The sequence below is a fragment of the Stenella coeruleoalba genome (assembly GCF_951394435.1).
Source record: "Stenella coeruleoalba genome assembly, chromosome: 11".
Taxonomy (NCBI): domain Eukaryota; kingdom Metazoa; phylum Chordata; class Mammalia; order Artiodactyla; family Delphinidae; genus Stenella; species Stenella coeruleoalba.
Genome location: NC_137157.1, coordinates 51,534,127 through 51,597,968, shown reverse-complemented (window position 1 = coordinate 51,597,968; position 63,842 = coordinate 51,534,127). Strand labels below are relative to the sequence as shown.

General features: G+C 41.8%; 1 long non-coding RNA gene across 1 annotated transcript; it reads left to right on the top strand.

Moving 5' to 3' along the window:
* The first annotated feature begins 14,184 nt into the window (after positions 1 to 14,184).
* Positions 14,185 to 25,904, top strand: LOC307194621. The gene is made up of 3 exons (XR_013830590.1): positions 14,185 to 14,703; positions 25,186 to 25,391; positions 25,812 to 25,904. It is a non-coding gene; the product is annotated as an uncharacterized lncRNA (long non-coding RNA).
* Positions 25,905 to 63,842: the final 37,938 nt, after the last annotated feature.

Genomic DNA, 63,842 nt, shown 5'->3' with positions numbered 1-63,842 from the left:
AGTGTTTTCAGCTGATCTATGAATACCTTACTGGAGTGCCTGAATGGTTGCTGATTTTCTTAAAGGTCTTGGAGCTGACCACCGTATTCGTAGAAAGGTGAGTTCAGGAGAATCTGTTCCATGAACCCTCACTGATAGAGAAAAAGTATTTAATTTGAGGATCTTCTCAGTCTTTAAATTCACCTTTTCCTTCTACTGTCTACTTTTTTTTTTGTTTTACTTGGTTTTGGTTTACTAGGATTTTTTTTTTTATATCTTTATTGGAGTATAATTACTTTGCAATGGTGTGTTAGTTTCTGCTTCATAACAAAGTGAATCAGTTATACATATACATATGTTCCCATATCTCTTCCCTCTTGCGTCTCCCTCCCTCCCACCCTCCCTGTCCCACCCCTCCAGGCGGTCACAAAGCACCAAGCTGATCTCCCTGTGCTATGCGGCTGCTTCCCACTAGCTATCTACCTTTCGTTTGGTAGTGTATATATGTCCATGCCTCTCTCTCGCTTTGTCACAGCTTACCCTTCCCGCTCCCCATATGCTCAAGTCCATTCTCTAGTAGGTCTGTGTCTTTATTCCTGTCTTACCCCTAGGTTCTTCATGACATTGTTTTTTTCTTATACTCCATATATATGTGTTAGCATACGGTATTTGTCTTTCTCTTTCTGACTTACTTCACTCTGTATGACAGACTCTAGGTCTATCCACCGCATTACAAATAGCTCAATTTCGTTTCTTTTTATGGCTGAGTAATATTCCATTGTATATATGTGCCACATCTTCTTTATCCATTCATCTGATGATGGACACTTAGGTTGTTTCCATTTCTGGGCTATTGTAAATAGAGCTGCAATGAGCATTTTGGTACATGACTCTTTTTGAATTATGTTTTTCTCAGGGTATATGCCCAGTAGTGGGATTGCTGGGTCATATGGTAGTTCTATTTGTAGTTTTTTAAGGAATCTCCATACTGTTCTCCATAGTGGCTGTACCAGTTCACATTCCCACCAGCAGTGCAAGAGGGTTCCCTTTTCTCCACACCCTCTCCAGCATTTACTGTTTCTACATTTTTTGATGATGGCCATTCTGACTGGTGTGAGGTGATATCTCATTGTAGTTTTGATTTGCATTTCTCTAATGATTAGTGATGTTGAGCATTCTTTCATGTGTTTGTTGGCAATCTGTATATCTTCTTTGGAGAAATGTCTATTTAGGTCTTCTGCCCATTTTTGGATTGGGTTGTTTGTTTTTTTGTTATTGAGCTGCATGAGCTGCTTGTAAATTTTGGAGATTAATCCTTTGTCAGTTGCTTCATTTGCGAATATTTTCTCCCATTCTGAGGGTTGTCTTTTGGTCTTGTTTATGGTTTTGTTTGCTGCGCAAAAGCTTTGAAGTTTCATTAGGTCCCATTTGTTTATTTTTGTTTTTATTTCCATTTCTCTAGGAGGTGGGTCAGAAAGGATCTTGCTGTGATTTATGTCATAGTGTGTTCTGCCTATGTTTTCCTCTAAGAGTTTGATAGTGTCTGGCCTTACATTTAGGTCTTTAATCCATTTTGAGCTTATTTTTGTGTATGGTGTTAGGGAGTGATCTAATCTCATACTTTTACATGTACCTGTCCAGTTTTCCCAGCACCACTTATTGAAGAGGCTGTCCTTTCTCCACTGTACATTCCTGCCTCCTTTATCAAAGATAAGGTGACCATATGTACATAGAGAATCCTAATGATGCCACCAGAAAACTACTAGAGCTAATCAATGAATTTGGTAAAGTAGCAGGATACTAAATTAATGCACAGAAATCTCTTGCATTCCTATACACTAATGATGAAAAATCTGAAAGTGAAATCAAGAAATAACTCCCATTTACCATTGCAACAAAAAGAATAAAATATCTAGGAATAAACCTACCTAAGGAGACAAAAGACCTGTATGCAGAAAATTATAAGACACTGATGAAAGAAATTAAAGATGAAACAAATAGATGGAGAGATATACCGTGTTCTTGGATTGGAAGAATCAACATTGTGAAAATGACTCTACTACCCAAAGCAATCTACAGATTCAATGCAATCCCTATCAAACTACCACTGGCATTTTTCACAGAACTAGATCAAAAAATTTCACAATTTGTATGGAAACACAAAAGACCCCGAATAGCCAAAGCAATCTTGAGAACAAAAAACGGAGCTGGAGGAATCAGGCTCCCTGACTTCAGACTATACTACAGAGCTAAAGTAATCAAGACAGTATGGTACTGACACAAAAACATAAAGATAGATCAATGGAACAGGATAGAAAGCCCAGAGATAAACCCACACACATATGGTCACCTTATCTTTGATAAAGGAGGCAGGAATATACAGTGGAGAAAGAACAGCCTTTTCAATAAGTGGTGCTGGGAAAACTGGACAGGTACTGTCTACTTTTGGGCTTACTCTGCACTGGTATTTCCATGATTCAGTGGAAATAAAAAGAAGTGAACACCCTACGTATAGCAGTGAGGAAAATCTCTGCTGCCTCTAGCTAAATCAGAATTACAGTACATGAGTTTGCTAGAATTTAAACCCACTTGGGTATGTTCAGAGAAGAAACTACAGTGACCTGGAGAAGCAATAGGAAGATAGAGAACACAGGACTAAAGAATTCCTCTTTACAGAGCTGCCAAGGGCCTTGGGGTGTTCTCATGTGCTTTGAGATAAATGAAAACACTTTTGAGTCCACCATCCCTGCAGACCTCTAGGTGCTGCTGGGACTACTGCAGGAGGGCCAACTCTGAGGGCCAGTCCTCCCCTTCTCTTCTTCCATCACACTAAGTCAACTCAGGATGGGGGAGAAGTAGTTTACGATGAAATCCACAGCCCTGCGATGGCTGTTGAGGTGTGCTTCTGTAGTAATGCCACCTTAGGTCCACGAAGCATGAATTGACATTTATTTGGATGCAACTGGCTCTAAAGTCTGAGGCAGAAAAGCAAGAGCTAGATTTTCTGTAACCCGAGTTCTTTCAACATTTAAGTGTTTTTTTGTGCAGTTGGAGGAATGGAAAAAGCACGGGGTTAATGCACTTAGTGGCCTCTCTAGTTCTCTATGGAAGCAGGCAGGCACATTTCCAGGAGTGACCAAGGATAGAGAGAGAGGGAGAAAAGCGAGTATGTGGGAACTCTGTTATTTTCTGAGCAATTTTTTTGTAACCTTAAAACTGCTCTAAAAAAATCTGTTAAAGAAAAGGAAAAAAACACAGTCAGTGTTGAGTAGTTCACTTTGAAAATTACCAATCATTTATCTGTATTTGCCCCCCTTTTCATTGTTACTGAGCTAAAAATCATTTCATAATAATGATGAAAAATATAATATGTTTTTAAAAAAGCTTAGAGGGATGGGTCATTGCTGGCCTGGGTTCTGGTGGGGTCCCCAAGAGGAGAGGTGAGCCTGGAACATGACACATAATAGATACTCAGTAAGTATAAAATGAATGAATAGATAAGTGAAATAAATGAGGTGGCCTGTCTGTGTTGGGACACAGGGATCTTTCTAATGTTATGCCCTGGGTTACCACTCAGGTGCAGGCTGCCTCTGGGGACCAGCCTTGTCCCCTGCCCCAGGCAGGGAAGCTGCCATCACCCACTCTATTCCTGGACTCCTCGAAACACAAAACCATAAGCTTGCCTCTTCCTCATCAACCCTGAAGGCAAATGATTGGGCTTTTTTTTTTTGACTGAAGGGTTTTGCTGTCAATTGTAGGGGAATAGAAGCAAATCAGAATTTCGTTCTCTAAGTTGCTAGAATATTGCAAAATTCTTATAGTGTCCTAGGCCCTGGCATAAAGTTCTTGCCATGCACCTACAGTGGCGACTGGATGAGCCTTTGATCTTCAGTGATTGGTTTTTATTTCCTGTCACATCACCCCACTTACTGTCTCTAATATTATTGGTTTTCTTGGTGATTATATGCCTCATTTTCTCTGGATGTAAATTCCTTGAGAAAAGGTTGCTGCCTGTCTCATTCCCACTATCTCTAAAGCTTAGAAGGGGCCTCTGCTATAGTGGGTGTTCTGGTTGGAGAATGAGTGAATGGAAACCCAAGAGTCCAAGGCAGTTTAGAGAGGAAATTTGAACCTGAGTTGAAGATGTTAGTGGCACTCACACACGTTTGGCAGGCATTTGGAGATATGGACATCTGACTTATTCATTCATTCAAAAACTGTTACCTGAGCACCTACTATGTGCCGACTACGATGTGGGCACTTGAAATACAGATGTGGCTTTCAGCCACAGATTCCAGACCCAGGAATAGAATCTCTAGACCAAGTTCTCAAACTTACTTCTTCTGCCAATTTGCTATGTGGGTTGGACCAAATCTCTCAACCTTTCTCTGTACCGAGTAGGTTAGCTGACATTCCATTGCCTCACAGACCAGTTGTAAGGATTAATTGGCATTTATAGAGTGCTTTGGGATCCAGAGATGAAAGGTCTATTTCATCTGCCAAATCGCATGATTACGGTAGCATGGTGAGGATGAATGATTTAGAAGGATTTTGAAGATGAAAAGACACTAAGTCTTATTATGATTTCTTTTAGCTTCTGGGCAATACCGGCCTGGAGGTTTATGTGCCCCCAAGCCTTTCTGGCACCACTGGGATTCTGTCTTTTTTTCTTGTTCTTCCCAAGAAGTTACATTGGCCCTCAAAAATTTTAATTTGCAGTTTCCAAAAGAAAAATCAAAGGCAGCATCCTGAATTATAGAAACACAACCTCAATGAGCCTAGAGCTAAGGGAAGAGGAGGAGGATGCAGAATAAAAGTTTCTCTAACATTTTCATCCCTGGGCTTATATCCAGTTGCTCACTGATTATTGGCACCAGTGAATTCTACTGAGAGTGACTCCCTGGACAAAAATAAGTCTAAGTAGTAATCAACCTAAAGGATGGCTTGAGGCATCAATTTGTTTAATGTTAGATTTAGAAATATGTTCAGAGATAAAGTCTCTGAGGACACATTAAAACTGCTTCCCGTGAAAGACAAAACACTTACCTATATCCTGTGCATTTCTGGAGTGTCCCTCCCTCTTGAGGACCCACAAGACCCATTCCTGGAGGTGGAGAGATTCCCCCTGGTACGGCAGGGTCTCCCACAACTTCCTTCCGGGTTCCCAGGACTCCAGAGGAAGCTGCCACTGGAATGTAGACTAAAGCAGGGTCATACCTTGGAGGAAGGTTCTGGGCTTGGAGTAACAAAACCTGCGTGGAGTTCACCCTGAAGAATCTCACCCGAAAGGAGTCCACTCCGTCACCATTTTTCAAAGCCCTCTTGGGACCAAAAATTTGCAAAGGATGTTAGTGATATTCAGAAGAGAGGATATGGTGCAGTGCCGTAAAGCTTCCTGCCCACCCACCCCTTAAATGCGGGGTCCAGAGTTGCTGCCCAACCTGTCCCACCCAAGGGATAGGTGTACACAAGAGGATGTAGGATTCAGGTGGTGGATGCCTTCTGATTTCCATCTGCCTGGGAGGTTGTGCTGAAGACATTTATATGGTGTTCCTGATACAGAAGAACTTGATCCTGGAGGCAGTAGCCCCAGATGGGACCTGGATCATGGTTAAATTCCTAACTCTGTTCAAAAGAAACCTACAAGACCAGAAGGAGTTTTCAGTTTCTTAATTCCAGAAGGGAGGTAAAACTTACCTTTATCAGCTCCTTTCAAAACCCGACTGGGGCCAGAGACAGTTGTCTTGATCCTTCGGTGCATTCTCACGTCTCCTACCACTTAATTTCCTCAAGCCTGAGGGTCTCTTTTTTCTGTGCTCTTTTAGAGTGTGTACTGGTTAATATCAGCCAGGAGGTGGAGCGTGATTTCACTGATACGTCACCTCACTTTCTAGCATATTTACAGGCGAATGAGAGTTTGGCTTTTGAAAAACACAAAGAGTGTGCAATTTAACTCAACACCACCAAAAACACGAAGTCTCCCCCGAGACCCACTTCTGGAAATTCTTATCACCATATAAAAATCACTATTGTGCTAAGCTTAAAGTAAACGCTGTAATCCTGTGCCTTGCCAGAAAATACATTTGCACAGGCATTTCTAGACAGAACAGTTTGCATCGGAAGGACGTGTACCTGAGTGCAAAGTACAGAGAGCACCTTATCCGAGTGAGAGGGGATCTGAGAAGAAAGTTTTCATGAATTCTTTCAAAGCCTTTTAGTAATTCACGAACAGGCAGACCATTCAGTGGCACACCTGAGTTTTTCATTTCTAAATAGTGATATAATAACATAGTAGTTTGATCCAAAATTCTGTCCCTGAATGTCCCACTTCTTGGTGGCGATTTTCAGTGCTACAAGTGAACTTTATTGGCTTTGGGGAGTATTTCCCATTCTCTCTCTGCAGTGCTTTCTGAAGCTGTGCGATTGCTCGATGACAGGTGCTTTGTGAAAACACTGCCTTGTTTTAAGAAAACATTATTCAACTTTTATGCCATATCTCTTCCCAGTATTTGCGTTAACAGATTGCCCTAGGTATAGGTACAGTTGCACAGTTTCTATATACATTTATTATTACATTATGTTTTATCTTCTCTGAAGATTGTCCCCAGTAGTCTTCTATATGTCTTGTTTTTGTTATGTCTGATTCTAAATTTATCCAGAGATGGCTGTGGTTTGATGAGTTTAAATCATAGGAAGGACATGTGCTGAATTAAAGGCCTGTTGGTAATTTTTTTTTTTTTTTGGATGCTGGGCGTTTTTAACCCTCCCCTCTTGCAGAGGAAAAATAGGTTTTTATAAGAATGTGTATTTAAAAACATTTTTTGACACATGACTTCTGAAGCCTGAGAATTCTGTGATACGGGAAAAGGCCGGGGGATCATTTGCAAGAGAAACATAAAAATGAAATATTAATATGATCAGGCACTAGCTTCAAGGCATTTGTTCTCTAGAAAATCAGTGCTGCCACATTTCATTTCTTTAAGCCCTCTGTCTAACATAGCTCATATCTCTGTCCTCATTATTTAATTATAGGCCTAAGGACTCAATGGAGAGGGAGGGCATCTGGTCTCACGATTGATTTTATTTATTGGTTGTGGTCAGGTTGCAGACCTCTGGGAAGTAGGCAGTTTCCAAGAATAGCAGATTTTAGTTGTTCCTTAGTCATCTATTCAAAGAACTGGTTATTTAGCCAGAGTTCAGTAGCTGCCTGACTGTGCACAGTCCTTCTCATTTTCCTGTGTCTGGGACCCCACCCCAGTTCTGAATCCATCCTGCATAGCAGGACGTGTCTGAGCTGTCCTGCCTTTCTTCTTCTCACCTCCAACCAGTGGGCATTTGTAGTCACCGGTGTAGAAGGACTTGGACTGTTGTGTTCCATGTGGTAGCCAAGACCATCTTGAAGGCACAGTGACTTAGGAAATGGGGAAACCTGGTTGTGAGTGCTAGGCTGCCCCAGGGCATTATAGTACATTGGAGCGTCTGAGTGGCCAGATTTAACTGTATGGGACCTATAACATAAGCTGTAAACCTAATACTTGTACTGGTGTAGTTAACTGTAGCCACCTCTCATTTGTTGGTTCACTTCAGCAGCTGCTTTGTTGCTTGTCACCTTCTGGGTGTTGGTGTTGTCGGTGCTTAAGTCAGCAGTTTATTCACTGCTCTGATTTTCAGATGAGACCGTTAGAGGAAGCTGATGAATCCCTGTATTTGGCTCTTTTGTCCTAATGGGCTACCTCTATCTCACTTCACATCTACTCCAGTGTGAAACTTGGCCTAGACTTTAAATCTATAAACTGTAAAAACTTGCATTAAGAATTCATGACTTTAGTGTTTTTAAAAATAATTTCCGAGTGTCAATAGGAGTTACCACGTTGCATAGTATGTAGACTTCCATCATCTCACTTGTTTCTCTCTTATCTCCTCCTCACTCCTTCCTCCTGGATTGCCTGTGAAACTTCAAAAATGCATTCCTCTTTGAATACACAATAATCCAATTCTCATTAACTTTGGTTCTGGCCAACATATAGGACCTAACCAGGTGTATCAATCCGTTCGGGCTGCTATAACAAAGGGCCATAGATTGGATGGCTTATAAAAAGCAGACATTTATTTCTCAAAGTTTTGGAAGCTGGCAAGTCCAAGATTAAGTTGTCGGCAGATTCAGTGTCTGGTGAGAACTGCTTCCTGGTTCATAAAGAGCCATCTTTTTGCTCTAACCTCCCATGGTAGAAGGGGTGAGGGATCTCTCTGGGGTCTCTATTATAAGGGTACTACTCCCATTCATAAGGGCACCACCCTCATGACCTAGTCATCTCCCACAGGCACCACCTCCAAAAACCATTGTGTTGAGGGAATAGGTTTCAACGTATGAACTTGGTGGGGGACATAAACATTCAGTCCATTGCACCAGGGGAGAGGGGTAAAATGGGGAGAGAAGAGAGGGTCTCACTGTGCACTCCAGTCTGTGGTAAAATTATTTTTCAGACCAAACTATTTCCCTTTCCAAGATTCTCATACCAGCTGTGCAAACGATAACATATTTTCTCTGTTCTGTACATTTGGATGCTTTATTCCATCCACCTGTGTGTAAGAAGCACACATTTATTGTTTATTTGTGCATTCCTTCCGCACCTGTTTCTTAAGTGTTCACTCTGTGCTGGGGAATGGGCTAAGCACTGGTCTCCACAGGCCTTACCTCAAGGAACCACTGCTTCGGTGACAGGCAGAAAAGCAGACAGACAGGTCAACCTTGTGTGTTTTGAGTGCAGTGTCACTGGATGTTACGGATGCACAAAAGAGGACTATGTAATCCATCCTTCAGAGGTCAGAGAGGCCCAGGTACCCTGAATGATGGTGCAGTCTTGAAAGATGAGCAGGAGTGAGCCAGGTGAAGGAGGAGGGGAAGGGAGTTCCGAGAAGATTGAGGAGCACTTGCAAATGGATAGGTGAGACCTGTAGCACACGTCAAAGAACATCAGTCCTAGTCATGCTCGAGTGGCCTGCTTGGGATCACGGCAAAGCCTCTTCCCATGAAGGCTGAGTGCCCCCAACTGTACTTTTGTTCTACAAGTAAAGGCCCATGTAGTTTGCTTATGGTATTTGTTCAGCAAAGCCTTTACCCTTGGTATCAAGAGCTTGATTTTTCTCATTTCCCCGTTGAATTGCCATTCTTCCCCTTCCTGCTGTCTTGGCAGCACTTAAGGAAATGAAGATGTTTGGGGAAGCTCTTCTGAAATCTCATCTCTAAAGTAGTAACAACCAGGGTTTTGCACTGTGGGTTTGCTCAGGGTAGAGCACCTTGGAGTTGAGTAGATGTAGGTTCGTAGCCCAGTTCTACCATTTCTAGCTGCCTACCCTTGGGCAAGTTATTTGAGGCTCAGTTTCCTTATCTGTAAAATGGGAATAGAATAATACCTATGTTACAGAGTTATGGTGAGGTGAGGCAATGCCCCATGTAGCAAAAGCATTCATCAAATGGTAGCTTTTGTCTTAATCCGCATTAAGAATGTAAAATCCCACTCACTGAATAGGGAGATGGTGGCTGTAGAACTTTATGCCTATGTGGCAAAAAATGGTTGAGAACTGAGTGCATGTGAGAAGGGAGGAAGGAGATCCCCTGGTCTCATTTCCTCTATTTGTCACCAAAATAAGAAAATAAAGAAGCTGTTGCAAGGAATTTGCCAGGCCTCAGTGTCCCCTTCTCCAAAATAAGGGTTGGTTTAGATGATGTTTTAAGTCCCTTTCAGACCGTAACACTTCATCCATTTCCGTCTCCTGAATAATTGCTAATGGAGGAAATCAATTATCAAGGTACAGGTCTTCTAAATTATGGTTACATATTACCTAAGAAATTTTAAAAAATCCTGATGTCCAGTTCCCACCCAGACATGTTAAATCAGAATCGCTAGTGGGGTGGTGATTTTATGGGGCAGCCAGGGTTGAGGGTTACACTAGTGGCTAAAGTAAGAGTCTTGTCTTTGATTTCCAGCTTACGGCATCCGTTATAGCAAATCACCTAAGTCGGAGAATTAGATGTCAAAAGTGAATATCGCCAATTGCTTTTGCTGTTGTTTGTTGAAAAATTTCTGTGTTACTCCTTAAAGTGAATAATTAGCCTTCTGAGAGATGGGTGTAACTGCTAGTCTTTGAACCTCCTTTACCAAAATATTCCTAGCATAAAGACGTATGTGACCAATTATGTTTTTAATTAGAATGGAAATGTGTGTAAAGCTCTTTCATAGAAATGTGTACTAAATCTGTTTTAGAGAAAATTACTTGTCAGTCTTTTTTTTTTTTCTTTTTTACTCAATTCCAATTCAGGCTTTGGCCTCCAATCAAGAGAAGCCACTACAATGAAATATTTTCTGACACTATGTGGAAATAGCTGTCCTTGATGTGTGTGTCTTTATTTATGTCAGGGCTCCTAACAATTCCCACAAATAAAACCTGTTTTTTCAATGAAAAACATTTCAAAGTGGAAGAAGAATGTATGTCATGTTGACCAAAATAGCATGAGGATAATGAGGCCAACATTGAAGAGGCTTTAAGGGCCCAAATCTTCATGGGAAATATTTGTTGATTTTACCTCACTGTAATTGGAAGAGAAAGCATAATGGTATTTTTGCTTGACAATTGCTTGATTTGTATTTATTGAACTTCAGTATGTGTGGTCTGTTAAAAAGAATTTCATAGACATTTCATAAATCATATATATACATAATTTTACAGAGATAATAACTATATACATTGTTTTGTAACTTGCTTTTTTTTTTAACTTACCATAAGTAGATGTTCTTCCTTGTCAAAACCTTTGATCTCCATCATCATTTTAATGCCTATATAATATTCTTAATTTTCAATACACAAGAATTTGTTTAACCAATCTCATTACTTGGCATTTAGATTATTTCCAACTTTTCCTATGCCCCAGTGAACATCCTTGTTAATATATCTTCTTGCCTTTGTACAATTATCTCTTTAGGATGAATTAATAAAAGTGGGATTACTGGGTCAAATAGTGTTCATAATTTTAAGAATTTTGATACACATTGCCAAATTATATTGAAGGCTGTACCAATTTATACTCCTACCTGCGCAATTGTTTCTTGTTCAGCAAATTCTTTTCAGCAGTAGAGTGTTGTCGTCTGCATAGTAATTTGAAATCCAGAGTTAAACGCTCCCCTTGTACTAACTCGGCAAATACCTTCCTCACAACCCAACCTCATTCTGCAACGTAAAATGCTAGCGACAGCTAAACACGTATTGAAGCAACAGGGGTGGAGGCCAGGAGAATGAAGAGGAGAAAGAGGTTGTCAACAATGGGCTTAGAAGAAATTCATCTTTTTTTCTCTTGCCAGTGTCTGACCCAACCTCTTAGACAATGAGCTTCCTTCTAAAGAAAAGCTGAGGTTGGCGAGAAGGGAAAACTAGAAATTCCACTTAAACTTCCTCCGGGTCTCGTATTTGAGATTGGCAGCCCTGAGGCTTTCCAGATGACTTTTATTCGTTTGAACCTGTCTTTTGATCTTTTTAAAATTTCCTCCTCATTTCACCTGTTCTGGGTTTATTGCCTGGAAAACAAGCAGATGAACATATTAGCTCCTCCTTAAGGTGCCTCTAGACTACAGGAACTTTACGTTCAGGTCAGGAATCGTATAACATGACTACATGCTCCAAGTTTATGGGCAAGTTAAGCAACAGGGAATTTTATGCTGGGGTTTAGGACACAAACTTGTAGTAGACACATTGTGAGGTGGGAGGGAAATTTAAATAAGCAAAAACTCTGCCATTAATACTGATTCAAGTTCTCCAGTTGATGGAAAAAACACGTGAGAATTTTATTCTTGAAATTGCCTGTGAGTTAGACAAGGGTCAGGAAAACAAAAATATTATAAACACATCTCCCTTCCTTCCCCCATATATTGATTCTCCTCTTTCAGATGAAGTCAGTTTTCTAGTCAGTCTGTGTACAGGCCAGAATGATCTAAAATGTTTTAATTAGATGCTTTAGCAATCTCGATCCCCATTAATTCCAGGGGTGGGGGGGGGAGAAAAGAGAAGCATGTGTCGAGTTGAGAGGGCAAGACTTCTGCATTCTCTAAAAAACTGACCTACACCTTATGTATCTGTCCTTACAGCCTGTAAAAGCCAGCACAAAGGAGAGTACCAGCTGGAATCATTCAGGGAAGGCAATGGCTTTCAAAGCCCTGGCTAGCAGCAGGTGGAATATGCATTAGGGGTTCTTTTATTGTTCAAGTAGTACTCATTTTCAGTGGGAAGCAATATGGTTCTTATGCAGTCAATAAAGAGCAAATTCAGGGTGTTTGCCTTTTAGCCAGAGCGGCTCATGATTTGTGATGACTCTGGCATCCATCACCCATAGAGCTCAAAAAACATTGGACTGAAATACTGATGGACGTGGGTCCTGGCTTGGCAGACTTGATTCTTCAGACTCATGCTGAGGTCCATAGGTACACAGCCTAATGGCCAGTGTGATTCCAAAGTCTTGGGCTCCTGGTCAGTGGGTGCTTGGGACTGTTTTTCCAAATGTGACTGGCCTCTCTCTGACCCTTGCTCATTTGGCCAGCTACACTACTTTGCGTGGATATGCTGTGTATGGTCCAGGGGCGATTTGAGTAAATTGCTTTGTTTCTCCTGATAACATCTCTGCTTAGGAGTCATAGGTATTCCCATTCTAAATGTAGGTGGCTGCTGGTGGTGGGCGGACGGAAGAGGAGGGGATTCCTCACTTGTCCCCCTACCTTGGGAGTTCAGGGATTCTAGGAGAGGTCAATGGTGTCCAGTGCTGGGAGAAATCAGATCATATGCTCCTTGAGGGGATGATTTGCTGGTTTTATTCCCCACTGTTCTCTCAGTGTCTGGCACACAGTAGGAGCTTCTTGGATACATCACGTTGCCCGAGACCAAGTAGCATGGTAGAGGGTGACACTAACCGGTTGTGACAAGAGCAAGCAGGAAAGCTTTACTGTTTTCTAAGGAGAGATGCTCAAGGGACTTAAGAATATGAAAAGTAGTTCCCATCATTAATTTCCACTTTTCTTCCCTACGTGCACCTTGGGCAGAAGTGGGGCAAGAGGTAGCGTTTTTAGGATACCTTGACTCATCATTGCTAAGAATTCAGTGTAAACTCACATTCGGAGCCCAAGGGCTTTCTTCCATGCTTTTTGTTAAATACAGGGTAAGGAGTCGGATCCTAATTGAAGAGGGAACCCATGGCATAGAGCAGTGGTTCTGGAACTTGCGCGTGCATCAGAATCACCTGGAGGGCTTGTTGAAACACAGATGCCTCGGTCCCACTTCTGGAGTTGACGGAGGGGCTGAGAATGTGCATGTCTAATAAGTTCCCAAGTGCTGCCGATACTGCTTGTCTGAGACCGAACTTTGAGAGCCAGTTGGCTTCGAGGAAAAAGCACTCACATTGGAGTCAGATAAAGCTGGACTCCTGTCTTGCTGTGTGACCTTGGTCAAGTCCACTTTGAGTAGCTTCAGTTTCCTCACTTGCAAAATGGTGACAATTTCCACCTCACTCACAGGACTGTTGTGAGGGTGAAATGGAATGAAGTGACCAAGATGGCTGGTCCATGGTACTCACTCGCTCCAATGATGTGAGACCTTTCTCCCTAACTCCTTTTGTGGGCTCCTCAGACAATACAGGGCCTGTTTGAGGGCTTATGCCTTGTGAACTGAGCGTCTCCTGTATTAACTTCACATTACCACTTGTTTACATATCCTGAGGGTTGCACTGTTACTGAACATTTGCTATGTGAATGGCACAGTGTGAGATAATTTTTACAGTATGTATAACATTGGATATTATTCTTCTTTAACAGATGAGGTTAAATAACTTGCACACAAACCCGCAGCTAGTAAGTGGCAGAGCTGAGCATTCAAACCAAGGTCTCCTCCCCACGAGGCTCTTGGCTTCTTTGTTAGAGTGGTTCCCATGAGTCCCTGTGGGCAGAAGATGCCAAGATTATTAGGTCCTTTCCTCTAGTTACTCACTCACAGGGCATATCTATCTATATAGGTAACACATCTGAGAAAAGTAAGCAGTTCTTCTGAGGATGTGAGTGAAAGGGGTAGGATTTTTTATGTATCTTTAAGCCCAGCACTCTGTCTTATTCATCGCACATGCTGCCTTGTGCACAGAGGACTCAGCAAATGCTTGGGGAATTAACAAAGGCAGTGAAGGTTCAGGTCAAGTGACACCCTCATCTGCCTTAAAATTACTGGGTCCCCTTCTTAAATGACTAGTAAGACTGGCCTCATTATCATTTGTACACACCAGTTGGCACTCGTTCCCAAACAACTGATGAAGAGTCTCTTAAGTATTGATTTAGAACCTTTGCTGAAAATGAGCAGCAGTTGTTAGTAACTTCCCTTGCCTGGATGATTTGCACTCTTTTTTTTTTTTTTTTTTGTGGTACGCGGGCCTCTTACTGCTGTGGCCTCTCCCGTTGCAGAGCACAGGCTCCAGATGCGCAGACTCAGCGGCCATGGCTCACGGGCCCAGCCGCTCCGCGGCATGTGGGATCTTCTCGGACTGGGGCACGAACCCGTGTTCCCCTGCATCGGCAGGCGGACTCTCAACCACTGCGCCACCAGGGAAGCCCGATTTGCACTCTTGATGTGATTTACCGGAATAATTTGGAAAAGCAAACCAGGGCCCCCTGTCAGGACAGGATCACTTTTGAATACTTGCAGGTAAAAGCACAGCTCGACTTTGCCTAAGGTAACCTTGAATCTGTCCGTCCTGAATCCTGTGCCCCTGGAGAGGTAGTTCTCAAACTTAAAAAAAAAATATCAGTCACTTACTCCGCGATCCCTTGCTTCTTCCATAAAAACCTCCAACAGATCAGAAGAGAAAACTGCTCTGCACGAGTAAGGCCACAGGGTTGGCCTGTCTGGGTGGGAAAGCTGCAAGGCTTCGGGCAGGGCTGTGGATTGGCGATCATCCAAAGATGCATGGCAAACTGCCCACTCCTGCTACTTGGCATTCCTGAGGGCAGTGGTGGCTTTGGCGACATCTGCAAATAGCAGGCAGGGATGTAGTAGGGGCAAGTGGGTTACATACTCTGAAAAGGGTGGTGGCCCTTATGCTATTTTTGTCACATGCACTGTAGGTCACTGCTTCCTACGTTGGAGCCGATGCAGTCCTGCTGTTTTGTCAACACAAGTATCCAAGGACAAATTTTAATTGTGCCATAAGTATCGGGGAAGATAATGAAAAAATTTCTCCAAAAAAATAACAATTTCCAATAAGCAACATTCAGTCAGCCTAGGCCAGTTAATTACTGTAGGTATCTGTTCTGAACGGTCAGTACCTATAACTTATGCGTTGTTAAATATTTCGAATATCACTCCCATGGTTTCTGTAATAGAAACCGCTAGAGCAATTTTGTATGTACGCTTTGCAAGATCAGTGGGCGGATGACAAGGTGTGACTTCCTAAAATTGTCAACACTATTTCTTGTTTGCTGTTGGGTTAAGAATGGGTTAGTTGGTGATTGTACTTGAGCTACTGGACACAGAAGAATGTCTAATGGTGTGACACAGGCCATGAGATGTGCAAAAGGAAAACTGTTTTAGCTCAGACTCCAATCAGAAAACAATTCTTCTGCAGGCACTCTTCTCTGATTCTTCTTTCCCACGTCCAGGTCACAGCAGCAGAGAAGGCAGACCCAGAATACTCAGATTAGAGACAAAATCCATTCCTTGGCTAACACGTAAGGCAGGCAGCCAGCATTTTATGGAGGATTTTAGAGAAAAATCATTTTCTATAGAAATCAGTTGGCAAAGATTATTCTTAAATTGAACTTTGATCAGTTGCGTTGCATATGAAGAGACTAAGAATATTTGAAAATAATTGAAAGAGCCTGAACTCAAGGTCACATTCATCTTAGCCCTGACTGGCATAGATGAGCACATTGTGTGGCAGAGTGTCAGGTGAGCAGAAGCTGGGAGAAGAGGAATGCAGTCCAGGCCCACCATGCAGTAGGTGCTCATCTCCATAAGCTGCCTTCCTTGACCACAGCAACAGAGTTAGTTCATGCTCCGTGCCCTCTGCCAGCCTGGCAGCAATTATAGCAGAGACAATTTATCGGACAAGGGATTTACACCAGCTGGAGCAAGCAGAATAAGATATCTTTTCTCTTTTTAATAGAACTGAGTGAAAAGTGGAAAGCAGAACTACTGACATGTGTATAAAAGTAAATACATTCATTTCTCAAAAGTATAGCATATTTCCTTAAGAATATAAGAGAAGAAAATCGCGTTTCCAAATGTATACTTTCATACCTAAGTTTTGGACTCACATATAGAAGGCAATTAATCACTCACTTATTTACTTGAAGATTCTGTCAAATTGCAACATGGCTTCAATTCTTAAGAGATATGTGGAAGCAAACACAATTTTTTTTTATTAAGAAAAGTGAACAGATTTAAAGTTCTCTTTGTCACTTGTTTGATATCTTACACAGATGGAATTTTTTTCAATTTAATTCAACATGCATTCATTGGACTGTTGCTATATATTTGGAATCATGTTAGTGGCTGGGGTATAGAGATAACTGCTAAAACCACATATCGGAACTCTTTCATTACCAAGGTATCTTATTAAAGTGTGTGTGTGTGTGTGTGTGTGTGTGTGTGTGTGTGTGTGTGTGTGTGTGTGTTTACACCGTAATTCTTACTTTAGGTTTGTGTATGTGGATGGGAACGGGTGGAGAAAACTTTTTTGTTTTAAAGAAAGTATCATTGAAGTTCTCTGATTTCAAAAAGGTTAAGAAAAATCTTTCTGAGTGACACTAGTGGAGTTTTCTTAAAGGATAAGTGGACATCACAAAGGACTTCCTAACCCAATCCCACTCCTGTGTTGTCCCTTCCCATGTACCCCAGCACACAGCAGTCTCCTTGGGAGAACGTGCCTCCCTCTGGCCTAACAGAGGTGCTTTTGAACTTGGAGTTAACTCAGAACCTACACGCCAGTCGGCCAGGCCCAGGGATCCACTCAGCCTCAGTGACACTGGGTTGAATGTTGTCAGAGAGTCAGTGTGCTCTCTCTCTCTTCCTTCCTTTCACACACCAACCAAAATGAACCCCAAAGCAATTTTAAAGGGGAAGAGAATGAAATTTATCAAGTTCTAGAAAAGAAAGGATTTTAAAAAGGCAAGAAAAGAAGTAAACATTGGACACCATACCTATCTGACAAGTCCAAGCTAAATAGTAAATAGATGGGAAAAATGGAGATTCCTCTGATTTGGTAAGGAATAGCTGTGACTGCCAAGATGAGACCATCAGCTTACAGTGGGTACAGTTGTTTTCTCAGTGTCAATTCAGCACTGTGGTTATTAAAAACAACCCACCTGAGTAATTTGGGGGTGAACTGAATCAGTAGAAGACATCCTTTCAGTCTGACAGTTGCTTTACATCCAAGTCCCTGTTGGCCACCTGGGGGCAGCATGAGAATCCCAGGCCTTACAATTCAAGTATCACCTGGTTTCCTTGTCTCCATAAGGTTTGAGAGACCAACTAGTCTTGTGAGAATGTGTGTGTGTAAATGAAAAACCTATCTTTTCTGTCACCACGACTGAATACAAATTCTACAAGACGACTCTGTGAGCATTTGGGTGTTAATCTCATGCATATTTCCCAATAGCCCTGGTCTCATCACTTCTGGGTGGATATGTAGCAACATGACACAATCTCATTTACAACCTTTCATGGTCAGATTATAAAATCATAACTCCTCAAAGAAGATCTTTGAGGGCAGAGTACAGAGACCACTGAGAATTACTAAGAACAATTAGGAGCTCTGAGTTCTCTCTCTAATTTTTCCAAAGCCCCACCCTATGACTAGAGCAAGAGATTTCAGTGTTTGTTCCCGGGGGAAAAATTTGTTGGCTTGGAGACTTAAAAGTTCCTATGGAGTGAAAAGGAGTGGGTACACACACATACCACCCCACTCCCATCCCCACCAAGGAATCCCAAGGGCATGAGCCCTAAAGCAACCTCATCCTGATTCTAACCCCATCAGAGGACATCTGGGTAGCCAGGTATCCTGATGGTTCTCATTTATTCAACATGAAAAATGCCTACTGGGGCTTCCCTGGTGACGCAGTGGTTGAGAGTCCGCCTGCCGATGCAGGGGACACGGGTTCGTGCCCCGGTCCGGGAGGATCCCATGTGCCGTGGAGCGCCTGGGCCCGTGAGCCATGGCCGCTGAGCCTGCGCATCCGGAGCCTGTGCTCTGCAACGGGAGAGGCCACAACAGTGAGAGGCCCACGTAGCGCAAAAAAAAAAAAAAAAAAAAAAAATGCCTACTGAATGCTAGTCCCTGTGTGACTCCTGCAGTGGGTGGGGGTAGGCATTAAAAATAAAAATGTCACACCATTATAAAGCAATTATACCCCAATAAAGATGTTAAAAAAAAAAATGTGCCCTCCTATAGGAAGGAACAGCATAAATCTTGAAAGGCTTTACATCTACAGATATTCTCAGCACAGAGCAGGGCTTGGTCGGCAGTAGCTGATGAATGAATGTGAAATTGAATGAGGATCTGACTCAGAGTACACCTCGGTTTGACAACTTTCTTTAAAAATCACCAATTCTCTCTAGTGTATATAGGTTTTTTTTGCTTTTGTTTTTATTTATTTATTTGTTTATTTTTTCGGCTGTGTTGGGTGTTTGTTTCTGCGCTCAGGCTTTCCCTAGCTGCTGCAAGCGGAGGCTACTCTTCGTTGCGGTGCGCGGGCTCCTCATTGTGGTGGCTTTTCTTGTTGCGGAGCACGGGCTCTAGGCACGCGGGCTTCAGTAGTTGTGGCACGCGGGCTCAGTAGTTGTGGCTCACAGGCTTAGCTGCTCCGTGGCATGTGGGATCTTCCCCGACCAGGGCTCAAGCCCGTGTCCCACGCATTGGCAGGCGGATTCTTAACCACAGCGCCACCAGGAAAGTCCCTGTTTTTAATTGTGGAGTTCTGGAGAACAAAGAAAAGATTGTCAGGATGGGGAGATTTTTCTTTACGGCTCTCTGTGGACAGTTTACAAAGTGGATGGCTCTGTGGTTGACTAAACCACAGATAAGTTCCTGAGGGACCTATATGGAATGCATCTCTAAGGCTTGCTGGTGATTAGGCCTGTCCCAGTATAATGCATAGTGTTAAGAGCTGTGCCAAAAACACGGTATTCCAGAAGTCTATCTTGGAGCTTAGAGTTTCTCTGGGGAAAAAAGCCTCTTTTCATGTGATGGACGACTCTAAATTGCTTTGCTGTAGAGAAGCAAACATTCTTAATAAAGGACATGTGAGTAAGGGATGTCCTTGGAACAATCTCAGAGAGGTCTGGTCCACCCCGCAAGTTGCTAGGTGCCTTGTTGCATCCTCTTAAAGTTCATGCACAGGCCTGGAGTGTACATAGCATTCATACATGTGATTGTTTGGTTAGGGTCTACTGTCTTCCTCTAAGCTCCATCAGTGCAGGAATTGGGTGTGATTTTAGTGACTACTGAGTTCCCAGGACTTGGTGTAGTGTATGGCACAGAGTTAACACTAAATAAACCAGGACTTTTGTGAATGAACTCACACTCTGTTTAAGAGCCATAGTATCACTGTCATAATGCACCTGCTGCTATCAGCTCTGTCACCTTGCAATTCTGCTCACTCCCTGACACTATTAAACATATGTATTTGTGGGATATATAACACATATATACACATACGTATATATATTGTATACACGTGTATATATACACGTGTGTGTATATATGTGTGTGTGCGCATGTTATATCTACATATACACCTCTGTGTGTGTATGTGTGTGTGTATCTGGCAAAATCATAAAGACAGACAGCAAACTGATACGAGTATATGCAGTAAATATGACAATGTGTTAATATTCTTATTGTGTAGTGGGGAACATCAGTTAAATGAAAGAGAAAGAGAGAGCTTGGCTATTTCCAGTAGCCAGGAGCCTCTTATGTACAATACAGCTGCACACTGGGATCATTTGGGAGCTTTAACAAACCCTCATGCCTGGGTCTCATCCCCAGTTGGGTGTGGGTGTGGCCTGGGCAACAAGAGGTTCTAAGAACCACTCAGGTGATGCCAATGTGGAGCTAAGGTAGTGAGGCACTGGTTGAGGACCAGACGGTACGTTGTTTTGGAGCAGATTTTGTTACCTTTGTGAGGAGTCACTCTACATCTAAGGCGGATTGTTACCTCTTCCTCCAGAGGAAGAGCTTCAGGGATGGGGACCTTTCCTTGTGGTTTGACAGAGGACAAGCGTGGAGAGGAACCCAGGAACTTTTCAGGAGAGATGCGACCAAGATTTTGACCCCTACTTTTTTGAGATTCAAACTTCCAGTGGATTGAGATGGTTCCAGTGAAGGTCCATCACCAGGAAAAGATCCCAAAGGGTCCCAAGAAGAGTCTTTCATGAGAGAAGGGGGAGTCTGATAACATGGGCCCAATGTGAGGCCACATTTATAGCACTAATGATGAAAACAGTGACAGATTGCTCTGAGACTTTTACCCTAAGTGATTCTGTTGACCTGGTTCTGTGTGTTTGCCCTGCAAGTAGGTGGCATACAGTGATTAAGAGTCCCATCAGGGTGACCTGGCTGGGAGAGCATCAGTTCTCTAATGGAAAGATGGATAGTCGGCTGGTGAAAACCCAGCAGATGTGCATCCTCCTTCCAGCTAGTTGGTGAACTCATTGCCTTGAGGGCAGTGACTCTGTCTGGCTCTCCAGCTTCAACCTTCTTTGAAGATACTAAGAATGTGGTTAATTATCAGCTTGCTCCACCTTTTTTTCAGCTGAGGCTTCACCTTAGATTTCTGCTCAGTTTCCTTGCTGCTAAATTACTTTCCTGGACTTGTGAGGGATACCTCATTGGAACAAGGAAAGGTATTTACACAGAAGTACCTGTTCTGTGCTGAATGGGAAAGATAAGAGGCACCTCAACCGTGGTGTTCGGCCTCCAGGACCCTTTGAGCAATGGGGGCAGAGGCTGCTGGCACCCCCACTGGAAGACAGAATTCAATTTAAGTCTCAACAATCCTTGAAGTCCTTTGCATGCTCTTAGAGAGGCTGAATGAGTGTCACTTCAGATGTGGTAAAGCTGAAATGGAAACTATTATATCAAAACATTTCATTTGGTGGGGGGACTGTTTGGAAAAAATCTTAATTTTTTTTTTTTAGGAACAAAGAGGAGTTGATGAAAGGATTTGAGGTTATAATGACCAAAGTCTCTCCTGCCTCTCTTTTCTCCCCACCCTTCTTCCAAAATGGAGAAAAGAAATGAAGCCAGAGAAATGTCTTAAATGTTGTCAGTCTGGCAGGCCAAGTTTTTAGCTAGGATAGCGTGTAGTAGTAATACCTTTTAATTACAGTTGTACAATTATAAATAGGAAAGAAATGAAAAGATGAAGATGCGGTTTGTAATGAAATTACCATAAATACCATGGCAAGCTTTAAAGTCGTCACGAAAATCTGTAATACCAAAACATGAATATGGAGGTTAACTTCTACCAAGGGTAGAAATTAAAATTTTGTGGATTTGTGGTCTTCCTTGTTAGTTTGGTATTTCCTCCTAAGTACACATAAGTACCGTTATTTTACAGACACAGACAGACCTTTAAAAAGTCAGAGTCCTGGTTAGCAACTCTTATGTTCTCCAAGCCACTTGGGCAAGCTGACATAGAAGTGACTTGAGTTACGAAGGCAAGTGGTGGGAACATCAAAAGAAATCTAGTCCAACTGCCTGGAGGGTTTTGATTATTTCTCCTTTTGGAAGCAGGCATGTATTTTGTTTGTGATGCACAAGTTTATCTTCAGTCTTTATTTAAAGACCCATTTTACTTCCCACTGAATGGACACAGTTTTATGGCTGAGGATAGGGGATCATAACTGTGAACTGCTGCATTGGTCCTGAGGTGAATAAGCTAAGCTATTCGATCGGAGCCCTTAGATGGGTTACATCATCTTTTGTTGCCTTTGCTTTTCTCACAAGTTAGCACCTGTTTGTTAAAATATTGCTAATGAGATCAATATCATGAGGTCAATTTCCATAAGTCTGTTCCCTAGCTGCACACTGCTAAGAGATCTTGAAAACATGGAACTTTGATTAGAAGAGAGATTAAATAAATGAGTTTGGCTCACTTTATTGCAAACCTTTCTCCAACAGTGTGAAAATCCTTAACATGTCCTGGTGATGGTAGATTGTGTCCTCTCTTTGCCCATGACAAGAAACTTTTTTCTTTTTCTAAACCAAGAACAATGATTTTGCTACTTCTTACTGCCATTAGCATATGGGCTAGCACAATCAATTAAGAGGTGTATTCTTCTGCCTCTGCTAGGAATAAGAAATTGTGCTGTGATGGTTATCTAGGATTAAAGATGGGACAGCGAAGTAAATCTGAGGATGCCAGATTGAGGAAAGTATTGAGAAAAAAGGGCAGATTAGAGAAGGCTTTTTATGTGGACTTAAAAGAAAATCCAGTGGATAATGGAGAGTCATTGAAGGTATTTGAGCATGGAAACGACATCATGAAAGTGGTATTTTGGGATAAATCGAAAGGTAAATAAATTGGAATCTGGTCATTGCCTGCCCTGGAGACACTGTGGGGGCAGAAACAAAGTGACAGTCACTTTTCCTTAGCTTGAGGCTGTGGGAAACCTAAAGCCCAGCTACTAATACCAATGGTGGGTGGGAAGTCTGGCTCCTGAGAATTCCCTCTTCCGTTGTCCCACTGCCCCTACCAGTTGGGCTGGGTGGTTTCAAGTGAGGGGTGCAGCTCTCCAAGTACTGCAGTACCCCAGGTGGAAGGAGAGGGAGGTTCTTGGAGGGCAGGACCTCCTGCCTGAGGATGCATGTAGTTGTGTGTGGTAGTGGTGGTGGAGTTTGAAATAGCCAAGAAGAAGTGGTCTCACTCCTCTCTGCCCCTTTCTAAACTCTCAGGAAAGAATCAATATAAGACCTGGATGACCCCTCCGTCTGGTGCCACATTGCTATCAAAGAGAGCTGATATGCTGAATTCATTGGGGGAAAATACGGAGAAATTGGAGGAGCTTGGCTGCTGTAAAAGAAAGATAACAAGTTGAACAACTTACAACAAAGGGAGTTAGAATTAATGGATCAGAGCACAAGAATATAAAATACACATAATATCCTCAAAGGAAAAAATATCAGAAATGGAAAAAAGAAATGAGCAGTCCTAAAGAAGATCCTACCAGAGATACTGGGTAAGATGAAGACAATAGATGAAGAACTCAGAGGGATTGAATAGTAGAATGAAAACCTTGGATGAACTAATCAATGAGCTGGAAGACCAAGCCCTTAGGCATCAGAAACAGACAATAAGGAGAAAGATTGGATAAAAGAAAAGTTAAGAGAAAGAGAGAAGTGCCAATATGATAGGGATCCTAGAATGGGAAAGAAAGAGAAAGTAGTGAAGAAATATTTCAAGAGTTAATAACTATCTATATAGAAATATGGATAAAAGACTTTAGATTGAAAGGGTTTTAAGTAGAGATAAGGAAAAATCATACAATAGAGATAAGGGAAAATCAACACAAGCCACATTATAAAGACATTTAAGAACTTAGAAGACAAAGAAGAAATTCTAGAAGATTCTTGAGAGAAGGAGCAGATGACCTCGAAAGGACCAAGAATAAACTGCCATCACACTTCTCAACAGCAACACTCGATGCAAGGAGACAGTGGAGTAATAGTCTCAAAGCACTAGTACATTGTTCCTGAGGTTTTATACCCAGCTAAATTATCATTGAAATGCAAGGGGTGACATGAAGATATTCTTAGTTATACAGAGTCTAAGAATTTTTACCTCATAAAGACAAGCTTCGAAACGCTACTGGAAGATGAAAAACCATTCCAGCAGGATGCTAAGAGTATGGGAAGTGTATCGGTCAGTCAGGGAACAAATCATTTTAGATGTTTCAAGCTGAGGGGGATTTAATGCGGGGAGTTGATTACAAAGATGTTGAAAGACTCGGGGGAGCAAAAGGGGAAGGGTGGTCTACTCAGAGCTCAAGGAGTTGCTATTGCACCTGGGCTGGAGCCTCTGAGCCCACACTCGCTCTGGGTGCTCCTGGAGCTGCACTGCCAGTGCTGCTGGAAGCATGGGGCTGACGCTGGGCAGGAGCCACCACTGTTGCAGCTGAGGTGCTATCAGAAACAGAATGGCTCTGATCATCTTCCTCCCTGCTGATCAGGCGCAGGGGCCTCCCATTGGCAGAACCTAACTAGGATTTGGCCAGCAAGGAAGTCTGGGAAATGTAGAGCCTTTTGCTTGCCCTTCTTCCAGAAAAGAATATAGAAGAGTAAGTGTGAGACTAGGAGCTGAAGACAAATATCTGGCCTGGGAGCTAAGGGCATGTAAATAAACTAGAAAGGGTAATTCCTGTCTAAATAAGGGGAACAAAGAGAGAAGGCAACAAGGTCACGTCCATTATAATCTAGAACAAAAATGAACAATACCATTTCATTGGCAGGGAGGCGAGAGTGTGCTAAAGCGTCTGTTTGGTAAAGATATAGATACTGAAAAACGTAAGAGACTGATCGTGTTCTGTCTCACTAGTCATTGTACAAAACATAACTAAAGCAATAGTGAGATAGCACTTTACAGACTCCAGAGTGGCAAATATTATAAAATTGAATGACTTCAAATATAGGCAAGAATTTGATAAAAAGGAACCCTCGTGCATGTGAGAGTAACTGGTACAGCCACTGTCTGGCAATACTTACAGACACTGAGGATCTAGCCAAACCACTCCTGGGATTATAGGCCAGAGAAACAGTTGCATCATAAGGGGACATGAACAGTGATGTCCACTGCTGCATGTGTGTGGTAGCAGACAGGTGGAGGCTAAGAACTTAGATACCTATCACTAGGAGACTGAATAAGTAAAACGTGGGGAAGCTTACTATGGAATATAAACTAGGTACCTAAGGGCATTATGAAAACACAAAAACATAGTGTTAAGTGAAAATAGTAAGATATAGAATAAGATGTATAGGAAAATATTACTTATGAAAAATAACATACATACCCAAAACCTCCACATAGCATTTAAGGATACCATAGTGGGTTGAATGGTAGCCCCCGCAAAAGGTATGGTCACGTCCTGGAATTTGTGAATGTGATTTTTGTTTGTTTGTTTTGGAATAAGGGTCTTTGCAAAAGTAATTAAGTGAAGATCCCAAGATGAGATCATCCTGGATTATCTGGATGGGCCCTAAAGCCAATGACAAATGTTCTTAAAAGAGACACACAGAGTGGAAACAGAGAAGAGAAGGCAGCCAGGTGAAGACAAGCAGAGACTGGAGTGATGCGGTCCCAGCCAAGGACACCTGGAGCCTCCAGAAGCTGAAGGAGGTAAGGAATGGAATCTCCCCTGGGGCATCCAGAGGGAGTGTGAGCCTGCTGATACCTTGACCTTGGACTTCTGCACCTCCAGGGCTGTGAGAGGATAAATTTATGTTGTTTTAACCTACCATGTTGGAGATAATATGTTACAGTAGTCACAGGACACTAATGCAGATGCCTTTTAAATCTTTATTTGATAGATTTCTAAAGCTGTACATGAGGTGCAGTCAGTCCACCAGGGGTCCACAGGGACTGGATGGCAGTGTCAGGAGGCTGCCTTGGTGACCTGTGCACTGTGTTCCTCTTCCACACCCTCTCCCCTTTCCCCTTAGAATCTGTCTTTACCCTGTGTATTGGTTATCCACTGCTGGGTAACAAATTACCCCCATATTCAGCAGTTTAAAACAACAAGCATTTATTATCTTACAGCTCCTGTGGATTGGGAATCTGCGTGCTGTGACTTAGCTGGGTGCCTCTGACCTACCATCTCTTATAAGGCTACAATCAAGGTACCAGCCAGGGCTGGAGTCATCTCAAGGTAGGATTTATTTTCAAGCTCACTCACGTGGCTGTTGGCAGGCCTCAGGTTTTCACTGGCCAGAGACATCAGTTGCATAACCTATGGGCTCCACAGAGCTGTTCACAACGTGGTAGTCTGTTTCCCCCAGAGTGAGGGATGAAAAAGAGAGAGAGAGAGAGAGAGAGAGAGAGACCGAGACCACAGCAGAAGCTGTGATCTTTTATAACCTAATCTTGGAAGTGACATCCTGTCACTTCTCTCTGTTCTGTTCGTTAGGAGTAAATCACCACATCTAGCCCATACTCAAGGGGGTGGGGAGGTTACACAAGAGGTCGGTACCAGGCGGCAGGGATCACTGGAGGCTGTCTGAGAGGCTGCCTAAAATACTCCAAGAGGAAGTTCGAGAAATAGAGTACTCTCTCTCAATAGGGAGTAGGATGTACCCGAGTTGAGAGGGGCCGTAGGAATTCTTAGGAGAAAATGTGTCATAAGCAGAGTTAAACATTTACTCATACCTCTGCCATTTCTCTTTGTCCTCTTATCTGGGTTCTATATGATTAACCAAACCAACTGAACAAAAACTAAGAAACCGACTTCCATGCCGATCACTTCTCCAAATTTCAAATTCCATCTCCCTCCACAAACTGTGTGCTGTTGTTTGCTTTCCAAAATCCTCAGGAGTTATTTTTTATGTTTTGTTCAGCGTTTATAGTAGTTAGCGGGAAGGTTGTTCTGTAAGCAACTTACACCGCTGCAGTAAACATGCAACTCTATTTAAAATGCATTTGATCAATGTCTGAAAATATGTTACCCTGGTTACAGTGGGAGGGAAAAGGATGAAAAAGCCTAGGAATCGCTGGGTCAAAACAACTTGTTTGGGCTTCTGTAAAAGACTCTAAGTATTCTAAAATTCATGTTTTTTTCCTGGAGTAGAAACAACATGAACTAGAGAGCTTGATGGCTCTGGTTTAAATTCCAATTCTACCATTACTAGCAGAGTGACCTCATGCAAGTGACTTCATCTGTGCTTTAATTTCCTCATCTGTAAAACTCAGGTAGAGATATATAGCTCTTTGGAATGTACAGGGTCAACCAAAGCAATGTATGTGAAATGCATGCAGTGCACTGCATGGAACGCAGGCGGCCTTCTTCAGAGCTCTGTACACTTTCCTTCCCTCCCTTCATTATCCAGTTATCCGGTAAGTGCCTAGAGCCAACATAGTTTGGCGTTTGCTAGACCATCATCCAGAGCATCCCAGTGTGCACGGAAAGAAAACAGCTCATTGAAAATAGCTGTCTTTGTAGGGAGAGTGTGGTGTGTGCGTAGGGCTGGCTCCCCGCCTGGGATGCAGGGGTCAGTGGGGCTGCCGCCAGCCGTCTGCTGCGTTGGCCAGGGAAATAAACTCACAGCCCTCCTGGCACCTACTGCTGGCCTTGGGTAAACATAATTAGAGTCTTTAAAAAGAGAAGAGGGAACACAACCAAGATCCCCACTCACCATGTAAACAGGATGTCCACTGAATGGCAGCCGCGGAGATGTTTATGTTCTGTTCAGGGGACAATTGACAAAAGGCCTCTGGGAACCTTTCTTGCTGCCTGGAGCAATGGTCTGCCGACAATGGTGGTGGCTGGGTTCTTCCCCGGTTTGTACTGTGGCTGGTGAGCTTCCGCTGAGAGCTCTGGGGCTGTGCTGTCTGGAACCAGATGTAGTCCTTTCGCATGCTGGGTCTGGTTATCAGCTCGAGGCCCTTTATGCACAGATGAGGGCATTCTGGCCTCTGGTGCTCAGTTTCCAGCGTGCCTCCTATGACCTAGAGGCTGGACGGTTGAGGCCTTTATGGAATAATAATCACGGATCGCTACCATTTACTCAGAGCTAGGCAGTGGGCCAAATACTTCCCATGGATGATCTCATTTAACCCTCATTATAACCCTTTGTGGTAATTTTATTGTCCTGAGGAGGCCCTGCAAAGCTAAGCAACTGAATTAGAAGTCAGATCAGTTGGATCTCAAACCTGTGCTTAAATAGTAAGCTTAGGTGAAGGCAGGGGCCATGGTCAAGTTCAACACTCCATCCCTATGACCCAGCATAGTGTGTGAGAAAACACTGGTTGAATGAATAATTTTTCAGAAAAAAAAAAATTCTACCAAAATGCTGCTCTCCACTGATGTTCTGGGGAGCACATTTTCCCCTAGTAGTGAGAGTGTGTTGCGTGGTTTACTCCACACATTCCTTTCCACCCTGGCAACTGAGGGCGCTCACTGGTCAGTGCTGGCTGCAGTTGGGTCTTGGGTAGGGGCTGAGGCACCAAGGCAGGGACCAATTGGCTAAGTGTCTAATGAAGAAGCCAAGTCCTAATTGAGTCCGGTCTTCTCTGGAATTCTAGGCAGGGAAAGCCTCTCTTGAGACCATCCAATCGCCTGACCCCAAAGCAGCAGAAACAGTGAAAGCAGATGCTCATCTCAGCTGGCCTTTGTCTCTGGTGCACAAGCCCTGGAGAGTGGTTTCTCTGCCCTTCTTCCAGGACACAGGAGGGTTTAAATGGAGCTGTGAAGATAGGCTGAGCAGGTTTTGCAGGAATTCCAGGAGGTGGTCCCTCTCCCCTTATAATTCCAAATGCAATAGGTGGAGACCCAAGAACGCTTTAGTCTTCGAATTCCTGAATAGAAGGGAGGGGCGTGCTTGTTCTGCAGGATGGATCGATATGTCCAGGTCCAGAACAGAGCATGGTCTTTATCTTAAGTCTGAGTTTTTAGCTTAGAGGGAAATGCAGCCTTCTCTCTCTCTATTCAGGTCTCCTTTTGGGGAGGCACTTGGGTGGTGGCAGGGACCCTCCCTGGAGTTGATCATTTCCCTGCCTAGAGCTGAGGCCATAGTGACCTCAGTATTGTTACTAAGTTTCAGTCAAGTGCAGGGGGTTGTTTTAAAGTGGCCCAAGTTGTTGGGATATTGCTGGAAAATAAAAGCAAGCCAAGGATTGCCCAAACTGGTATTATTTGGTTGATGGTAAAATGATGGAAATGATGAGGTCTTGTGCTGTGTGTTTGTTCATTGTTGATGGTGGATTTTTTGTTTGTTTGTTTGTTCTTGCATTTTAACCATCACATCCCACTGTCCCAGATTCTGGACCCATTGGTTGATGATGTGTCCTGTTGGGATACACCAGACTTGCAGATAGGCCTGGGATTCCTGGGAGCAGTCTGGGACCAAAGGTATAATTCAACATCCTTCTCAGTGGTCTCTTTTCCTTATGTTTATTCTTTCCTGCACACGGCATGGCCTTCCACCGTATTGCTGCCTCTCATCTTTCAGTTCCAATGTCCAGTCTAGGCTCCCATTCCAGCTGCTTCTCACATAGGAAGCAGGGTGGCCTGTCCAGCTCCCCTGGCATGCCAGTGTATAACACCTTCTTTATCTTGCCTTATGAAGAGAGATCCTATACTTGTTTTACCAGTGGCAGCGCTCGCGGTTCCTCAGCTCTAAGAAGTAAAGGACAGCCTGCTGGGGACTGGGGCAGGAGGGGAAGCAGCTGCAGCCACGGCAGCTGGGAAGACTCTGGGTTCTGCTGACCCTCATTTGGCTGAGTCAATAGAAGAACAAGCATGATAATGGAATGGATACCCTTTTTTTTAATTAATTAATTTTATTTATTTATTTTTGGCTGCTTTGGTTCTTCGTTGCTGCACGGGCTTTCTCTAGTTGCGGCGAGCGGGGGCTACTCTTCGTTGCGGTGCACGGGCTTCTCATTGCGATGGCTTCTCTTGTTGCGGAGCGCGGGCTCTAGGCATGTGGGTTTCAGGAGTTGTGGCTCGCAGGCTCAGGAGTTGTGGCTCACGGGCTCTAGAGCGCAGGCTCGGTAGTTGCGGCGCACGGGCTTAGTTGCTCCATGGTATGTGGGATCTTCCCAGACCAGGGCTTAAACCCGTCTCACCTGCAATGGCAGGCGGACTCTTAACCACTGCGCCACCAGGGAAGCCCTGGATTGGGTACTCTTGATTGATACGTACTGATAAAAGTCTTGGTGGAGGCTGTGGGAGGCTGGGGGAAAAGGGTTAAGATCTGAGTAGAAAGAGTTTGAAAACAGATTCAGATTCATTAAAGTTGCTGGTGGAGATTGTTAATGATTCAGAGTGTTTCTTTGGATCAGAGAGTCACGGGGCTCTTTTAAATTGAGCATTTTTTTTTTTAATTAAAAAAAGGAACTAGCAGATTTCCCCAAAATATAAATTGGGCTTTGGCAGTAAACTGCTTCTTCTTGCCATCAGAGAGTCATGCGAGTCTCAGGAATGGCAAACATCTGTTTGACGGGCATCCCGACCTTGGCTTGGCAGAGAACTCAGGAGAAACAGCATCACGAGTTGATGCGTAGTTTTCATTTGAGATAGCAAGCATGGTGGGTAGCAGTGAGGCCAAGTATTAAGAGCAGAGTAGCTATTTAATAAATATTTACTGGGCTTCCCTGGTGGCGCAGTGGTTGAGAGTCCGCCTGCCGATGCAGGGGACACGGGTTTGTGCCCCGGTCTGGGAAGATCCCACATGCCGTGGAGCGGCTGGGCCCGTGAGCCATGGCCGCTGAGCCTGCGCTTCCGGAGCCTGTGCTCCACAACGGGAGAGGCCACGACAGTGAGAGGCCCGCATACCGCAAAAAAACTAATAATAATAATAAAAAAACCCAGCAATTAATAAATATTTACTGAGTGTCTACTACGGGCCAGCTAAGCTATGTGCTGGGGATACAACGGTTACTAGGACACACCTAGGACATAAATAGCTTAGCTTCACACAGACCCTGGGCATAAAAGTTCACAGTATGTTGTCATGAATATTCTATACCTTATTGTGGTTCTTTCTTGTACAGCTACTGGACAGCCAGGCATTTTTTTCTCTTCACCATTTACTCATTAGCATACTAGCAGACCTTTTCAGGGTGTTTGTATTAAGATTAAAATTATAAAAATATTCGGAGATTCATGAGTGCAAGTTTGCTCTTGTAAACCTTGTGTCAGTACTTTTCAGAATTCATAATTTTTCAGACTTTACATAAGTAAAATGATAGATTTATAATATAAATACCCTCAGCAGGTACTGGGGCGATATCTTTTAATAAAGCATTTAAATATTTTTACCACTAGGTGGGTATATATGAATATTGACACTGATTGTGATAAAGATTGTAAGTAACCTCACATCATTTCAGATCAGGCAGGCATTGCTGCGAAGTGAATTATGAAAAATATTCAATTTTCAAAGATTTAAAACATTCTCACAATTGTAGATAAAGGAATTGTGGAAAGTATTGATGAAGATCATTCACTATGACCCATATAGTTTATTGCTTCATACACTGGAATAAAAGTTTACAAAGTGCGTTGCCATGAACATAATCACGTTTGCTGTGATTATTTCATCAGATTTACCTAGAAAACAATTTTGAGTTTTCCCTACAAACAAGTTTAATCAGAGGAAAATCGACACCACCACCCACCGCAGATCTTCTGCCATTCATGTTTGGATTCTTTCCCCAGGCTGCAAGGTTGGCATTCTATTGGAATCACACTGCTAGCTGACTTCTTGTGAACCGTCATGTGAAGTGGGAAATAGAATTCCACCCGAGCTACACTAAATCTTCTAATTAGAGCCAGGAAGTATTTTATTTGATGTGCAAAACAACATAAAGCCACCGTCCTGGCCCATGGCCCCCATGGCATCCACATCAGTGGCTGGATGGAGAGTAGGGGCAGGAGGGAGCTATGCGTAGGTTGGTGAATGTAACCACACTGGCCTCGTTGCTGTATCTCGTGCACTCCAAACTTCTTCGCAGCCTGTGTGCTCTCTGTTTCTTCTTGGAATCCACTTCTTGTGACTTCTGAAGAACCACTTCCTTCTTGTCATTTAGGCATCTCCAAATGGCACCTTCTGTGACAGACGTCCCTTGACCACCCTATTTAATGTTGTCCAACTTCAGTCGCTCTTTATAACATTACCCTATTTTATTTTCTTCAAAGCATTTCTACGAGATGACCCTGCTATTTGCTAACTTACTTACTTGTTCAATATTTTTCTCCTTCACAGAACAAAGACCTTTTTGACTCATTGATAGGATTTTTAGTCCCTGGAGCAGTGCCTGGCATATGAAAGGGCTCACTAAACATTTGTTGGATGCATGAATGCCCCCTACAATGTCAATAGTTCCCCTATTTTACGGTGCCTCCCTCTTCTCCCCTCCCAACATCCCAGTGTTCCTTTTGTGACAAATGTCTCGGAAGAAAAAAATACTGCAAATGTGGGAAACGTGATAGAGCATGAAGTGTGGTAGAATATTAAATTAGCTTCATAAACTGTGAGTCATAAATCATGGTTCCATCTGTTCTGTGACAGAGTGAAAACAGCACAATCTTCCACAAGATAGGAACTGAAAACAAAGAGAAGCCATGAGTTTGGACTCATGAGCCTGTTACTATTATTTTGGATTGTCTTCTCTTTCCCACACTCCTCAGCAGTCATTTTAGTCATGCTATGCCCTTCTGAAATAAGCCCAGGAATCTGTTCATAGTAGATATCGGTTCCCTCCAATCTACAAGTTTCTACCCCTTAGCTCCATACCTGGCACCTTGAAGCCATTCAACAAATATTTGAGGGCTATTAATGGTAAATTCCACTGTTACAGATTTCTTCTTCTGAGTCAATTGTGTTATTTTTTTCTAAAACGAAAAGATCCTTTAGAATTAATACAATCTAGTATTCACTGATAAATCTCACTGAAAGATTTGATGGGGTATAGAGTACAGGATAGTTTTTTTTTTTTTTTTTTTTTTTTTTTGTGGTACTTGGGCCTCTCACTGTCGTGGCCTCTCGCGTTGCGGAGCACAGGCTCCGGACGCGCAGGCTCAGCGGCCATGGCTCACGGGCCCAGCCGCTCCGCGGCACATGGGATCTTCCCGGACCGGGGCACGAACCCGTGTCCCCTGCATCGGCAGGTGGACTCCCAACCACTGCACCACCAGGGAAGCCCTACAGGATAGTTTTTTAAGCATGAGTCATTACTTGAGCAGGAGAGGTCTGGGTGAGGCATGGTCACGGGCCGCACAAGGACACAGGTTGTCCTGAGAAATGATGGGACATTCAGAGGGGAGAGAGGAAGGAAGAAGAGTTTCCGAGACAGCTGGCTCACATTACAGTTTTACCTGAGGCCAGCATGGTGACAGGTGCTGTTCTGGGAGACTTGGTGCCTTCAGGTTGTGCCTATTGGCTAAAAGCATGGTGAAGACAGGAGGTCACCAGCACGTCCTGGGACTGACAACACCATACTTCTATCTTGGGGAAGCTAAGTTAAAATGAACATCCGTACACAGATGGCCTTTCTGACAGGTTTCCCAAGAAGTTGATGGCAGTGATTCCTCTGGGGAACAAAATTGCGGGGCGGTAGGTAGGGCAGTGGGTGGGTCTGTAGAGTTTTGTTTTCCTCTTTATAACCTTTTCTAGAATTTTAATTTTCCCCCATGACATGTAACTTGTTTCACAATTACAAAATTTAAAAATCAGTATCTTTTAAAGACTTTACCGTATTAAAATGCTAGCTCAGTAAAAGTGAATATCACAGCAATTGTCATAAAATAGTAGTAGGGGGACATTATGACAGGGTTCAAACTAACATATTAATATGAGAAGAAAACCCTCCATTTGTAAAACACCGTTATTCATGAATAGTTTTCAGTCTTCTGTACAGTGTTGTTCAATCCCTGAAGACACTATAGCAGCTGCAGAAAAAGACCGGGCAATGGTTCTAGAACACAGACCCTCAGGCTTAACATTCTCTGACATAATGCCTCCTGCTCTACTCAGTCTGCTCTCCATGTGACTTGGTTTCCTTTTCTCCTCTCTCATTACCAATTAGACTGCTGCCACTGAGTGTTTTGAATTCAAGCCCTGCAAGACAAGAATTGACTGTCGTCGTACAGTACTCAGGGTAGTAATAGTTTCCTAGGCTTGTTCACTCCCCTGTATCTTTATCATAAAATGCAGTCACCTGAGGTCACTTGCAAATGCATCTGATCTTTTCAACCTGAAAACTTCTAACGCATAACTCCCGTACTTAAAAAACCCCAATACTACCTCCTTACACTGGTAGCGCACTGAATAGATTTTCAAGCTCCCTTATGCAGTCCTACTTCATCAGCAAGGAAAGAGGGGACTTCCCTTTTGTGATCCCCTCCTATCATGGAAGGAGCTGTTTAAGTCACAATTACACATAGGGAAAGAAGATTTGCACAAGGTATGAAGGTATCATTATCTGTAGCTGTTGGGGAGTAAAAGGTTTTTCCAGTTATCATCTGCTTCTGGAACAGCATACCTTGTTTAGTCTAAAAGACATGAAGTAAGCCGGGCACTGTGGTTTTACGCAAGCATTAGTCAAACGCTTTGGATAATTGTAATTTGTGTAAGAGAAGAGCTGTGCAGAGCTGCAGTAGTAGTAGAGTTGCACCAGACAATTTGGGGGGGGTTTCTTTTTCATTTTCTACTCTCATAACTTAGAAAGGCCAGGGGACTTTCATGAGTGAGAACTACAGGCGTGACCTTATTTGGAGCAGCAGGAAGATCGGAGAGATTGTTGAGGCATCGTCTGGCTCTGTGATTTTTTTCAGTGCTGACACAGTTAACACTTGTCTGATTTCCTCGGAATTGCAATAAGTTACAGCCCCCTTCCTGGCCTTGCAAGAGCAATTCGTTGCTGATAAACTCCTTGCAGGCAGACCTCTTGCAGGTAAAAAATGGAATATCCATTGAAATTATCACTGCATCATTATTTTAAAAATTAACAAAGCCTCTGTGTATGTATAATTGAACCTTGGTGGAGAAATCTATTTGTTCACCAAACGTATGTTCTTTCCCCTTTACCGGGGAGACCTGTGCTCTGCCATGTGGTGTGAAAGGGGGAATGTTCAGAGAGGTGGTACCCAGACAGAGGCTCTCTTTCCCAGGCCCTTTGCCTCATGAGTGATGGCTTCTTGCCAATAAAAGTGAGAGCCGGTGTGCATCACTTCCAGGCCGGGGTTTTAAGAAGAGATGTACATTTTCCAATGTACTTGTCTCCAGGATTCCACTGGATGCAGAGTACACAGAGGTTTAGGGGCTGGTGGAGCCAAAAGAAGCCTGGATCCCCGAATCACTATGTGTTCAGATCAACCAAGAACACCTGCATTGGACTATTACATGGCAAGGAAAAAAACCTGTATTATGCAAAGCCACTGAAATTTGGAGTTTATTTATCCCCCTAGCTTGAGGGTCAGAAAACATTTTCTGTAAAGACCCAGATAGTAAATATATTTTAGGCTTTCTGGGACATATATGATCTCTGTCTTGTGTTCTTCTTTTTTTGGCTGAAAAAAATGCTAGATATTTATTTTTTTCAGTTTTTTTAGGTATAATTGACATATGAAATTGTAAATTTAAAGTGTGCAACATGATGGTTTGATATATATATATGTCTTCTTTTTTTAATAACCCTTTAAAAATATAAAAATCATTCTTAGCTCACAGGCTGTGCAAAAACAGCTGCAGGCTTAACTAAAACAAACTTTTAATACATAACAAGACAACAGCCAAAACCCACACAACAAAACGGTGTAAATGGGGTGTGAGATATTACTACTGTTGACCAGCAAACCATGGAGACTGGAGAGAAGACCTTGAGGCCACTTGGGCCAACCATTCCACCATTAGGATGGCTGCATGTGGTTGTCCATTGTGGCACCCAAGTGTTCCCAAGACACGCACAGTCCAAATTTATTCTCATAAATGCAAAAAATGCTTCCAAAGTTGAAGTTGGTGTACTGCATCAAACTACTAGAAGAGTTAAAATCTCATAACCGAATTGGCATATCTAAAGATATGAATGGATTAGGGCTTCCCCTTCCACTGTCTTCCTTTGTCATCGTACAGCACTTCTTCCACCACTCTTTGGTTTTGGTTCCTTTGCTCCTGTTAGTGGGGTCTTCAAACAGTAGATCAAGATCAACTAGCAGATCTTGAAGCTCCGCATGGTAAGATTCCAAGATGGTGTCTCCATTTCCCTGATCCGTCACCATCACAGGCCCAGGTTTCCCAGGTGGATGGTGGGGCTGCCAGCCCTGGCACCTTCCATTCCACCCAGACCCTTCTCTCAGTCAGCACAGAACCCAAGACCACTCAGCTTAGAGGAAAGTGAACATCCAACAATAAGATGAGATAATACATGATAGATTCTCCCATGAAGATTTCAAAGAATTCCCAATGGTGTGAGAAAAAGCTTGTGGAAGAATATTAGTGAAAGGGCAGAATTGAAAATTACATATTCAGTATGATCCCAATCGTTTAAGAACAAAGACTTGAAGGAAATACACCAAAATGTTAACAGCGGTATTCCTGGGTGGTGGACTATGAATGATTTAAAAAATATTCTGTTCTGTGCTTTTTTGAAAATATGTACAAATGGGCCTGTGTTATTTTTCAAAAGGATCAAGAAAATTCATGGTAGTTCTTCCTACAAAGTCTTTGGAGAGCCCTGCTCTACAGAGTGAGTTCCAGCTCAAGTCTTGCTCTCTGAGTTTCTGCTCTGAGAAGCTCTTAGGGGACCCTGAAGCCCATGTTCGGATCGGGAGCAGGAAAGGCAAGAGGGGCGTGAATGACGGAGTTCTGAATATGAGTGAGCGTAAGATTTGAACCAGAGGAAATCTGGAGGCCCAGAGCAATGTTTGTTTGGTGAGCTCTGTTTCTTCCCTTCCTGCAGGCATTCAGCTTATTTCAGATCCAGTGTCTTATCCCCAGATATACCCTGTCCAGTCTGGTTTTCCATCCCGACTCGGTACTCCCTGAGTCCTGGCACAGGAAACAAAACAGGAAAGGCTTGCAGGCCCAGGCTGTCCTGTCCTCTCATTCTCGCCGTTCTACGTGGGGGTCAGAGCAGAAGCCTCCCCTCCATGCTCTGTGCTTGCAACCCTCACCCCTGTGGTCCAGACCCTTCCTGCTGCCCTTCATCCTTCTCGAATGATCGTTGCAGGCCTATGCTGTGGTAGCCCCGCACAGGTCATCATTTTGTTTGCGCATATGCACGTGTACACACGTGCTCCCTGGACCGTTTATGGGTCCACTTCTGGGCATGCGGTTACGCAGAACACTCGTTCATTCAGCCAGTCAGCAAATTGCCCTGTAGGTGCCAGGGTACAGAGGAAGCCAGATAGAAAAAGTCCCTTCCCTCTTGGAACAGACTTTCCCCTAGGGAGATAGACAGTAAGCAAATACATATATGCTGGAATGTAGAGGAGTGGTAAGTGCTATAAAGAAAAATAAGGCTGGGGAAGAGGCTAGCGACCTGGGATGGAAGGTGCCTTCAGAGAGACTGGTCAGAGAAGGCTTCTCTATGGCAGTTCCATTTTAGCAGAGACTTTGATGCAGTGAGGGAAAGAGCTAAGAGCAGAGTGGGGACAAGTGTTCTGGCTGAGGGAACAGTAAGTGCAAAAGCCTTGAGTCAGGACCAAGCTTGATACCCGTCCTCAGGTTGCTTGCCTTCTAGTGAAAGAGACAGATGGGTAAACAGACAGTTTCAATATTGTGTAATAGACATTTATCGCTCAGTGTTTATAACTGTCTAAGTTTAGGACATTTAAAAATGTATGTTATCTATTGTCTGTGCCCCCAGTAGAAAATAAGCTCCATGAGGGTGGAGAGTTTTGCATTTTTTTGTTCACAACAGTGTCTCCAGGTCCTAAAACAGCTACAGGCACATAGCAGATGCTCAGTATTGTTTAAATGGAGGAGAGAATCCCACACTTGCCCCTATTCTCTCAGTCCCCCTCCCTAGAGGCAACCACTTCTTAGGCCCTGGGAGGAGTGTGTTATTTAAATGGACCACCACGGTCTCCACCCAGCTTTCGGGTGAGTCTCTGAGTATGCCAGGAGGTGGAGGGTGCTGCCCCCCAGCTGTCATGTGAGCTGCAATAGACACTGGTTCCCTGGGGATACTCAGGACCTGGGTGCCCTTCCCGGTTGCGGAGCGAAGGAGGTAATCAGGTGACTCCGGTTTAACCCCGCATCCTGAATTCAGGCTTCCACGAGGACTTGGCACTTAGGAAAGAACATGCCCACTGCCCCACACAATGGGGACCATTCTTTCAGCTTATGCCGTATCTTACACAGGAGATCTGGCAGCAGATATTCTTTCTGCATGTGAGTGTGTAAAGCCAGGGCTGGCACAGGCCTCAGTGCCCTAAATGTTGGGAGTCTTTGCTTTTGCAGTGGCCTTGATGCACAATCCCTGAGCAGCACCCTGGCCAGGGACCAAGCTGGGGTGCAGGAACTCAGTTCCCATCTCAGAATGGGAAATACGCAAGTATCAAGTCATCCACGTGGAGTATCTGGGGAGTCAAACTGAAGTTTCCGTCATTTCCTTCATAGACAAACAAGGCAGGAATACTCCTGAATTTTATACTTGGGGCCATTTACAATTTAAAGTATTAGGAGAGAAGAAATCAATAATTACTGAGTGTCCATTATTCTTGTTAGATTCATTAGAAAACTATGGTCCAGAAAATTTAAAGGTGCCCAAGACTACACAGCTGGTAAGAGAATGGTTACTTAATTAGTTTTAGAAAATTAAAGCAGGATTCTTTGCCTCGAAGCACATCTCCTAAAAGGCAGTTTCCTTCTGATGTCTGCAAGGCCCCATTCAGGTTTCACTCTGTCTCTTTAAATCCCTTGGGTCAAGTTACTCCATCTTAGGGTTCCGAGTACCCACCACAAAGCCTAGCACTTTGTAGATACAATAAATGTTCGTTAATAAACGGGAGAAAAAACTTAGTCACTAACACTAGGTGTGAATTAGAATTAGTCTACTGATTATTTTCCCTCATACAGGAATAGCATATTTGCTAATTATAACAGTTACCATGACTTTGCCCTTTCAGTTAACGGCCACTGAATTCTTCCGTTTGTTCAGCCAGAGTCTGCGGAGCTATCCTTGACTCTTCCTCTCCTCTCACACCTTTACATCCAACATACCATCAAATTCTCCTGCTTCCCCCTCAAGAGGCGTCCTGATCTGACTAATTCTCATATCTCCCCTGCTACCACCCTGGTTCAAGCCACCATCAGCTCCTACCTGGATCACTGCGGTAGCTTCCTCATGGCCAATGGGCTTCTGCCTGTGCTCCCTCCAGCGTATTCCAGAACAGCAACCAGAGCAAATCCTATGAAAATGTGTCAGATCACATGACTCCTACATGGTCCGTGCCCCTCTCCCCACCTCCATCCTGGGACCTATGCCCCCATCCAGTTTTATTGAGATGTAATTGACATGTAACATTGTATAAGTTTAAGGGATACAACATCATGATTTGATGTATGTATACGTTGCAAAATGACTGCAGTTAACATCCATCACCTCACAGTTACGTTGTTTTTTCTTATGATGAGAATATTTCATATCTGTCTTAGCAACTTTCAGCTATACAACACAGTAGTGTTAACTCCAGTCACCATGGCGTACGTTACATTCCCAGAGCTTACTTATCTTATAACTGGCAGCTTGTACCTTTTGACCACCTTTAGCCATTTCCCTCACCCCAACCCTCCACCTCTGGCAACCACCAGTCTGTTCTCTGTTTCTATGAGTTCTGTTGTTTTAGATTCCACATATAAGTGAGATCACACAGTGCTTGTCTTTCTCTGACTTATTTCACTTAGCATAATGCCCTCAAGGTCCATCCAAATTGTTGCAAATGGCTGGACTGCCTTCTTTTTTTATGGCCGAATAATATTCCTGTGTGTGTGTGTGTGTGTGTGTGTGTGTGTGTGTGTGTGTGTGTGTGTGTGTGTGTCTATGTCTATATATATATATGCCACATTTTCTTTATCCATTCAACTGTTGATGGACACTTAGATTGTTTCCATGTCTTGGCTGTCATAAGTAATGCTGCAGGGACCATGGAGGTGCAGATATCTCTTTGCCATAGTGATTTCGTTTCTTTTGGGTATATACCCAGAAGTGGAATTGCTGGATCATATAGTAGTTCTATTTTTAATTATTTGAGAACTTCCATACTGATTTCCATAGTGGAGCATCAATTTACCTTCTCAGCAGCAGTGCACAAGCGTTCCCTTTTCTCCACAGCCTCGCTAATGCTTGTTATCTCTTGTCTTTTTGTTGATAGCCATCCTAACAGTTGTGAGTTTTACTGTGAGTTCATTGTGGTTTTATTTGCATTTCCCTGATGATTTGTGATGCTTAGCATCTTTTCATGTTCCTGTTTGTTGTTTGAATATCTTCTTTGGAAAAATGTCTATTCAGGTACATTGCCCATTTTTAAATTGGATTTTTTTCTATTGGGGTGTATGGATTCATGTATTTTGGATATTAACCTCTTATGAGATGTGTGGTTTGCAAATATTTTCTCTCATTCTGTATGTTGCCTTTTCATTTTGTTGATTGTTTCTTTTGCTGTGCAGAAGCTTTTTAGTTTGATGTAGACCCACCTGTTTAGTTTTTGTTTTGTGACTGACTTGTGCTCTAGGTGTCAAATCCAAAAACATCATTGCCAAGACCAATATCAAGGAGATTTTACCCTATGCTTTCCTTTGGGAATTTTGTGCTTTCAGGTATTAAATTTAAGTATTTAGTCCATTTTGAGTTAATTTTTGTGAGTGGTGTAAGATAGGGGTCTAGTCTCATTCTTTTATGTGTGAATAATTTTTCCCAGTATCATTTGTTGAAGAGACTGTCTTTTCTCCATTGAGTATTCTTGGCTCCCTTATTAAATACTAGTTGACCATATCCTGGGACCTTTTTGACCTCATCTCCTATTGCTCTCTCTTTCTTCTTTGGTATTTTTGACTCAGTAAAAGAGTTGTTTTATTTTCCTGTTGGATGCTGTTTCTTTGAATTTGTCTGCATCTTGTAGTACCATGAGTTTACAAAGGTTATCCTACAATTTATTAACTTCTCACTCTGTGCCATGGCTTTATGTAATCTGGTGGTTTTCCACTCTGGCTGTGCATTAGAATCCCTTGGGGAGCTTTAAAGAAATACCAGTGTCTAGGTCTCCCCTGCAGAGATTCTGAAGTAACCGATTCTGGGAGGTAGATGGCTATAGGACATCAGTATTTCTTTTTAAAGCTCCCTGGGGGATTTAATATGCAGTTGTCACCAAGAAGCACTTACGGAATTCTTTAAAAAAATCTCCTGAAATATGTGTTAGTATTCTCATTTTGAGCCCTGGGATGGCAGGGACTTTACGTGTCTTTTTTTACTGGTATAGTTTCAGTGTCTAGTAGAGTGACTGACATATAATTATTGCTCAATAAATATTTAATCAGTGAATGAGGAAACTGAGGCATTAAAGGCTTAAGTACCTTGTCTAAGGTCCACACACTTAGTGATGAGAATTATAGCCCATATCTGTTTCCAAAGCCAACACACTGAGCCATATATTACACTTTTTTGCTAGACCCTTACCTTACCATGTAAGTGTAGGGGGCGGTGCAAGATGGAAGGTAGGTGACACTGAAGACAGATTTTCATTTCACAACTTCTGGGATTTTGACAAAAATACTGCTTTGTTAAAATGGGTTAGAATTGATATGGAAGATGTTCCAGGAATATTTGATGAGACCGTACCTTTCAGGAGCAGAATGAATTACATTGGAGGAAGGGGCTTATAATTTTGTTTTCCCTGGACTGAACTGACCCACAGTATATTTTAGGGCAAAAACAAAAGCTTTCTTTAAAAATTCTGTTCTATAGTAATTGAACCACAAGTCTTTTCTAAAACAGCATAAATCTGTGCTTCCCGAGGTGAAAGTGTATGCCACAAACCATGTCTTGACATTTCGTATATTATCATGTGCTTACCTCTGCTTTTAAACTCTAGTTATCTTAATGATAGAGATTTTCCATACAACACTGTGTGAATGGGCATGTGAATGTGGTTGTTTGTATGAAAGAGAAAAAAAGATTACAGAAAAAAATTGCGAAAGAAATTATACCAAGAACCAAACAATGTTATATCCAGATACCTTTTGTTATAGGCTAAATGTTTGTGTTCCCCCTCCCGCCCCCCAATTTATATGTTGAATCCCTAAACCTCAGTGTGGTTGAGTTTGGTGATGGGGCCTTTAAGGAAGTAATTAAGGTTCAATGAGGTCATGAGGGCGGGGTTCTGATCCAATAGGATTAGTGTCCTTGCGGGTTCTCTGGTGAGAGGCACCAGAGAAGTTGCTCTGTCCCCCCATGAACATATGTGGAGGAAAGACCATGTGAGGACATAGCAAGAAGGTGACCATCTGCAAGCTGGGAAGAGAGTCCTCACCAGAAACTGTATCAGCTGGAATCTTGATCTTGGACTTCTGGCTTCCAGAACTGTGAGGAAATACATTTCTTTTGTTTAAACCACCATCTGTGGTATTTTATTATGGCAGCCCTAGCAGACTAATATACCTTTGGAGGAGTGTTGGGGGCTGTGAAGACATGAAAATGTTATTTTTGTGTCAAAATTGCCAGTCACTAATACTATGCCAAAGCCTTTTATTAAAGTTTATTACCAGAATCTTAATTCGAGGGAAATTTCAGAAAATGGGGTGGAATGTATATGAAACTATTTTTCCTAGATGAAAAAGCAGATTAGTGCCACCTATAAGTTAACTCTTAAACGAGGTTAGAATACTACAGAAGGAAAATGACAGTGCATACTCATGGAAAGCTATGGGCAGAATTGCTCCATGGCAGGACAGATGCAGGTTTCACAGGCCAAGAGGACCTTTTTGAATAATAAAATTAAAATAATTAACATAGTACATTTTGTTCATGCTTCAAGAAATATCACCTAACCAAGCTTCTTAATTTACTTTAAATTTCCTAGTCCTTCAACCTTCTCATGTGAATATATTGCATTCTCTTTGTTGTCCTTAACAAATCTGAGTTTCCTATCTTTTTTTTTTTTTTCATGTTTGGGAAACAGTTTAAAAGAATTGATTATGAACTTAGGCTTTGTGGGGGTTTCTGCTTCTGGGGAGAATAGACAAGGACATGGGGGACCTTCTCTCCCATTGAAACCATAAGGAAAACCTAGAAAAAATTGTTTTCTATGGGACCAGGCAGGGGTGGTACTCACATGAGGAAGCTTTGATTAACCTTAATCTCTCTTGAATTTCAGAGAGAAAGAAGCTGATATAAGAGAGCAGAGAGTGAAGGCAGCCTTCTCTACCTAAGAAAGCTTCCTCGTAGGGAAACAGGATCAAGGGGAAATAGGCTAGGCTTTGGACCAGGAGGGGCTGTCAGGATAAATTAAAGTCTGAAAAGCCCTAAATTCTGGGACAGATTCCTGGGATCTGCCTGCTCTTTTGAAGACCCTCCCCAACCATGAGTTTTGGTAAGATAGTAGCAGTGGAGGAAGGGCTGGTAAGCAGAGAGAAATTGCTTAGGTCTGTGCATTCCTGTGGTGTTTGGATTCTCCCTGCCTGGAGATGAATCCAAAGATTAAAAATATTCCAAAAATATATGAAACTGTAGCCAATTTTCTTGCAGCTTAGCTACTGAAAGCATAAGAAAGGTTGTGACTCAGGAGGTTGGGGGTTGGACTACTCACAGGTGATTTCAGTCGATTTAAAGCTGTACCCCAGATATAGCTGAACTTGACTTTAAAAGAAATATTAATGATAAGCTCCTCACCCTAACTTTCAGATAGAGAAAAGGGCTTGTATTTGCTATGAAATAAAGTAAAACAAAACCAAGTATTTTACTTCACTCATCACTGTTCTTTTATATATAATATCTAGAATACAATAAAAGAATTATGGGGCTTCCGTCGTGGCGCAGTGGTTGAGAGTCCACCTGCTGATGCAGGGGACACGGGTTCGTGCTCCGGTCCGGGAAGATCCCACATGCCGCGGAGTGGCTGGGCCCGTGAGCCATGGCCGCTGAGCCTGCACGTCTGGAGCCTGTGCTCCACAACGGGAGAGGCCACAGCAGTGAGAGGCCCACACACGGCAAAAAAAAAAAAAAAGAATTATGAAGCACACTGGGAAACAGGAAAATGGGATCTATAATCAAAAGAAAAAATAGTCAATAGAAACAGACCCATAGATTACTCAGTTATTGGAATTAATAAACAGAACTGTAAAACAACTAATACACATATGTTTTTAAAATTTGCAGGAAATGATGGCTATAATGGGTAAAAAGATTGGGTATTTTAGAAGAGATATGGAAAACTCTAAAAAAAGAACAAAATAGAAATTATAGAACTGAAAAATACAGTATCTGAATCAAACACTCATTAGATGGGCTTAACATTAGATTGAACACTGTCAAAGTGAGGATCAGTGAACTTGAAGACAGACAACCAATGTATTTATATTAATGTCAGATAGAGTAGACTTTAAGGCAAGAAGCATTACCAAATGCAAGAAGGACATTTCATAAGGATAAAAGGGAAAATCATTAAGAGGACAATAATGCTAAGTGTGAGTGGACCTCAAAATATATGAAGCAAAAATGGATAGAAATAAAGCCACAAGTATAGTTGGAGATCTTAATACACCGCTCTCTCAGTAATTGATAGATTAAGTAGACAAAAAATGAGAAAGGATATAGAAAGTCTGAACCATTCTCTCAACTATATTAACTTGACATTTACATAACACTACACCAAACATCTCTAAAATATTCATTCTTTTCGAGTGCATTTAGAATATTTACCAAGCTAGAACTCATGCTGAACTGTAAAAAGAAGTCTGAATAAATTCAAAAGACAACTTATACAGAGTATGTTCTTAGAACACAATAGAAAATAACAACAAATATAGATCAAGCCCCCACATATTTAGAAATAAACAACATGCTTCAAAGGAGGAATCGCAAGGAAAAAGAGAAAATATTTTGAACTGAATTATAACAAAAACACGTAACAGAATTCGTGGATGCAGTAAATAGTGCTTAAAGAGAAATTTATAGCATTAGTGTCTTGCATCACAAAATACAAAATTTTAAAAATCAGTGCTCTCATCTTCCACCTTTAGGAGCTACTGAAAGAAAAGCAAATTAAGTACAAAGTAAGTAGAAAGAAGGAAAAAATAAAGAGCAGAAATCAATGAAATGGAAAGAGTCAACAAGGCCAAAACTTGGCTCATTGAAACACCTGATAACATTTATAAATCTTTAACAAAAGAGAGAAAATGTCAATTACCAATGTTAGGAGTGAAAGGGAGGCATCGTTAGAGACCCTAGAGACATAAAATGTTAACAAGGTAATATCATAGCCTATGTTATGCCAGTAAATCCAACGACCTAGATGAAGTGAACAAACTCCTTGAAAAACACGAATTAACAAATCTGACAAAAAAGAAATAAAATTTCTAAGCCCTATATCTGTTAAGGAAATTATATTCAAAATGAGAAAACGTCCCACAAAGAAAATCTCAGACCCAGATGATTTCACTGGTGAATTCTCCCAAATATTTAAGGAAGAAATAATACCAATTTTACACAAATTAGATCAACATTAGAGGTTGTTGTTATTGCCATCAATATGCTTTTCCTAAGTCTCTTCCCTCAGTTGTCAGCATCTATCTTAAAACAGAGGACAGAACTTTTCCTTGTCTTCTACAAAAAGTCTGAGTTCAATGAGAGGTTATTTTGTAAATCCTTCCTTTCCTATCTGTGTTCCTTTGACTTCATGATATGTGATGTTTGCAAAACACCCTGTGTTGCTGTCGCCTCTGACTTTAATCTTCTGTAACCTTTTTACACAAAACCAATTGTTCTTCTGGGACTCGAGAAAAAGGCCTGCCCAGCAGCATGATCAAAAGTTTTTCCTATCACAACTGGTTTTTTGGTGTCTTTTAACAACAACTAAAACGTTGTTTACTTGTTTCTTCATTTCTTTTGGATAAGGCTTTTCTAGAGAATGGCAGAGAATTGTTCAGATCAAGTGTTTCCTGCTTTAATTTGGTTTCATATAATGGCTGAGATTAAAATTTGCATAGTAAATGGAAAATTTGTGAGCAATCACGATAATGGCTGGAGGAAGCTTTTTTTCCTGCCTTTCTTCAGAAATACTGAGAGGCAGTTAGATTAAATCCTTCAGAAGCATTCTTTATTGCTGTTGTTTGATGTGGTTCCAGCCACATCAAACACAGGAGGCATCCAAACTTCTCTGACTTGAAGTGACTGAGGTTGCATTTTTCAGAGACCCCAGGAAACTGGTAGTGATGACGGAAGAGTAATCACAGTGAGAATGCCTGACCTGAGCGACAAAGCATACATAACTGACTAAATGAAGAGGGATCTGTTGCTCTGGACACCCCTTCTCCCTACCCCTTCTGGGTTTTTTTCACTTGATTTCCCTACTAGCTGAAAGCTGACTTTTGTATACTTCAAATAAAGGACAGTTTCTGAAGGGCTGTGATATTCCACTGTATTAGAATACAGATTAAGGTGCCATAACAGACTCTAAAATACAGTAGCTTTAATAAGATAATTTTTTTCTCTCTCATGTAACAGTTAGGAGGTAGGTTGGAAATCCATGGCAAGTAGATGGGTCTGTTCCACAAGGTCATCCTATATCTTATTTCTCCACCATCCCCCAGAGCAAGGTCTTAACCTTTGATCCATGGACCCTTGGGAGGCCATGCATAGAAGTTAGGGAATCTGTTGAACTTGGATGGAAAATGTTAACTCTTTATTTTTCATTCACCTCTAAATAAGATTTAGTACTTCTTTCACTTTCAAACGTAGACAACAACCAACAATGATAGTAGCAGTTGCCACCAATAGAAACTACAGATAATTTTATGTCATATTAATTTGTTGCAAATATCTGATAATATCACTACTAACATCACTACTAACAGTAGACCTGCCTTTAGAGCTTGCTATTTAATGGGTTAATCAACACAGACTTATTAATAGTAAAACTTCTAAACATAATTTTGAGATGTATATTTCAATATATTTTCCTTTTTAACCTTATGTATCTTATTTTATGCATTTGTAAACTTTACTCTAAGAAGGGCTGCATAGGTTTTACCAGACTGCCTAAGAGATCCACAGCACAAAATTGGTTAAAATCTCTGCTCTGAGATGTTTCCCTTGTCCTCATGGTAGAATCTTGCTTCTCTGATCCACGTCATTCATTCTAGTCAGAAGGAAGGGAGAAAGAGGAAGTGGGGTCAAGCGTTTTCCTTATAAGAAAACGTCCTAGAAGTTGCATACATCCCTTCTGCTTATATTATGCTAGTGGTGATATGGTCAAATGGCCACATCTAGCTGCAAGGGATGCAGGGACTGTACTGTCTAGGGGCCATGGGTGATGCTAAATAATGATGATAATGGTGGGGTGCTCTAGAGCTAAAATGAAGAGTAGGAGAATATATCCAGCGTGTAGCTGACCATCTCTACTCCCACATAATTCTGTCTGGACTCTGAAATATTTCAGTGATGCTTCAGTAAAATGTATGATTTCTCTTGATCTGGAGGGACAAGCACATTTTTAGTCATATTTGAACTGTGTCTATATTGTCTTTCTCCCAAAAGTTCAGGACACATTACAGACACTTTCATGAGAAATTGGTCTGTAAGATTTTCAGTTAGACCACTGTGTTTTTGTTTTGTTTTGTTTTAGTTCTAAAAGAAAGGACTTAGTTTTCTTTTAATTGAAGTATAGTTGATTTACAATATTGTGTTAGTTTCAGGTGTACAGCATAGTGATTCAGTTTTTTTGTAGATTATATTCCATTATAGGATATTACAGGATATTGAGTATAATTCCCTGTGCTGTATAGTAAATCCTTGTTGCTGATCTTTTATATGTATAGTAGTTTGTATCTGTTAATCCCATACCCCTAATTTGTCTTTCTCTGTCTGACTTATTTTCACTAAGCATAATATTCTTTAGGTCCATCCACATCACTGCAAACGGCAGAATTTCATTCTTTTTTATGGCTGAGTAATATTCCATTATATATATATATATATATATATATATATACGTATATGTATATGTATTACATCTTTTTAAGCCAGTCCTCTGTTGATGGGCACGTGAGTTTCTTCCATGTCTTGCCTATTGTAAATAGTGCTGCTATGGACTGACCATTGTGTTTGTGGGCTAGAAAAGCATTATGAATGTAGAAGGTGCTTTCGTTAAATGGAAAGACCATACAAATTCAGATAACTACATTCAACACGAGTGATAAAAAACATTAATGATCAATCCGTCTGGTTGTGGAAGTCCTTTGTATAGAGTTAAAAGCTTTATTCGAGTTCTGCTTCTTTGTATTTTGGGGTAAACATACATTGAATGTCTATTCTGTTACATGCAAGATGCTGGGGACTGGGTACACCAACATTAATGAGACAGATTTCTTATCTTCAAGAAGCTCAGAATCACATTTGAATGTGGGTGTGCATGTATGCTTGTGTATGTGGGGGTGGGGAGGATGGCACATGTAAGTAAAATAAATTGTCTTTAAGTGTGATTGTTGCTAAAACAGAGAATAAAGGTGTTGTGGATATAGACAAAAGATAGAAGGAAATGAATGTCAAGTAAGGAATGGAAGATTAATCCTCAAAGAGGTGGAATTTATTATTTTTATTATTACACATGTAATCAATAAGTCATCTGTCCCTGAAATGTATCTCTGTTTTCACCCTCTTTTGACTTGGAGACAGGTATCAACAGTTCTTTGCAATCTTCTTAAAGAATTTTCTACTATCAAAACACAAGGCAGCAGTACAAATTTTATTGAATATTTTGTAAGGGATGAGGGTAACTGACATTGCACAGTTCCATGTTATTTCTCTCCAAATTATTTCACTTCAGAACATCCCTTGAGACCTTCCTCTTTTTCAGTCTCTCCAATCCAAAGTCAGTTAGGGGTTCGTCTCTGCTGTTCCTCCAGAGCTAGCTCTTCTGCTCTGGTTTCTCTTACACTGGAATCTACAGCACCCTCTCCCTGGCCTGCAACTGGTCTTTCTTCTGAAGAGCAACTTAGTTTCACCCGGCACTGCAAATCTGTTTACCTATATCCATAGTACAGTAGGGTCTTTTAAGTATAGAACAGGCCACTCTTTCACATTGTATCGAGATGACAAATTAAAAAAAAAATTGTGGCTACATCCAGAACTGTTCAGGACATCACTTGCTTTAGTGATGTGAGTGAAGCAAGGTGCTGTAGCATAGTGTTGGGGAGGTAGGGTTGGGTGATAAGGTGGCTCAGTGTAATGATTATGTTACTTATGGTTGCCTTTAATTGTATACAACAGTGACTCAGTGAATCAGAGTGACCGAGAGCTCCAAAGGGGCGCTTGAAATTCTGTATCTTCCCTACTCCTGAATGCTGTACAATATTTAGGTTCATCTTTTCAAGTTTCCTAGAGAAATTAAATATTGTGCATAACTTGGAAGTAAAGGAAGGGCATGAAGAGAGAGGAGAGAGGAAGAGGTACTAGGTTGGAAAAAATGACAGAAGTAGCGCTGGGACATTGGGGTGGTGGTGGAGTTGTGGGCGGAATCAGGAGCTCTTCATCCCACGTCAAGCTTCTAGCTAAAGTTAACATAGCCAAACATTCGCTCAGCTCATTTCTAGTTTGGAAGGGTAGGATGAGAATGCCTTTCTAGCTGCTCGCTCTCTCTCTCTCTCTCTCTCTCTCTCTCTCTCTCTCTCTCTCTCTCTCTCTCTCTCTCTGTGTGTGTGTGTGTGTGTGTGTGTGTGTGTGTGTGTCTTTAAAAATGGCTAATTGAACTGGAGTCAAGGAAGGAGAAGGAAGGGTGGAGAGAGCAGGTTATAATGTGGGTGACAGATACTAAATAGTTCTCTAGGAGTGGCGAGTAGAGGAGGGAAAGAGCGTGGGTATGTCTTTATTAGAGCTCCAACGGTTGTTTCACTTTATGTTGCAAGTATTAGCAAACCTAACCTAACTCAAGCTTTTTTCAATGATAGGATTTTCATTAGAACATCATTAAGAGAGTAGGCTTTGGAGTAAGACTGCTTGGGTTTGAATTCTGGCTTTAACCTTCTGATCTTCAGTAAGGTACTTAATCCTGGTGTCTCAGTTTCGTCATTTGAATTAAATAAGTTCATTAAATTAAATTAATAACTGTAAAGCACATAGAAAAGTGGCTCTGGCAAGCTTTCAACAAGTCTTAACTACTCTTTGTTATTATCATGTTAGTAAAACCAACATCCCAGATCTATAAAGTCAGTTTGCAGAAGCTCACCAGGTAAAGGGAAATAATAAGATTCTTTACTTTGCTGTACTTTCATACACTGAGTATTTTAAATCATTATATTCACAGTGTTAACTGTGCCATTCTCTCCAAAAAATTGTGTGTGTACATATGAATCACGGGGCTCTAATTTGAAACTCTGAACAAGCTGCATATGTGGTCACTTTAATTGTACAACAAACCTACAGAATATTTAAGTGTAAATTATGATGATGATTTTTAAAAATTTATGTATTCTTGGCTGCGTTGGGTCTTCGTGGCTGCACGCAGGCTTTCTCTAGTTGTGGCCAGCGGTGGCTACTCTTTGTTTCAGTGTGTGGGCTTATTGCGGTGGCTTCTCTTGTTGCGGAGCACAGGCTCTAGGCACACGGGCTAAGTAATTGTGGCTCGTGGGCTCTAGAGTGCAGGCTCAGTAGTTGTGGCGCATGGGCTTAGTTGCTCTGTGGCATGTGGGATCTTCCCAGACCAGGGAAGTCCCTATGATGATGATTATACACAGATAAGCTGCAGTTATCAAAACCTGCACCCAAATTGACTCTACAGGGTGAATAATTAGGTAGCAGTGTAAAGAATGCTCGTGAGGGGCTTCCCTGGTGGCGCAGTGGTTAAGAGTCCGCCTGCCGATGCAGGGGACACAGGTTCGTGCCCCGGTCCGGGAAGATCCCACATGCCGCGGAGCGGCTGGGCCCGTGAGCCATGGCCGCTGAGCCTGCGCGTCCAGAGCCTGTGCTCCGCAACGGGAGAGGCCACAACAGTTAGAGGCCCGCGTACCGCAAAAAAAAAACAAAAAACAAAAAAAAAAACAAAGAATGCTCGTGAGGACCCGGCTGCTAATTAGATCCGTGCTGTTTCAATGTTCTCTCAGCTGGAATGGCCAGAAAAGCAGTCAGACATTAGCCTGTGGCTTTTGGGGGTAATTTACAGTCTGTGGGCACAGGGGTGGCGTGAACACTATGGCACTCCTCAAGGCGGCTGGTTAGCATACTGTAGTTTTAATCCCTTAAACCAATAAATGAAGGAGAGCAAAAGAAGCCCAGACTGTAACTGGAGGAAAGGAGAGAAAGAGAGGGAAAACAGAAGGAAGAATAATTTTCATGAAATGTCTTCTTTGGGCCACTTTCTAGGACCATTCAAATATTATCCTCACATCAACCCTGTGGGAAAGATATTCCTATCCCCATTGGTCACAGACATCATTGGCTGTCCATGTAAAAACTATTTCTCTCCTTTTTTTTTTCTTGCTGGTTGAGCTTCACTGTTTTTGAGCGTTTACCTCTTTCATATAACTTAGGTCCTTCTCATGTTCCCATCCCTCAGTAACAAGGGTAATCCTGGTGGGTCATTGTTTTCCCATTATCCTCGACAGGAATTGTGTAGCCCTGAACAAGAGATAAAATTCTAGTCAATGAAAGGTGACGACCAGGATGCTGGGAAGATTCTGAGCAAGATTTCTTTATTGTCTAAATGAGACTCTGGAAGGAGGAAGGCCTTCTTATGCTGCTGTGCATAGTTGCATCTGCACAGGTTGCATGAACGAGTGGGGGTCGTCTTGGGATCATAAGCGGAGCCAGCCTGAGGACAAAACAGACACACTGAAGTGCCTCCTGTCTTTGGACTTCAGTGCATGATTATAAACAGTCTCTTTGTCTAATCCTCTTTGGGGTGGGGTTCTGTTACTTGTAGACAAAAACATCTGATATACCATTTTCCATATTACGAGAAAACTGAGGTACAGAAAGGTAAAGAGACCTCCCTACGCTTGCATGCATGATAAGGAGTAGAGAGAGCAGGTTATGCCTTCTGGTATGGAGATAAGATGCGTCTCTTTTAAACAGCACTGCCTCCCACCCCCAACACACACTCACACCCCAACCTGTCCATTTCTGTCTTTGAACTGGCAATTCAGTTCATTTGCACTTACTGTAGTTACTGATACATTGGATCTGTTGCTCTTGTTTAGATGATTATTTCAATTTGTTCCACTTTTTCCATATTTCTTTGGAATACGTTTTACTTAGAAAAACAGACATCTCTGTCTTCCTCCCAACAAGATGAGAAGTCTGCATATGCTTATGCTCTTAAAACTCTCCCCCTACCTTTCTCTACGCTGATCTCATCATTTTGATGTTATCTAGAAATTTAATTAGGGGTTATTATATGTATATATATTTCTTTTTCTCTTCTGCAAATTTAACCATTTTTAAATAACGGAAACTCTAACAAGATACTTATTCATCTATCTACCTTACTGTAAATTTGTCTTATAGTTAAAATTCATAGTATTTACTTATTCTAAAGTTAAGCAGCGGCCTGATGAGTGGCCTTACGTTGGTCTCCAGTATGTTAAAAGTTGTGTGTAGTGGTTGTTTCATTGCAAATTAAAAATTCCTTCTAAAATTTGTGGATTTGAGTCAAGCATTTGTGTACCTTTTGAAGTCCTCGGGGAACTATACTCAATTTCTTGTAATAACCTATAATGGCAAAGAATATATATACCATTTTTTAAAAATATTGAAAGAAAAGATCCTAGCACTTCCTGTTAGTTAGACATGTGGGCAAGATAAAAATACATTCAGCCATTCAGTGTCTCAGAAGAATGGTCACATTAAGACTCACATTGAAGAAGTGTTTAGGATAAAGTACTTTAAAAAGAAAGAAAATCCAAGAGATGCTGCATGAGATATATGAAATAAAGGTATTTAAATATCTTAGTGAAGAAAAAAAATGTATTCTACTGAGGAATGTAGTTCCCTGTGCTATACAGTAGGTCCTTGTTGTTTACCTATTTTATATATAGTAGTGTGTGTATATTAATCCCATACTCCTAATTTATCCCTTCTCCCCACCTTTCCTCTTTGGTAACCATAAGTTTGTTTTCTATGTCTGTGAGTCTGTTTCTGTTTTGTAAATAAGTTCATTTGTATCATTTTTTTTAGATTCCACATATAAGTGATATCATATAATGTTTGTCTTTCTTTGCCTGACTTCACTTAATATGATAATCTCTAGGTCCATCCATATTGCTGCAAATGACATTGTTTCATTCTTTTTTTATGGATGACTAATATTCCACTGTGTATGTACAACATCTCTTTATTCATCTGTCGATGGACATTCAGGTTGCTTCCATGTCTTGACTATTGTAAACAGTGCTGCACTGAACATTGGGGTGCATGTATCTTTTTGAATTAGAGTTTTCATCTTTTCCGGTTATATGCCCAGCAGTGAGAATGCTGGATCATATGGTAACTCTATTTTTAGTTTTTGAGTAACCTCCATACTGTTCTCCGTAGTGGCTGCACCACTTTACATTCCCACCAATAGTGTAGGAGGGTTCCCTTTTTTTCCACACCCTCTCCAGCATTTATTATTTGTAAACTTTTTAATGATGTCCATTCTGGCTGGTGTGAGGTGATACCTCATTGTAGTTTTGATTTGCATTTCTCTAATAATTAGCGATATTGAACATATTTTCATATGCCTGTTGGCCATCTGTACGTCTTCTTTGGAGAAATTTCTATTTAGGTCTTCTGCCCATTTTTTGATTGGGTTACTTGTTGTTGTTGTTGTTGTTTTGATATTAAGCTGTATGAGCTGTTTGTATATTTTGGAAACTAATCCCTTGTCAGTTGTATCACTTGCAAACGTTTCTCCCAGACCATAGGTTGTCTTTTCCTTTGTTGTGCAAAAGATTTTAGGTTTAATTAGGTCCCATTTGTTTATTTTTATTTCCATTACTCTAGAAGGATGGATCAAAAAATATATTGCTGCGATTTATGTCAAAGAGTGTGCTGCCTATGTTTTCCTCTAGGAGTTTTATAGTATCTGGTCTTACGTTTAGGTCTTCAATGCATTTTAAGTTTAGTTTTGTATGTGGTGTTAGAGAATGTTCTAATTTCATTCTTTTACATGTAGCTGTCCAGTTTTCCCAGTACAACTTATTGAAGAGAATGTCTTTTCTTCATTGTATATTCTTGCTTCCTTTGTTGTAGATTAATTGACCATAAATGCATGGATTTATTTCTGGACTTTCTATCCTGTTCCATTGATCTATGTGTCTGCTTTTGTGCCAGTATCACACTGTTTTTATGACTTTAGCTTTGTAGTATAGTCTGAAGCCAGGAAGCATGATTCCTCCAGCTCCATTCTTCTTTCTCAAGATTGTTTTGACTATTTGGGGTCTTTTGTGTTTGCATGCAAATTAAAAGATTTTTTGTTCTAGTTCTGTGAAGAATGCCGTTGGTAATTTGATAGGGTTTGCATTGAATCTGTAGATTGCCTTGGGTAGTATGGTCATTTTAACGATGTTTATTCTTCCAATCCAAGAACATGGTATATCTTTCCATCTGTTTGATTCGTCTTCAGTTTCTTTCATCAGCGTCTTATAGTTTTCAGAGTATAGGGTCTTACAGTTTTCAAAACTCCTTAGGTAGGTTACTTCCTAGGTATTTTATTCTTTTTGATGTCATGGTAAATGGGATTGTTTCTTTAATTTCTCTTTCTGATATTTCATTGTTAGTGTAGCGAAATGCAGCAGATTTCTGTATATTAGTTTTGTATCCAGCAATTTTACCAACTTCATTGATGAACTCTAGTAGTTTTCTGGTAGCATCTTTAGGATTTTCTATGCATAGCATCATATCCCCTGCAGAGTGACAGTTTTACTTCTTCTCCAATTTGTATTCCTTTTATTTCTTTTTCTTCTCTGATTGCCGTGGCTAGGACTTCCAAAACTATGTTGAATAAAAGTGGTGAGAGTGGACGTCCTTGTCTTGTTCCTGATCTTAGAAGAAATGCTTTCAGCTTTTCTCCATTGAGTATGATGTTAGCTGTAGGTTTGTCATATATGGCCTTTGTTATGTTGAGGTATGTTCCCTCAGTGCCCACTTGCTAGAGAGCTTTTATCGTAAATGGGTGTTGAATTTTGTCACAAGCTTTTTCTGAATCTATTGAGATGATCCTATGGTTTTTCTTCATTTTGTTGACGCAGTGTGTCACACTGATCGATTTGCAGATATTGAAAAATCCTTGCATCCCTGGGATAAATCCCACTTGATCATGGTATATGATCCTTTCAATGTATTGTTGGAGTTGGTTTGCTAGTATTTCGTTGCAGATTTTTGCATCTATGTTCATCAGTGATATTGGCCTGTACTTTTTTTGTTTGTGTGACATCTTTGTCTGGTTTTGGTATCACGATGATGGTCTCATAGAATGAGTGCAGAAGTGTTCCTTCCTCTGCAATTAGAGATGGTTTTTTAAAAATAAACCAACCTGTTTCATCTGTGCTATAGGCTATGGAGGGAAGGGTCACATGTCTACACGTGAGCCAGAGTATTTATTAAGTGGACAGGAACATGGCCTGACTCCTCAGTGGCCACCATGGTGTGAGACCTCACCAAAGGGAAAGTGTATCTGGAAGAAGAGTGAATAGCAGAGGCCATCTGGTTTTGTGCCACACTCCCACAGAGAGATTCTCTTGCAGAGGTAAACTTAAAAGATTTGGGCTTTTGTAAAGGGAAGGACAATTTTCACTCTATACCTCTACTCTCACAGTGGCTTAGCAGGGCAGGTTTTCCTAACAGGGCTCTGTAGCTGTCACTCATCACTCACTATTAAGCCTCCAGCAGGGCAGATACACGAAACGATTGCAATTCTTTTTCCTACAGAGCCTGTCTGCCTTCAGACTCCTTCTCAGAGCAGAGCTCCAGGCAGCAGCCAACACTAATTGTGGAGGGCTGACACACTAGATAAAACTTACTCGCTGCTCCACCTCTGTGCTTTTCCTAACTTCCCTCCAAAAAGAAATACACTAGTGCCTTGCCCATTCTATGAGGTGCTGCTTTTGCTGAGATGCAAGGCTTGTTAATGGGTTGATGTGTTTTCTTTCCAGGTAATATATTTCTCTTTAAAGTGTAGAGAGTGTTTTAATGTGGAGGAATGATCTAACGGCTGGAAGTTTCAGGAAGTCAAGTGAACAGGAAGGCAGCATAATGTGACAAAAAGAGCACGGATTGTGGCTTAATAGACACTCGGTAAATGTTAGTTCCAGTTCTGTTTTTGTGTTGCGTGCCTCCCGACTATCTAGTACTGTAACAAAGACCTGATCTTGGGTGGCCTCGGCCTGCAGGGGCTTAAAGCAGGATTTTGGTTCCTGGCCAGAGAGTGAGGTCGGGCAGCAACAGTGAGAGTACTGAATCCTAGCCACCAGACCACCAGGGACCAGTGGCCAGTGACAAGGCCCTGGCCCATCAGCTGTGTAGAAATGAATTTCCACATAGAGATGGAAACTAGTGAAGCAAGTAAAGTATTTATTAGGAGGAAAACAGTACAGTAGGTGTGGATAGACACACGGGTGGGCTCAGAGAGAGAGTTGCGCCCTCGTGGTGGTTTGAATCACTTTTTTTGGGCATTTCTTCTGGGTTTCCTTTGACCAATCATCCTGCTTTGCCTGGTTCTGAGTCCGTATTTGGTTTATCTCAGCATCCTCCCCTATGTGCTCATGCATCTATTAGCCAAAATGGATTCTAGTGAAAAGGCCTATGGGTAGTTGACATCACTTACTATGGGGTGGCACCCCCTCCCTTTTTGACCTCCAAGGAGCCTTTCTGTGCATGTGTAGTTGGGAAGGGCTCCTTGACTTCGAGAATGAGGAATATGTGGTCTTTTATCTCTTATCTGGGCAGGGCCCAGCCTCCTCTATCATCCTGCTTTTATGGAGTTTCTGCTGTTATGGAGTTTCTGTCCACAGGGGAAAAACTGTTCAGCCTGGGGCCCATCTATCTCCTGCTTCATACCCACAAAAATTTAAGATATGGACCTTTCCTTTGAGAAGGTTTTATTTATATTGATGAGATGATACAGGGCAATCTTTTCTTTTTCTTCAGAGACTATTGTATTACAGGCAGCAGTGTGGGCAACACAGTTGACTTAAAATTTGGAAAGAAGAGAGCAGCCAGTTTTCTGCTGTGCTGTCTACACAATCTCAAACCAGCAGCTGAGTTTTTTTCACTGAACTCTTTTGGGTATTAGAAGGCAGACTAAATATTTTACTTTCTGCCCAGCAACTTGAGGATGGAAAACACATCGTTTGATTAATTAAAAGCAAAATGTTGGAACTACTTACCTTTCCATTCTTTAATTAACAAAGCCTACAGGCCACATGAGGAAGTAATAACACTCATTATGTTGTGATGAAGGACTGTGATCATGAGTTAAGTCAGACAGGACTCCAGGCACGATTCCCTTCAAGGCTTCCCCAAGATGTTGTCCCGAATGTAGACAGATCCTTACTTGTTGAAGAATTCGATCTCACCAGTCCTGGCACGTGCTTTTTCAGAGAGTGCATTTCCTTTTGCAAGGGAAAGAGGAGCCCTTGAAACCAAGGGTTATATTTTATTTAAGCCTAGGCATCCTTCCTGGAATTTCCTTTATTGAAAGAACACCTCCTTTGATTTGTATCTGTTTGTGTTAGTCTTTGGCACAAAAAAGAAGATTGATCCCTTCCAGGCAGAACTGTCCCATCTGAATGATCAAAAACTACGTCAACTGACTTACAAACCAACAAATTATTTTCTTATTGTCCCTTAAATCTCCCAGGAAGCACTGGGAGATTTTTGAAGATAGTCTCCATTCCCCAGGCTTTGTTCACCATCCTTCATGCCTGTGGGTGGTCTCGAGGAATTTGAGGAAATGACAGACACTCATTCTACCTGCAGGTGGAAACCACCCCCAATCCCCTTCCTCCAGAGTCCTTGGCTCCGGTGCTCAGTGTGAGAGCTTCCCGTGCTGTGTCCCTGAGGCATTGCTGAAATTTTTAGTCAAGTGGCTTCTCACCCCCAGGGAAAGTGAGCTTTAAAATAATATTCGCTGCTCACTCAACTACGGCAGTATCAGTTAAGACGCTTTGTCCACATAAATGTAAAAGAGGAATGAAATAGCAGACTCACTTCCTTTTCTTAAGTCCACTCTCTGATGGGAATAAGAAATAACTCTTGGGAGATTGGGATTGACATATATACACTAATATGTATAAAATGGATAACTAATAAGAACCTGCTGTATTAAAAAATAAAATTAAAAAAAAGAACTCAATAGCATTGTGTGTCAAGATTTTTGCCCTCGTTTCCATTTTTTTTTGAGGTTAAATTCAACATCTCCATTATCTTTAAGAATCAGAGATGGTGATAGCTTTTCAATTGGATTTTTTTCCCAGAAAGGAAATAAAGGCCTGTAAAAAAAGACTCTTTTTAAATGATCTCATGGGAAGCCCCAAATTGAGCAGCAATTGGATTTTCTAGAAGTCTAACAAATATGCTTTTTAAGTGACCCTCTGATGGAATACCTGTAAAAAAATCCTTGCTTCTTCCCATGAAGATTCATTCACCAAGTTTGATTGTATAATAGAAGTCACCATTTTAAGTTAAATGAATTCTAAACTGTTACTTTCTTCTTGTTTTTATTTTAATGGCATGATGGAGTCTTTGCTGGAATTTTAGAAAAATTTTGTGGCTGACTTTGCATGCCACATTTCAGCAAGTTGTAAATTTTATGGCTCTGGAAATACAGTGTTAGCAGTGGAAATACTGACCCCTCCCTGATTATAGTGGCACAAATAGCAATGCTATAATCTCTGTCATTGAAAAAATTGCATAATGCTAGAACCTTGAACATGACCTGAATCGTAGACTATTTTAAATCTAGCTGAGGGAAAGCATCCCCAATTCCATGGAGTCAGTGCCTGTCTTCACCAAGCTGGGTTAGCTTGCAGGTACAGAAGCCCTCCAAATGTACTTTCTCCTTCTTTTATATCCTGACATAATCTGGTAGGATGTGAGGAGCCCCACCTCCAGTAATAGGCAGGTGGAATCTGAAACTTGAAGTCCCTTATTAAATCTGGTATCTGTTGTGATTCATGTGAACCTGGGCTGCCACCACCCTGGTACAAACTACCACTAACTCTTGCCTGGTTATTGACCTTACCTCTTATCTGGTCTTCCCAGATCCCCTCTGACACACCTGTCATCCATTCTCACACAGCCTCCAATTTGGCAATCAGATTATGTCTTTCAGTTGTGTTAGTTTGCATCCTCTGAGAAGCATATGGCAAAACAGGATTAGATGTGCCTGTTTACTTGTTGGGGGAAAAGGAGAGAGAGCTGAACAAGATGGAGAGAATCTTCAGACAGAGATGCAGGCCTGATCCCTCTGAAGGAGGCTGGTGGGAAGAGTGTCAGACTGCAGTGCGGGTCTAAGAAAGTTTCTCGCTGCCTGATGAGCAGTAGGTGAGTCAAAATTGCCATGTGTCATGTCTTGTGAGAATGAGTCTGCATTATTATCCCTGTGTCAACAAAAAAATAATCAGTTGATCTAAGAAAGAAATGGAAAATTTTATTCAAGCCAAGTTGAGCATTATAACACGGGAACAGCATCTCAGAAAGCTCTGAGAACTGTTCTGCCCGTTAGAAGTCAAGGCACAGTTATATAAGTTTTTTGAGACAGAGGGCTGTACAGTAAATGACACATTATTGTACGTATTATTGACAGTTTACAGAATCCAGATCTAAGAGTCATTGTGGCCCCTTACAAGATCAAGAAGGAATGTTATCTTTTTTTTTTTTTTTGCGGTACACGGGCCTCTCACTGTTGTGGCCTCTCCCGTTGCGGAGCACAGCCTCCGGACGCGCAGGCCCAGTGGCCATGGCTCACGGGCCCAGCCGCTCCGCGGCATGTGGTATCTTCCCGGACCGGAGCACGAACCCGTGTCCCCTGCATCAGCAGGTGGACTCCCAACCACTGCGCCACCAGGGAAGCCCAGAGATCTGAACACTTTTTGAGTTGATGAGGACTTATCAGTTAAGGTTTTTGGTCATAAGTAATAGAATCCAATTGTTGTTAACCTAAAAGAAGGAAAAAAAGACTGAAAGGACATGGGGTGATTCACACCACACCATCAGATGGCTTCCTGCCATCAAACAACCGTTGGATTTCACACTAGAGGGGAGAAACCATTAAACTCTGTATTCTCCAGTGTAATGGCAGTGTTTTGAGTCCATAAAAATGAAATCATTGCCTTGGGTCATCTGTTAATTCCCTATGTGGCTAAACATTAAGCCTGGACAGTCATCAATTACAAAAGAGAAGGGGCTAGAGTAAGACATAAATAAATAGAAAAGGAGCATCTGAACAGGCATGAGGCAAAGCTCTCCAGAGCCCAGGATGCTGGCTTCTATGTAGTAGCCAACTGTGGTCTGTAAAATCCAGTAATCAATTGTATGAGACTTGGAGGAAATGCCAGGTCAGGGATTCATCAATGCCATGTGTATATTGCCACGCAACAGTCAACAGTTTGGGAACTGTGTGAGGCTGTTTTCTGGCTGATTTATGGTTTTAAAAATGTTTTTTGTCCAAGCTGCAGTATCCAAGGGGGAAAAGGCCATCTTTTAGACTTCCCCTTGTGATGAAGGACTCAGAGAGGCTGTGAAGTCGGTGGATTTGGTAGATGGGACTTTTACCCTTTATGCCTTTCCAACAGTTACACTCAAGACAAAGCACTCCACAATCTGAGCAATAGAACCAGGGAGACACAAACACTTTCTGGCAGGAACAACTTCTAGGCTTTTCCAAAATTGCCAAAGATCATGGGAAGAAGGGAACATGAGAGAGTAGTGGAAACATCCAAGAATGTGTTGAAAGAGTCACAAAATTCAGCATGAAAGGAAATAAATATTAGAGATGACAATTAACTAAGGAGAAAATGAATTCCAGAATCCCTGTGCTACTCATTGAATTGAAACTGGTTTGCTGTCTTGAAGCTAATGAATAGAGGGTAATCTAGAAAGTCAGGCCATATTATGATTTTAGATCTAATGCTGATAGAAATTATTATATAGAATTTGAGTTTGAATTTTCTTATATCCTCTTTCTCTCTATAAAGTTAGTTGCTGCAGCTGTGATAAGGAACAGGGAACAAAAGTAAATATAAAACTGTGGCTTCTTTAGAAGCTGTTTTGTTTATTGCAACATGTGTGATGGAAGGCACATTAGAGATTTTCTAGCATACTATTCCTATGACTGAGGTCCAGAGAGAATAAATGACATACAGTTAAAGATGAATGAAACAGGACTTTTGCATAGGATGTAGGAAGCTGGAAAGAGCATCATTCTCACTCTAACAACCACAAAAAAATGCCAGTATGCAAATTCACAATTTTCTTGAGCCCATCAGAGCTCTCAGGGCAATCAACCGACATGAAGTCTAAAGAAAAACAGGTGCTTCCAAGGAGCAATGAGACTCAACTACTTGTTTACAGGGGCAGACCCACTGATAAGTAGAATTTGACTACAATTTTTAACAAATCGCTAACGGCTGAATGTGGGCTAGGTTGGAGAATATATAACCCCAGGAGGCTGTAGACACAAGGGGACTTCACAGCACTTTGGAACTTTTCTCCATGGACCTCATCAAGTGCTCACAAAAAGACTGGGGGCAGAATGAGAATCCCGAGAAAGCCTCCATCACAGAGCAGACCTGGGGGAGGGGAACAGCTGCCACTGTGGGAAAGACACAAATCCTTCTTCTCCCCATCTCTCATGTGGGACAAATGCTTAAATCACTAGTGCATTGTTGCTTTTAGGACACCGGAGAAACCCGGTGTAACTGTGGAAAGGAAACTGCAAAAAACTCTGTCCTGGGGGTGGGGCAGGAATATGAGCTGGTCCCAGACCCACAACTGAGGGTGGGGTAGGATCACTGAGATGGCCCTACTCTGGGGATCCAGGGAACATGGTGCTTGACTAAGATTGCAGATGAGCAAAACAACTGAGGTATTCTCCGCAGACTGCCACTTGCTGTCTGCTCCCAAAACCAGGCTAAAAAAAACAATTGGACAATTAAATAAAATTGTACTTGTACAATTAACAAGTAACAGCACTGAGGGGTAGTGAAATGGAAGACCTAAAGCTGTGTGGAACAAACATTCAGGAGAAGACCTCCTACAATCCAGTACCCGCCCTAAACACCAGGTAATGTTAGAGTGATTTAAAGCTGTTGGTGTACTCAAGGTAACTATAACAACAAATCACAAACTCAGCTCAAATCCTGACTAGATTGATTTAGCTCCTCCACGCTAAAGACCTTGCAGAAGGAAATGCATGCCCATATGTAAACACACAAACTAGTAGCCTTAGTGTCTACTGACCTACACAAGAAGTTTGGCTTTCAACAAACAGTTACAAGGCAGACAAAGAAGCAAGAAAACAGACACAGAGTCGGGGCAAAGCATTTAACAGAACCAGACTCACATGTGACACAGATGTTGGGACCATCAGACAGGGGCTCTAAATAGCTATGATTAACATGTTAAGGGCTCTGATGGAAAAGGTGGACAACATGCATGAAAAGGTGGCTACATTCAGCATAGAGATGGAAACAAAAGGAAAAGAATCAGTGGATAAATGGAAAACAGGAACAGAGGTGAAGAATGCCTTTGACAGGCTCATCCATAAACTCAAAACAGCTGAGGAAAAATAAGTGAACTTGAAGATAGACCGATAGAAATTACTCCAATTGAAACACAGAGAAAAACAAGTGAATAAACAGAACAGAATGTTCAAGAGCCATGGGACTATTTCAAATGGTCTTAGATTAACAATGATCTGAACACTGACTTTCAGTAGCATTTGACACAGTGGCTATTTCTTTTCCATGATGAACTTTCTTCACTTGGTTTCAAGGGCCCAACACTCTCTTCATCTCCTTTGTTCTTCACTGGCTGCTGCTTTTCAGTTTTCTTTGCAGGTCCCTCCTTTTCTTCTAACCCATAATGTTGGAGTGACAAAGGGCTCAACCCTTGGTCTCTTCTCCCTTCTACAGTCATTCCATTGCTGATCTCGTCTAGTCTCATGGCTTTAAATACCACTTACGTTCTGGTGACTCTCGCATTTATATCTCCAACCCAGACCTCCTTCCTGAACTCCAGATTTATATATTCAACAGCTTATTGGCATATCTTCCTGAATGTCTAGTAAGCATCTCAAACCTTATATGCCTTGACTTAAACTCTTATATATCTCCCCACAAGACTATTCCTCTTGTAGCCTTCCAGTGTCAGTTGTAGCAGTTCCATTCTTCCAATGTCAGGCCAAAAGCCATGGCATCATCCTTGATGTCACTCTTTCTGTCACATTCCACATCCTAATCATCAGGAAATCCCATTGACTGCCTTAGAAATATATCCTGAATGTGACTCTTTTCCTCTCCTCTACTGCTACCACTCTGGACCTAGTCACCACCACTTTCTATCTGAATTATTGAAGTTTCCTCCTAACCAGTCTCCTTGTTTCTAGTCTTATCCTCATTCCACTTTAGCCTGTTTCAAACAGCTGCCAAAGTGGACATTTAAAACATAAATCAAATTATGCCACTCATCTATTCAAAACCATCCAGTGGCTCCCAATATTCAGAGTAGAAGCCTGGTATAGGCTGAATTATGTCTCCAAAATTCATATGTTGAAGTCCTAACCCCCAGCACCACAAAGTGTGTCTGTATTTGGAGATAAAGTCTTTAAAGAGGTAATTAAAGTAAAATGAGATGCTATGGGTGGGCCCTAATCCAATATGACTAGTGCCCTTGTAAGAAGAGGAGATGAGGACACAGATAACACGAAGACTGAAGGATGACTAT